Raw genomic sequence first — 69,726 nt, forward strand, 5'->3', positions numbered from 1 at the left:
TCTCTTTGCTAATCTTTCCGTCTTCAATGAAGGGGAACTGAAGCGTTCTAATGGGATGGAATAATTCCACACACACGAAATAATATGAGCGGGTTTAAATTTGTATGTTTCATGGGAACATTAACCATTGATTTATCTGTTCTCTCTACGAATCCCATCCTCTCTTTATAGTAAGAAATGTTGTAACCAAGCATATGCCCTGACACCCAAAGATTTTTGTAATGGTTTCACTGGATGTTGTATAATCTCAATATATTCCGGTAGTTGTTTAAGAAAACAGACAAAAGTATAGACTTTCATTAAACTAACACTCAAATTCTTGCATATCGTTAATTGGGAAATTAAAACAAAAAGAAAAAACAGTGCGAGTTTGCTTACGAATATCATTCGATAATGCACCACCTTCCTATATAAGAACAAAGTAAACAAACCTAATGAGTTAGCAAATGTACAAAATAACCATTAATTGAACTAAGTACGGTTAAGCCATAAATCTTAATTCAATCGAATCATGTAAACCTGAAATATACATGGATTCGAAAGACAACACATATTGATGCCTGGTTGTCTTTACAGATGAGATTGGTTTAAACCTTTTACCAAACAGATTAAGAGCACCGATTCATATACAAAACACCCAATCAATAAATAATGTGATGCCGGACACAAATTTTTCCATCTAAATTCATCTTCAATCAGCACATACAAAAAATTGCTTGGATGTTATCAACAACAAAAAAAAAAGTTTTTGATACTACCAACTTAAACATCATAAACCCTTATTCAGATAATACTGTGAATTCTAAAAATCATACATGAAAAAAATAACAAAATAAAAGGCTTTCCACAGATTCGCACCTCATAGTAGTTTGATTGATCAGCGATCTGGGATTTGGTGGAAGAAGACCGATAGAACGGAGAAAGTAGAAAATCGCCCACTATCATTGTTTTTGATACCCTTAATCTTTTTCGACTCCATTTCAATGCAAATACATGTGCCATTATGAATATGAGATTTTTCATTCCTAGGGTTTGAGCAGAAACATTCTTCTGAAGCTCAGCCAAGAAGCTCTTCGTCTCCTCATTTGAAGTGGAGAGTGGAAACATCACCGACTCATGATTGAGCCACGCGTGTGAACCGCGTCTTGTGCACATTTAGCATCACTTAAGAGCCGTAGATTTTTCTTTTCTAAGGACAAATTCTCACCACGCTTTACATAGGCAAAGTTATCCAAACTGTGATATGTGTTCTTGATACTAGTTCCTCACCCGTGCGATGCACAAATCTGAATATTTAATGCTCTTTTTATATAGAGAATATATTACAAAACCAAATTGTGCAAGAAAATAAAATAAACAAAATTACATAAGTTCTGATCAGTGTTATCTTTATTATAATCTATTGTTAAACAAAAACAAACTTTAAAGCACAATTCAAAATTCTTGATGGTAAAAAAAGTTAAATTTTATTTTTATCTCGGCAAATAACAAAAAATTGATTGAAAATAGCAAGCAAGGTAAATTTAAACTATTTAGTCGGGATTAAACTTCTTTTGGTTAATTGAATAAAAGCATACCATTCGTATCAAATCGAAGATTCACACCCTTTTTGCCTATGGTTTATTTGTTGTCTTTGTATGTCTCTTCTTCTTTTTTTGTCGATGTGAAGCTCTTCAAGGTAGAGATAAGTATACTTTGCCTTTTCATACTGTTTCGCAAGTCTTCTTTGTTCTTCTTTTTGTGAATTTGTTGTTTTCTGCCATTCTTTGTTGTTCTTTTTGATTACCGCGTGTAGGTAGTGATACTCGTACTTGTATATATATTACGAAGCTCTTCTAGCTTTATCGTATTATTTTATTTTGGGCTAAAGATCTCTTACACTTGGTTTTTATATACATAGGAGAAATCAATTTTTAATGTTTTTTTTTCTCCATATTTTTTTCTATATTTTATCTAAATTTTGGTTAAATTCTAAAGATATCTTCGTTACACGAAAAAGATATCTTTTGTGTTTATTTAAAGTTTCTAAACAGACGTGGTTTATTTGGGGTAAGAAAGATATCTTTTTACACGTGGTTTATTTCACCCTAATCTAGAATGTAGCTATTGAAATTAATTTACCACTTGATTTACTACTTGAAATTTACGGCAGTAAAGATCTAAATTCATATGGTAATTATCCCACACCATGTAAAGGATGATGGGAAGATTGATTTCCTTACGATCAGTTTGTAAATATTCTGGACAAAAACTAATAAATTAAGGGTCAATTCAGTCCATAAATAACAGAGAATATCTTCTATTACATGAAAAACTACTTCACAATAACGTTTCAAGTAAAATAATTTATTCTCTGTTCTGAAAATGGTAGCATAAGAGCAAAACTATAAGAACTATAACATTTACAAAAAGGGAAACCATAACAAAGTTGGAATTGTCTGTAATTTCTAAAAATCCTATTTAAGGAAAAAAAAGTTTAAAAAATATATTCCAAATAAAAATAAAAACAAAACTCATTCCTAAAAAAAAAAATCTCTAATTAAGTTTCTAAATCACTTTAACCTTCTATTCATGATTCTCATTCCTATAGGTCACTGCTTGAAGAATAATACGGTCTATAGACCCGGTATTTTCACGAATGTGTTGATGGAATATAGTTTTGGTATATCCATCTTGTAAATCATTCTTTCTGATGGTGGTAATTTTTGATTTTGATGGTTCCATAGATGTATTTGAAATGCCAATGCATGTCGGATAGTTATTTTCATCGCAGATTTTCTATGAATATCTCGCAGATTTTCTCTGAATAGATCCAATATATACCTCGTATCCTTGCTTGATTTTAGAACCGCCACATTTCTAAAATAAAGTAACTTCAGATTATACAATTACACATACTGCAAGACACCGTATTATGCTACACAACTCTACCTTAAAGACTCCTATGGACTATTGTTTAGTAGTTGATTGATAATCCTAATCTTGTCCAGCGAAGAAACTAATCAAAACTCATATTCAGCGATCATCATAAAATTCACAAAGAATTTTTTCCTTTTTGTTTTACATACCTCAATAACATATAACAACGGATCATCCGAACAACTAATACTCTTTCAACTTGTCGAGTGCACTTTTTACGATGCAAATCTCGCATAATAGTCACGAATAAACCTCCCAGAAAAAATCAAGATATTTACGGATCGTTGATAAAATCACTTGTTCTTACGCACCACCAGTTGTTAGACCTCCTACATCATTTGTAGCTTGTTGGTCTGCTACCACCTAATATCAGTTTTATCACCATCTCACATTCACAGACTACTATCACCAGGTACACGTTACTTGCTCGCTTCTGTCCCTGCCACCAGCGAAGCAAAGTTTTCTTCTATTTACATTCTGCAAAACAACGCCAAATTCTTGAATTGTTTTGCAGTAGATTTCAGAAAAATAAACGTACAGTGGAATGAGAAAAACTAAAAATCTTAAAATTCAACAGAAATCAAGATATTTTTAATAGATTACGTACCCGGTAGCAGCAGAGGGCAAAAAAGAAGCAACACCAGCTGGAGAGAAAAAAGAAAGAAGCAATCGATTATATTTTTGAGTGTTACCTGCTAAAAAAATAGTAACAAACATAAGATGATAAAAAAAATTGCTTCAAAAATAAAAATCAGGTGACAAAACCGTAAAAGAAAATACAAAAAAAAAGTAAAGCGAGAACCGGCACAAAACAAAAAGAGTACCATGCACGAAAATATATTAGGAATCCCATTAGAATGACATTTGCAGCGCCAAGGTTTCAAGGATACCTGCAAATTACCAGATTCTTTATATAAACTAGTAAAGAAGCATGCGCGATGCGAGTGCTGTTCCGTTTCGAAACCCGTAAAACATATCATTTTAGTTGCATCACCTATCTTTCATTGAAAATTCTCGTTTGCTTCTCAGGGAACTGTGGTTTTTCATTTTCATTTTCTGGTCTTGCCCTATCTGAAGTAGGGCGCATTTGTATTCAGAGATCTCTCTGTTACTGGTCAATATGACGACATTTAATCTCTTTAATCTGTATTCGACCATAGCACTTAAATCCTTTCCTCACTCAACTACCGGAAACACAATTATGTAGACCTCTTTAATCTCGTGAAAATAACCATACTGACCAACGATATAACCTTCCGTTCTTCACTGTTCAATTGCTCGAGAACTTAGTTCGTATACTCCCCAATACAGCCAACATAAGGACCTAGCTTTGCCACTGCCACTTACTTAATCAAGATCGAAAGAGTACGCAGTACAAAGCCACTAACCCATACCAGCTGAATCACCGGTCATGCTTTTATTCTCTCAATAAATCCCAATCAGTTCCTTAGCAAGAATGTCCACTTCTTTGTAGCATTAACTGTTAATATTCTCATGAAATCCATTGTTCTTTGTAACGCTGCAATCTCAAACCACCACTCATACCTCAGTTCTAACAAAGACAAATGAATGAAACCTAAAAAATTGTAAAGACAACCTGTCAATTCCACCAATAAAGGTGCCTGCCATTTTCACAAACACTTAAAGCTCACAAACTGTTTGTGAAGAAATTTATCAATGTCTGTAATATTTAACTCCATTAGGGAATCAAATGTTGAGGCTTGTAGTGACGGTGCTTGAGGCTGAAGTGGTGGTGCTGTTGGTTTTGGTGTTCTTACCGGTTGGTAATAACGGCATTTGATGGTGGTGCTGGCGGTAAATGAAGTTGCTGGTAAGTAATCATTAGGATAGAGATGAATTAGGTATTTGATGGTGGTGCTAGCGGTGGTTGATGTTGCTGGTTACGGTAGAGATGATGGCGTCGTGGCGAAGGAATGATTAAGGGCATTGAAGGAGTAGGGATCGAAATTTCGCTGCGGAAAAATGTGTAATGCAGAAGCGTATGAAAAATGTATAACTGGGAAGGGTACTTTGGTCTTATCAGGTGCCCATGACCAACAAAAAAGACCCTTTTCTTTATTATAGTAAGATTAGTTTTATTTATGGGAAGTGCGAAGCCGCATTGAAGATGCTGCTTGGCTTACGCTCTAATAATTTATATAAAGACACTTTCCATAAATTAAAAGATTTTTGTTTTGAAAAAAATACTAATCAGTATTTAAATATATTTGAGATTTTTTTTATTTTTGGCTAGCTGTTTGTGTGACATCCACAAATCAGGTATTTTTTTTTAATCATCAATATAAATTTTGTATTTTCTTTTAATACCAACCGAAAATGTAATGTCAATAGTACATCAAAAACTATAAAACATTCTAATAAGATTTATGCTGCAGGACTGATAGAATCTCTCTCTGCAATGAGAATGGTTCCCTCTTCAAAGGAAGATGGGCAAGATATTTCTAATAATCTTGCAAATTTAATGTGAATATTTTTCTCATGTATAGCGTTAATTTGTGAACTTGCATTTTGTTTTTGTATTTGGTTGCGGCTTCTCAAGTTTTTGTTGCTCTTGAGATACCCTGTCCTGCAAGTTAGCTTTAGCTTTTTTTTGGGGCGGTACAATTATATGAGTGGTCTTTTTGTTTTTCAATCTAATTATATGTAAAGAAAAAAAATACAGCTACAATTCTTATTTTCAAAAGAAAATGATGGATTTTCTTATGAGTGGAAGGGAAGAAAAAAAGACCACGCACACTGCCTCTCTCCAAAAGTCAATCATGAGTATGCAAATGCGGCACTCTACGAACCCAAATACATGCCCGTCTGCAAACTTAACCAGTACTGTAGTTCTATTTTTTTCATAATTAATTAAATTTCCAACAAACATCGATGATACAAAATATTGAACAAACAACTATAATTAAGCATACACCATGGAAAGGAAAAACAGCCCGACTAACCGCCATAGCCGTAGATGATCCGGTTAACATACAAAAACTTAGCACCAGATGTAATCCAACTTAAATTATACCCTTGATCTTCCACACGCCGAAAATATCATCAAGAATTGCAAAAAAGAAAGAATGACTTCATATTTTTATTACCACAAAATCATTAAAACATAACAAAATAATAGATGAGAAGAATATTACCAGCAATTATCACACGTAGATAATGTATATGCTAGATATATAACTATAAACGGGCAAACTAAATTTTGCAACCATAATAGATGAATCTTCTTCACTGCCAGATCCTTCTATCTTTCTTACATCAATCAAGATCTATTAGTTACCTGTAATAACATAAAAAAGGAAAATAAACAAAGAACAATCATATATGCACGATCGATAACTAAATTGATCAAAAAATCTTAATTTCCTGATGATTTAGCAACAGGTGAAAAAGTAACAACCTTAAATAAACCAAGGCAAGAGTTGCAAAACATGTTTTACGCCCAAAACATACGATGTTTGATTTGATATTGCAAAAATATTTGCAAGAATTAATAGGGATATACCTTGATGTTGCTTCTTTTGGAACAACTACAACAGGTGCATGATCGAGGATACCTGCAAAATAAAACAATAAATGTCACAAAAAATCCTAAATCACAGGAAAAAGAAAAGAAATAACAACAAAATCTTAAAAAGCAATGCGGAAACAAAAGGGGTTTGGCTAAAAATGGAGTTTGAGTTTGTTTGAATGCTTTATATAGAGATACCAAACCCAAAAATAAAATGATTTTACTTTTGATATAATATTAATTAATATCTAAGATTATCTGGAATTTCCTTTTTATTTTGAACATAATATTAAGCAATATCTACATTTTTCCCGATTACATCCATCTATTATAATATTTTTGGCAACTTCAAGTAAAGAAAATCACAAATTTACCTATTGAAGTATATTTTTTTGTCAATCGTAGTTGAAAGTATCTTTATTAATGCATTTAATTTAATATTTTTCTGAATAAGCAATATTAAAAAGTATAGTAATAAAATCAGGATATTCGAAAGAAAAGAGATATTATTTCCGCACTTATGTGCAATTTTTATTTGTAGTTTTTATACTTCGGATAGCCGCTATTTTTGGATACTTGCATGTACTTGTTGCAATTTTTGTGTCTAAAAGATATTTGACATATTCTACATCTCATAATAAAATCTTTTTTTGGTTTGTATTTACGGAATGAATAAAATTAATTTTAAAATCATTATTATTATTGCATTTTTCTACTAAATCTTCTGTTTTTCTATTCTAAACTTTTTTTTTGATATCATGTATTGATCATCACGATTTTCTATTAATTATTTTGTATCTTTAATATTCTACAGGACCAACAATTAAATGTTCTAGCAAAAGAGAGGAAAATTCGAATTATTGGTATGTATCCACGGCTCTAAACATTTTTATTTTTAATTTGGGCTATTGACTCATATTTGGTTCAAGCATGATTTAGCTTCATTGTTGAATCGTTTTTGTAATTTCATTTGGAGTTGTAATTGTAAATTGCAATTAAAATTAGAATTTATTTAATTATTAGTAGTTTGGAACTATATTTAAAATCAGTTTCATTGGAATAAATGTAATTGAACAATGGACATTGGATTTTTTTGTATGACTGATCTAATTTGTGATGAAACCATGATTAACAATGCATATTTCTAGTGATTTTATTTTAATTTTTTTTTGCGAAATTCTATGTTAGATTAAATTAAAATATATTATGATTAATGTTTCAATATATTTTTGGTAATTTTATAAGGCTTTTTCAAGTTTTAGCTATTTTCGGAAATACCATCTGTTGAATGTGATTGTCTATAAAATATTTTGCGGGGCAAAATATATCTTCTTCGATTTTTTTTTCAGAATTTTTACAATTACCATAAAAATAAAAATGATGGGGCCATAATCAACCAGAAGTTTCGGTTAACCACGTCGATCGAAAAAACTCTATTTTTATATAGAGAATTACCAATTACTAACCATGAAACATTATTTTTTTAATAAGGAAAATAATCCGTAAGGATTTTGTTTACATTTTTTTTTATGTTTTTTTAATTATAGAAAAAAAATTAAAAAAAATGATTTTTGGAAATCATAGATTCTTTTGTATTAGCGCATATTTTTTTGTATTAGCTTTATTCAAACAATAATTTTTGTTCCAAATCATTCATACAGATTACTAAAAAAATTTAATTGATATGCAGGACCATCAATAAAGATTTGCGGAAAAGAGATTCATGATCGGGCCAATCAAGTTTTGCAGAATAGAGATCTATGACCGGGCTAATCAGTTTTTTTTTTAAAATTTTATTTTTTTCTCGATTTAATTGATAGTTTGGCATGTAATTAGGAAAATAACATTTTGTGTATGTAAATGGACAATGGACACTGGACACTTGATGGATCATTCGATCAATTTTTTTCATCACGTGATGATCATTCGATCCATTTTCTCATTACGTGATGATCATTGGGTTTATTTTTCTGATTTTCATGATGGAATCGTGATTTGATATTTTATTGGCATGTTAGGAGTTTTTTAAGATTTTGTTATGGGAGGCAAGAAAAAGATTTTTAAGATTTAGTTATTTTATTTTTAGAAAAAATATTATTTTATTAATTAAAATTTAATATTCTATTACCAAAAGAAATAAATGTTGGGGCCATAATCAACCAGAAGTGAGAATTAACGTGGACCTTTCTATTACCAAAAAAAATTAAGTGTTGGGGCCAGAATCAACTAGAAGTGAGAATTAACGTGGAGCTCCGGTGAATGAGAATGCTTCAAAAAACTCTGTTATTATATAGAGAATGTCAAAAATAACATAAAGACATATGAGTTTGGCAATTTGGCACATCCATGATGGATGCATATATATGTCAAATATCAATTTTTGGCATGTGCATGAGAATAGGCCTGTGACCCAGTGTACCGGTGCCCACCAAAACAAAACAAAATAAACAGTTGTTTGTAGGCATTATCAACCTACCTGTAGATACATACAGTGCACGGTATCGAATTATCATCAATCCCCAAACAGAAACAAGATCAACAGATAGATTAGATTGGATCAGTAGTGGAAGAAGTAGAGTATATTAAATTAGAATAATCCAAACCAACCACGTGTTCTTCTTCCTCGTTCTTCTCTTTACTGCTTTTCTTCTCATCTTCTCTCTGGTAATTCCTCCCGTCTAGGTTTGGGGGTCTCTTGATGGGTTCTCATCCTGGAGATTGGCCTTCTTATAATCCTCATAACTTCAGTCAACTTCGTGCTACTGATCCTTCTCTTCCTACTTCTGTAAGCAAACCCCCTTTCTTCATTTTTTTCTTTCTTCTTAAGTTCAATTTTTATTAAATTTGTTGTTGTTTACTGTGAATTGATTTGAAATTTTGATGACCCTTTCTTTGGTTTATGTATGTATGCCTGTTTATTGGTGAAATTTTTGATTTTGAAGAATTTTGAATAATTGGGGGTGGTAGGTTTTTTCAATTATGCATGATTGATGTTGTTTGAGACTGGAATTTTGAGGTTAGGAGTATGGTGACATTGTTTGGCTGAACAGAATTTGGGAAATTGTGATTTCCTGAAATTTCTGGATTTAATAAGCTTAAATTTGAGTTAGGGTAAGTAATTTGGTTGTATGTTCATTATAACCTGAAAGATCTAAAATGGTATAATCTGTTTGAGCATTAATGGATGTCTTTAGTCGGAGAAAATTGTTATTTAGAAGTTTATGTGAAGCTTTTGTGAATTATTGGTGGTTAATTCAAGTACTTAATCTTAAAGAATTAGATCCTTTTATGGATAGTTTGATTTGATGCCTTCCAGCTCTTAAATCTGGAATTGAATGTATCATACTGTACATGGTCTAGTGTTTTGGCCTTTGTTTTTTTATATGGCTGAACCTACTAACCCTTTTGACTCCAGACACTGATTGAGTTTGTATTGCAGTTAGTTAACCGAGTCTTTACTGTATCTTACACGCGGAACTTTAATACACGTTTATGATTAAATTAGTAGTTTGTTGGAACGTAATTTAGAGGTTACTTTAATTGCTACCTCAACCTTGACTAGTGTATAGGATGATAATGTTGATCAAGAAGTGATAGCTGTTCTGACGAAAGAAGTAATTGGAGCAATGGGTCATTTCGAAAGAAGGGCAAAATGTACCTTGACACCACTAAAGAGATATAAGAACCCGGCTTCTGCAAAGGTCGCTATATTTCGTATGATTAATATGAATGGCGTTATGAGCTGGTGAAGTACATAGTAAAATCCCATCTGCTTCACTGGTTGTTTTGAAGGGGATGTATGACCAGTGGGTTTTTGCCCTAAGTGTTTGCTTGTCGGCTGATTGTTTCATGTTGACAGAGTTTCTGATGCTTAGATTTTTTGACCTTTAACGTAGATTTCTGGTCCGAACTGTGTCGTGGTGTGTCATGTGATTCTTATTGCTCTTTCTTATTGGATCTGCTTTCCCTTTTTGGTTCATTTGTATCGAAACATGAAAATATGTGCTCTTAAATGGTGATTATTACTTTAGGAAATGATATCACTTTGTTAAGAAAGTTATTTTTGTTGTTATTGCATCAGTTTCTTTACGTCTGAAATCTGTTTCGTGCCTTACTTCAGAAATCAACTCCAACCACCTACCATCCTACTCATAACCGAACTGCTCCACCGCCAAATCAAGGTAATAATGGGATCTCTATACCATTTTTTAGTTCTAATCATCCAGTAGTTGCTTGCAGAAGATGTGACTTAGATTCTTAAGTTTAGATAGGTCAGATCGTTTTTGTTAATGCATGCTGGAAACCATTCATAGTCAGTTGGTTAACCTGCGCTTGTTGTGATTATTCCTGTGTACGAGTCTCTAATTGGTCTCGTTAGATTCTCTAATGGGTTTCAGTGATCATTTTGCATAGCGTAAACGATGTTAACTTGTTAGTACTAGTCACCAGGAATGCTTTTTCCTTGCTCAAAATATCAAGCTGCAAGGGAAGGGGAGAGTCATCTTCCTACATTACCTTTTGATACTTTAGAGAAAACATATCCCAAAGAAAGAAAAATAAGATTGGAAATACACTTTTTTAGGGTTAAACTTGAGTTTTTGTAGGGTGGTTATCAAAGTTTTCACTTTTGCTGTGACTACGGTGATATGGCACACAAGATCTGAGTGGCTGGATTAGGTGTCCTGTACTTAAAATGGCGTCACTATCACATTGTCTTCCTTTTTCTTTAGAACTTCATCCATGCTTGAATTGAGGTTCGTATCACTAATTGAAGCTATTCGAGTGTAGTTCACTGGCCGATCAAAAAATAGAAAAAGAAAAGGGAATGTAGTTGAGTGCCTCTGACACGTCATAAGATTATACTGCTTTTTCATTTCATTTTGAGCGTGTCTTCACCAACTTGAGGATTGAATTAGTATGTTTGGTATTGTATCTGTTAACCAGTAACTTTGGCCCTATTTCTAACTTGTCTGCCGTGTCTTACCAGTAATAACGACTGAAGCTACGAATATCCTCTTGAGACAGTTCTACCAACGTGCTGACACAAAGGTCTGATCTCATTCCTTACTTTCTTCATTGCAATATGAGTTTATACACACATTTTAAGTCTTCTTTTGTTCACCTAGTTACAATGTGACCGAAAACCTACCAGTGGTTGATGGGATCTCTGACCATCAAAAACTAGGGAATCCCATCATCTTAGGGTTACCCTAGCTGATTCCCAATTGGGTGAACAAAATGGGACTAAATGTTTGGAACAAATCTGCATCCATCATTTGTTTATCATCAATCCATCAAAATGCTTACCGTCAGTCTCTTTACTTTACAGCTGAGACCGAAGAGAGCTGCATCTGAAAATCTGATTCCAGAGCATGGAAGCAAACATCATAGGGGCTCTTCTGGAGACGCTTCAAAGTAGTGACAAAATCCTCTTTTCTGATTCAATTGTTTGTGGTTTCCTACTTCATGCCAATGAATCATCATCATCATTCATCTGTACCTCCATCATAACCAGCATCATCACGCTCATGTCACCTGCAGTTCCCCTATTATGTTGTGTGCTTCTTGTTGTATTTGCAAATACGGATTGTTTATACTGGAAACATGTTGAACATCATCACGTAAATGTGTCATAATACTCCATAAAATCAAGTAAACATACATGGGAGGTGGAGAAACATCCCTTTAACACTCATGCAGATGCTATCAAGTTGATTTTACATGATCACTGGGGCTTAGACTGTGCAAACTGACTAGCTCGCATTACATTGGTCACCCAGGGCTGATACTAGCATCTTTTGCAACACTTATTACTCTGTCACTCTTGCCCCAAGGATAATAACCCGCCTCTTATCTTATGGGTAATAACCTTATAACCAAGAGGACAGAATTTAAAGCTAGTCCAAAATTCACCTTGTGTTCTACGTTTTTAGCGCGTTTACATACAAATCTGCTTCTCACTTCTGTTTTTCCAGAAGTAGAAGTCATAGGACGACTCAGAAGTTGCTTTTCGATTTCTGGAATTTGCTTAAGTCGAAAAATCAGAAGTCAGTTTGGTAATAATTTTTCAAAACAGCTTCTAGAAGTAGAAAAATCGACCTTTTGTGAAGTAAAATAATTTTGCTTCTGACTTCTATCTTGGACTTCTACTTCTTGTTTAACTTCTACTCCAGGTTTCCGAACCGGCAAAGATGCTACTCCCTCCGAAAAGTGATAACTTTATCTCTTGGAAAGTATCATTTTTTTTCTGAAATGTAGTACGAGACCTTAGGCATTTTTTCTGAAACGGTTCCAAATTGAAAAAAATATTATTTTTTCCGAAACGGAGGTAGTGTTATGAAAGCGGGTCTAATATAAAGATTCTAACCTAGGGGGACCAAACTCTAATATTCCCATTCCCGTGACACGCCAAAATATAAGGTACTACGCGCTCAAATTTCTCCGTCTGACAGTTTCAGCTTTTTTCTTTCTCTTACTCTATTCCCCAAAAATAAATTTCATTTCCATTTTTTTTTTCTTTCTCAACATTATTTTTCTAGGGTTTCGTTTTCCCCCTTTCCCCTCTCGTCTGTTGAAGAAACCTGAAGTAGTTGTAGACGACGGCGAAGAAGAAGAGTTTTAGTGTGAAATTGTAAGTACAAGAAGTAGTAGTGACTGGAAGTGAAGTTTGAGAATGGCATCAACTTCTGGTACTAAAGAAACTGACGAACCTTCTTCGTCTTTCTTCTTCTCCTGGTACTAAAGATTTGATAGATCATGTGTTTTCTTGGAGTATTGAAGATATACTCAATGATGATCTCTACAGAAATAAGGTAATCTTTCAGTCACCCACTTAATCATTTATAGACGTCAATTTTTTTGCCCTAGATTTTTCAATTTCTGGTCATAGTAGGCTTGATTCTTGAATAGTTTACATGGGTTAAGTTGATTATGCTTGATTTATGCTTAATTAGAGCATTTTTTAGCCCCAATTTAGTGATCTGTGTTACTGCAGGATAGGCTGGTGGTAGTGGTGTAGGTTCAGAGATACTGGTTCATGTTTTTTTTTTAACCTACGCCACTATCACCAGCGTATCCTGCACCGCATCATGAACCTGGATCACTATGGCTTTTTTACATAGATGTTATGGATGTTCTCTACAGTTAGGCCTATGTGGACCACCTCCATGGGGTGGTGGTTGTGATGGGTGTTCTGGTGGTTAACACAGGCTTAATATAGTATGGAAGTTTTACAGTATGAACTATAAATTCTGGTAGCGATTATATGAAGCTGCATCAATTAAAGTATGCTTAAATGGAAAATTTTAGCCCCAATTTTGTAATCACTATGGCTATTTTCCAGAGAATTTTTTGGAAGTTTTACTTTTGGGGCTGCATAGACCACCACTGCGGACACCCACTGCCGCCATGGTGGCAGTGCAAGTGGTGATGGTGGTCTATGCAGGGCCAAATATTATGGAAGTGTTACAGTATGAACTGTAAATCTTATTGGCACTTATATGGGTTTGCAAGGGACCAAGTACTTGTTAGCATTACAAAGATATGAACACTGATACATCAGCAAGCGTTTAAGGTTGACGGTACCGTTGTTTCTTTTACCTGAACTTATTAGGTCGACCCACTTTATAGGGTGTTATTACTTCCAATTTAATGATCAATCTTATATTCATATTTACATCTTTTTATTGATGTCCTGTGTTCATTTGTAACTTCTCATTACTGGGTTTAGCTAAGGTGTGGTACTCGTACGTGGATTAGTTGAATTTTGTATGTCCTGAAACTGTCTATGTTTTCTTTAGGTGGAAAGGATACCTAAGCGTTTTGAGTCGGTACAACATTATCTTGGTTCTTATACTATGCCGTTGCTGGAAGAAACTCGAATCGAGATATGTTCACAAATGGAGTTTATGTCAGGTGTACCTCACGCTGAAGTAATCTCAGTAGAGGAGTCGAAGCTGGATGGGGGGTCATTCTTGTATTATATCAAGATCGACTCTTGGAGAAATCGGTATGGTGTATGTGGCAAAGAACCTTACAGTCCAAAACCTTCGGATCTGTTTCTTTTGGGTGATAATGTACCTGAAGTTGCTGCAGACTTGCAACGGTTTGGAAGCAGTTGGTCTTTGGCTTCAGTTGTAGAAGATGTGAAAGAGTCCGATTCTGTAGGGCACGAAGACAGACTTATATGCTTTCAGATTAAGTCATCAAAACCCATATAGATAGAGATGAAAGAGGGCAGGCGGAAATCACTTTTTGTGGTGTTTCTTGTAAACTTGGCAACGAATACTAGAACATGGAAGGCGTTACATATGTCCCGAAACTTGAACCTCATCAAGGAAATTCTGTGTGCCAATTCCATGGTATGATTATTCACCACTTATTCAGTATAAAAGTTTATATGACTTGATGTACATCCTCAAGCCTTTAAAGACCTTTTCGTAATGTGAAATAAATGATGCAATTGGGGTTGGTTTTTGTGTTAGTTTTGGTTTCTCTTATTTTATATTGCTTAATATGGGAATATAGATAATAAGATTTTTTTTCACCTTTTGGAAGTAAATTGCTAGTATAATAATTCTTTGTATAATGTATATTGTGTGAGAAATGTTTTTCACGTTGGCTTTATGATAATGCAGGTACAGGAAAATTGCGGTCTCTGTTCTGCACAAGTTGACAGGACTTGGGCCGGAAAAGTTGATTCACAATCATTACTGGCTCTTAATAAATCTCAAAGATCAGCGGTCTTGGGTACTATATCTGCAGTGCACTGTAACCACAGTTCTTAGGGTGAAACTTGTTTGGGGTCCACCTGGGACAGGAAAAACCAAAACCATCAGTATACTACTGTATAACTTGCAAAGTATGAATTATAGAACTCTTGCTTGTGCCCAAAAAATATTGCAGTTGCTGAACTTGCGGTACGTGTGTTAAAACTTCACAAAGATGCTTGTGAATCAGACTTGCGAAAGAACAGGCCAGGTTGTTCATTAGGGGACTTTCTCTTGTTTGGAAATATGAATAGATTGGAGTTATATGATGTTCTTGGGAAGATTTATGTGGATCATCGTGTGGATAGTCTTGTAGATTGTTTTGCTCCATTAACTGGTTGGAAGAAGCATTTTGATTCTATGGTGGATTTACTTGAAGATTGTGTAACTCAGTATCATTTGCTTTTGGAGAATGAAGTAAATGCAGAGGTTCATGTAATGGAGAAAAGTGGAACTAATTCTGAAGTCCACATGTCACTTCTCAAGTTTGCGAGAGACCGATTCAGAGCTTTAGTGGTACCCCTCAAAAGAAGCATCAGAATATTATGCACCCATCTCCCTAAAAGACTTATGCTGCCAGACAATTTCGAAAAGATGGTTACACTTTTTGGTTTGCTTGATACTTTCGAAAATCTGCTCTCTCAAACTCAGGTGGCTGACAAGGAATTGGAAGAACTCTTTGCACGGCAAGAAAATTATTCTGAGGAGGCACAAGGGAGTAGAGCATCTAATTATATTTCAGACACATTACACAACATGAGAGTTGAAATTGTGCAGGTTCTAAGATCTGTTGGTCGTTCTCTCGGTGATCATCTTCCAAGTTCCACAGACAGAAGTTTTTTAACTGAGTTCTGTTTGAAAAATTCATCCCTCACTTTTTCCACAGTGTCAAGCTCATATAATCTGCATGAGGTAGACCTGGAACCACTAGATCTTTTGGTAATCGATGAAGCTTCCCAGTTGAAAGAGTTTGAATCAGTGATTCCCATGCAGCTTGAAGCTATACGACATGCTATCCTAATTGGTGATGAGTGCCATCCACAAGCTATGGTCAAAAGCAGGGTAAGTATATCATCAATTTCTTCGCTTTAACATGATGTTTCGTTCTTAAAATTTTCCAATGCATTGTAATCTTAGGTGTCTGACGAAGCTGGCTTTGGAAGAAGTCTATTTGAAAGGTTGGGTTTGTTTGGGCATTCAGAGGACCTTCTCAACATGCAATACAGAATGCATCCTGCAATAAGCTCTTTCCCTAATCGCAAATTTTACAAAGACCAGATTATAGATGCTCCAAGTGTTCTTTGTGAAAATTTTCGAAGAAATTATCTACAAGGACCTATGTTTGGTCCCTACTCGTTCATAAATATTTCTTATGGATGGGAGGAGCCAGATGAAGCTGGGCATGGTATAAAAAATATGGTTGAAGTGGCAGTTGTAATGGCAATAGTACGAAACCTTTATAAAGGTATGATTAATATTAGCAAATCGATTGCAATAGCTTGTTTGTTATGTTATATATGGTTAATTAGAAGATTCGATGTAGTTTTATGTTTATATTGTTCTTCCATTCTACTAAATATTAGTGAGGTTGTTGTATATAAATACTGTAGATGTTATATACATTTTATTTCACATTTCTGATTAAGTCCGTCCAAAAAATTGTTGAAGTGTTAAGTCATGATTAGTGCATTTAGTTTACTTATAAAGGATGTTTTTTACGATTCACAGTGTGGGAAGGCTCAAAGCATAGCTTAACCGTTGGTATTATATCTCCATACACTGCCCAAATTCTGCAATAGAGCATAAAGTTCGTCCGAAATATGAGAAGCTGAAGGGTTTTATAGTAAAGGTGATGTCTGCAGATGGATTCTATGGTGGCGAGGAAGATGTCATAGTAATATCTACTGTCGGGTTTAATCATAGTGGGGGATCAGATGGGTTCCTTTCTAATCCGCAATGTGCTAATGTTGCTCTGACACGGGCTAGGTACAACTAGTGTGTTTTTTGGTTCAAAAATATGTCTTAGGAGACTTCTTCATACGTTAATTTTGATGACACATCTTTTGTCTTTGTTAACTCATTGAGTGTTAACTTTTCAGGCACTGCCTTTGGATTTTGGGGAATGACAAAAAGTTGTGTAAAATTGGTTCTTTCTGGGAAGAATTATTATGTGATGCGAAGCAGCGGCAATGTTTTTTTAATGCTGATGAAGATGAAGAGCTAGTGAAAGCAATGATCAAGGCCAACAAAGAGCTTGATCAGTTAGATAATTTACTTAATGAAGATAGTATGCTTTTCAAAAGTGCATTGTGGAAGGTAAACTATTCCAAGAATAAATCATTATCTACTATTCTGTTAGTTTCTACTCGTTATTCACTGACTCTTGCCTCAAATTGACAGGTCCTGTTCAGCAATAACTTTAGGAAGTCATTTGGGACGTTGAAGTCATCACAAACACAAAAGTCCGTGGTTAATCTATTGGTTAAACTTTCCAATGGCTGGCGTCCGAAGAAGGTTAAGGTTGAAGCTATGTGTGCTAACTCAGTCCAGCTTGTAAAACAGTACAAGATTGGTAGGCTTTACATTATTTCTAGCGTTGATGTTGCAAAAATATTCATGTTACACCCAAGTTTTAAAGATATGGGATATTTTACCTCCTGAGGAGATACGTAAACTAGTGAAGAGTCTGAACAAAATATTTTAAAGACAGTTCAAGTGAAGGGGTGTCAGATGGGAGATGTTACATTGAGAACTCAAAAGTGAGAGATAGTCTATTGCTTATGAAATTCTACTCCTTATCAGCTGGTTTAGTGAACCATTTGCTGTCGGGAAGTGATGGAAAAGAGCTTGATCTTCCTTTTGAAGTAACAGATAAAGAGTCAGATATCATTCTTTTCCCTAGAAGTACTTTCATTCTTGGGAGGTCTGGAACAGGGAAAACCACTGTTTTGACAATGAAATTGTTCCAAAAGGAGCAGCAACACTACTTTTCTTCTAAAGGATTTGTGGAAGCCATGGGAGATATTTCTTTGAGTGCTCCATCTGGGAGTGTGTGCAGAGTGGTTGGGGATGAGACAAAAGGTAATGTCTTACGGCAATTGTTCGTCACAGTCAGCCCAAAACTATGCTCTGCCGTTAAAAACCAAATTTCTAACTTGAAAAGGTATCCAATTTATTTTGTAGTGTCAGCTTTGAAATTTATCTATTACCATTTTTTTTTTGTATGTTTGTTTTGTAAATTGTGGTGTCTATGTGGGGTTTAGATGATATTGGAAATTATTTATCTTCATTTCAAATTTGAGCACTTTGTGTATTCTAATTAATTCTTGGACTTTTGGTACAGCTTTATCAGCAAGGGCAAGGCCTCAGCAGAACACAGTTTCATTGAATTGCCTGATGTCGATGATGCAGTTCAGTTTCGAGATATACCAGATTCTCTTAATGAAATTCCACCTGAAAGTTATCCACTGGTCATAACATTTCAGAAATTTTTAATGATGCTTGATGGAAGTATGGGAAATTCGTATTTTGATAGATTTAGTGAGATTAGGGAACTTTCACAATTTAAAATTGCAGCCTCAGGGTCATTTGCTTTGCGTGCTCTTATAAGAACAAAAGAGGTCAATTATGAAAGATTCAACTCAATTTACTGGCCTCATTTTGATTGCCAGATGACCAAGAAGCTTGATTCTTCTATGGTTTTTATTGAGATAATTTCACACATAAAAGGTGGGCTATTTGCTGGAAGGCTACCTGATAATATACTTAGTCGGGATGATTACATATTACTATCTGAGGGACGGGTGTCATGCATAAGCAGGGAAAGAAGGGAGATGATTTTATGATATTTTCCTAGAATACGAGAAGAAGAAATTACTAAATGATGAGTTTGATTTGGCTGATTTTGTGATTGACCTTCACTGTCGGCTGAGAACTGGTTGCTACAAGGGTGAGGAAATGAATTTTGTGTATACTGATGAAGTACAGGATCTCACCATGAGACAGATTGGTCTTTTTAAATATATTTGCAGAAATTTTGTGGAAGGACTGGCGATACTGCGCAAACTATTGCTGGTGGGGTTGATTTTAGATTTCAGGATGCAAGATCTTTGTTCTACAACGAGTTTATTTTGGATTCAGGAAATGATGGCATGGGAAATGCAAAAGACATGGATCAATCTCGCATCTCAGACATTTATCATTTGAATCAAAATTTCCGTACTCATGCTGGTGTTCTCAACTTGTCACAGAGTGTGATTGAACTTCTGCACATATTCTTCCCACACCACATTGATAATTTAAGTCCCGAAACAAGCCTTATTTATGGGGCTGTACCAATTTGGCTTGAATATGCAAATGATGACAACGCAATTATAACTATTTTTGGCAAAAGCGGTGAAAAAGCTGGTAGGAGTACGAGTGGATTTGGTGCAGAACAAGTTATTTTGGTGCATGATGATTCAGTGAGGAAAGATATTGCTGAACGTATTGGAAAACAAGCGCTTGTTCTGACTATAGCAGAATGCAAGGGCTTAGAATTTCAGGTATACTTATGGTATTCCTTTTGTATTTCGAGGTCAAGCTCCATTAGATCGTATCTTAGTATTACTTATTATGTTTCATGAGTGTACACTACGATTCAGCCTGACATTGCATTTGTCGTTTATGTAGGATGTATTGCTTTACAACTTTTTTGGAACATCACCATTAAAGCGTCAATGCAGAGTTGTTTATGGGCATATGAAGGAACAAAATCTTCTCGACTCCAACGATGTGAAATTTCCATAATTTAGCAAGGCGAAACACCAAATTCTCTGCTCTGAACTGAAGCAATTGTATGTTGCTATCACTCGTACTAGGCAGAGATTGTGGATCTCTGAGAATATGAATGATTTTTCGAAGCCCATGTTTGACTACTGGAAGAAGTTATGTCTCGTTCAAGTGAGAGAACTTGATGAATCACTTGTTCAGGCAATGCAGGTTATGAGCGGCAAAGAGGAAAGGAGTTCACGCGGTATCAAGGTTGAAATTTGAACTTGGACTTAACCTATTGTACACAATTTCTCTGCAGGAAGTTTAATTTAGCCTATTTAGAATTTACCTTCCCTAATTCTACAATAAATGTGTTACATGTGTGGCATGACATGGAATACACCACGAAATGTGCATCTGTTGAATGGTTAGATGAAAAGTGATTACTTACTAGATATAGATACGTTTCTAGATGGGAGTCACACTAGTATATCCTTTATTCATGTAAATTAGTTGCGTTGTGAGTGTTCATGTTCTCCACGTTCCTTGCATCCATGCTATTATGCTCTGAAGATGCCATTTTTACATGCTTAATTTTCTTGCAGTTACTGGATGAAGGTAATTACGAGATGGCGACATTGTGCTTTGAAAGAGCTGGTGATTCATTCTTGGAGAAACTTGCTAAGGCTGCTGGTCTTAGAGCTGCTGGTGTTCACGTGCTTGGTTCTAATACTGAACTAGCTTCTGTTGCCCTTGTAGAGGCAGCTGAGATTTATGAATCAGTTGGCAAGGCTGATTTGGCTGCCAAATGTTTCATGGAGTTGATTTCAAAAGAGCAGGTATGGACTATTTTCCTATCAAACCGGTCTTTGTTGAACCTCAAAAGGACTGATCTCTCACACTTCAACTTATTAGCGGTTAGTAAGATAGTAGTTTCAAGAAATATGTTTAGATAGCGTCTCCTTATTTCGCAATACTCCTAGACATCAACTGTGGTGCATGAAACAACAGTAGTACAACAATCTAAAACTAAATTGGTGCTGCAACTGGGAAGCTAGTAATGTCAATCTTTTTCCACTTAAAAGTTCCTATCACTATGCTACAGTAAGATAAAATCAAATCTTTACCACATGTCTTCCCTGATTTTTGATTACTAGTAAATCATTAGGCGATTGCTTGTGTATGGATCTCAAATTTCTAGTAAATCTTTTTATGTGACAGGTATGATTTATTTGGAGAACTGTGGGGAATCTAGGCTAGAAGATGCTGGTGACTGTTTCAGTCTTGCTGGATGTTGGTCTACTGCAGCTGATGTGTATTCTAGGTGTAACTGCTTTTCCAAGTGCTTGCTAGTTTGCACAAATGGTAATCTGTTTGAAACCGGTCTTCAGTTCATAAAGTACTGGAAAGAAAGTTCAAGGCTAAACCCTGATATAACTAAAAGTCAAGATCTGATAGATATGGAACAAAGTTTTCTCAAGAGATGTGCCCTTCACTATCATCAACAGAATGATACCAATAATATGATGAAGTTTATCAAAGCCTTTAACTCGTTGGACATGATAAGAACTTTTTTGAGGTCTCATGATTATCTTGATGAGCTCGTCCACTTTGAAGCTGGGTCTGAAAATTCTATGGAAGCTGCCGCTGTTGCGAGATTGAAAGGGGATTGTCTTCTTGAGGCAGATATGTTAGAGAAGGCAGGGCATTTAGAAGCTGCGGCAGAGGTCATTCTGTTTTATAGTCTTGGCAATTCTCTTTGGGCAAATGAAAACAAAGGTTGGCCCTTGAAAAATTTCCCGAACAAAGAAAAACTGTTGGCAAAAGTTAAGTTGATGGCAGAAAACAAAAATGATCCTTTTTATGAATTCGTTAGTACAGAGACGAGCATATTACCAGACGCCAGTATTGGATTATCAGAAATGAAAGACTGTTTTACTGCTTCACAAAGACTCAAGAGCCTGGGTGGTGAAATTATTTCTTTGAGGAAAATTATCGACTATCATCTAGATCTAGCACCTTCAGAGTACATTTGGGTTGATGATGTGGTCTTGACAACAATGGAGCATGTAGAGAATTCAATATCCAAGAACAAGGTCTCCATTGAAACATTAACTTACTTTTGGAATTTATGGAAGGAAAAGATAGTTAACATATTGAATTATCTTAATTCTATTGGATAAACAAGACTTCGGAAGCTATGAGAATTTTTGTTTGGGTTACTTAGGTGTGTATAAGCAGGAACATAGCCAAAGTTCCATATGCATTTTGCGGAACAGTGATGCCTGTTGGAGAAAAGAAATTGAGGATCGACTTCTTCGAAAGACCAGAGACCACCTTGGCATGAATGAGCACCAATTTGTGTCTTCTGCACGAAGCTATTGGCTTTCTGCATTACATAGTGTCTGTATGCACGTGTTGGAGAAGCTGGAAAGCCTCCATAAAATTTCTGGTATGTTTATGGTTGGTAATCTTGTTTACCTGGACATTAATGGTCCTTTCCGACAAGGAAAAACTGCGCTCAACAGTTACCAAATTGCAAAATCAGTAATTGAGTACAAGATTTTGGAAAAAAAGTTTCCCGGGGAACTGCTCAAGTGCTTGGAACATTCCAAGGAGCATTTTTTGGCTTTAGTTAGTCGGATGGATCCGCAAAATATTGTGTTAAAAAATATGATGGATCTAAGACTAACTGATCTCTCTAAGGATTTAATTAAAGAAGTCGCTATTGCACAAAAGGCAGGTTAACGTATGTGGAAATGTGGAATGTGGTCTTGCAGATTTTTATGTTCGGTAATCTAAGTGAAGAACTTTATCAAGTTATAATACAACGTTCAGATCTGTCTCCAGCTTATAAAGATTTCATTAAGCAGTTGAAAGAGAGCAAGATATCAGGATTAGCTCGATTTCTTTGGTCAGCAATTTTGAAAAATCATTACAAGAAATATTCAATTACGACTGGGTGAAAGACCTTGATGTCATATCACCTTCCTGGTTTGTTTATTTTCTTGAACGTCTTCTTTTCTTGGTTTCATCATGGCATAGTTGTTTTTTCACAGTAAAATCTTCTGTCTGCGAAACAATTCCCTGGTGGAATCTAAGATGCAATTCGAGCTCTTTATCAGTAGCTGACTCGAAAGTTTTCTTGACGAGGTCTTTCGATTTTATAGCTCCAAGATCAAAGAAATTTTTTCAAGAAAGTTAGATTGGCTTTGGGTGATTGGTTCTGACAGAGTGACTGCTTACCCTTTTCTAGTCTTGAAGTTGGTTGTCTTGGTTGCTTTAATTTGTTTGAATTCTGGACATCACTTCGATTTGCTGTACAGTCTACTCCGTAGGTACGATATAAAAAACGTATTCCCGCCTGGGTTTGTTAAAATCCTCAAGGAAAGAGGCAAAATGCCTTTTGATAAGTTGCTTGCTGAATCCCTTGAAACATTTGGGGATCCTTTGGTCTGTTTGAGGTCAGGAGATATTCAGAGAGAATGTTCGAGCCACAATGTCATTGAGATAGATGTGGGTTTGATTCACTCCAGAGAAGACATGATGGGAATACTATATCCAAACAACTCAGAATGCGACAGAAATGATAAAATGGAAAATGGAAGTCCAAGTGATGGGAATGTTTCTTTCCCCAATATTGACCATACGAGTTGTGCCAAATGTCTAACCGAGCCTGATGATGATATGCCTAATTACACTATAGAAATGGCAGAATTAGAGACTGAAGAAGAGAAACTCGATGTTGAGAGTTTCGGGCAGTTGTTTAGGAATGTATCCCGTGTTTATATGTTTTCGAAAAGAATTTTTTGGGGCACCGACTTTCAGACTTGCAAACCACAGATAAAGGTTTGTTTCATGGTTCTTTTTCTCTTTATTTTCCTTTTCCAATAATAAAACTTCTGACATATTTGCTTGTTTTAATTTGCAGTTGGATATTGTCATTCGTCTTCTAGGAACTATTCATCCATTTCGTAAAGATGAACTATGGTTCTGGAGGAAAATAAAGCAGCTCTCTTTTGCATTAAGCACCAGGTTAGTTATTTGAACAGCTATTTTTGTTAAAGTTCAATTCATATGGTGATACTGTTCTGCAATTTAGCTCGCATTCTTATAAGCTTATTCGGTTCTTTGGATCGACTTCATTTCAAAGCATAGGAAAGCTCTAGCACGGAATAATCTATGAATTAAGTCTCTCTCTGCATTACAGACATTTCAGGACCTCTATACGTAGAAGCATGTGCTATCATAGTGTTCTCCTAGGATCAGTTTGTTGTTTTCGTGCATACAGTAGTTGACTGACTTTATTCACTGTGACTAATTTGTTTCAGTGAGGAGGATACTGATAGTCAGTACTCACAAATTCGTCGCTGCTTTAAGAAGTTGGCTGCAAGGAATCCAGTATTGAAAAAATTATTCGTCGATGGTTTGCTTAGGATGATTACTCTAGATGCTCCTTTCTACATCCAGGATGAAGGAAGGCGAAAGTCCAAAAAGCAGGTTGGAAATAGCAAAGGCAAGAAGAAGTGGTAGTATTTTGTTCGGCTAGAGTTGCAACATCCTCATGATTAGCATCCTTTCGTGGGGTTTAAAGTCTTGATATCAGCTTTTAGCAGCTAAAATAAAGCAATAATCCTTTTTTCTGGTAAATTGAAATGTATTTCTCGGATGAATTTAGGAATCATGAATATACCAGAGTCTCTTAAATGTATCCAGATAAACAATGGCATTCAATTTCGCCTGATTATGGTTTGACTTTTGATGCATAGGCAGGGTGGACAGCAGTTACAGCTTACATCACCCTGTTTGTTTTTTTTCTTATTAAGGTTATAACTTTACTGGATCGTTTCAAAGCTATTTTGTGTTTTTATGAAATGTTTAGAACCTCAATCTGGTTTCCTTTAGAGTTGCATATAAAATATCAGGGGAACTGTAGCAACAGAATTGAGATATGAACCCCAAAGATTCATTTCATATTTAGCATTGTTAAAGAAGTTTTCAATCCACTAATCCAGTCAATATGACTGCCAGTATATTACTGAAGTCCGATTTTGTGTAATCTATTTGATAAATTACTTAAATAAGAAGGGACAAAATGAATGTGATTTTCATGTGGAAACGTGATTCAATTGTCAAATCTGTTCATTTTTTTCTTCTTGGAAACTTTCATGAGCACGGCAGTTAATCTTGGCCGAGATGGCCGTGAGACCGTCAAAAATATTGGTTTCGGGTTTTTATCCGAGATGCCGATATTTCACAGATATTCATCAATATTTTTCGGATATTCACCGAAACATAGTGTTTTGGTCCTCGATCAATCTATCATGAGATCCCCAAATTCTAGAATGGAGACTCGATCTGCTAACCTGAAGGATGAGAGTTAGGCTCCTGCGCACTGAGATAAAATCGAAAACGTTTGCATACAAATCTGTTTCTGACTTATGCTTTTCCAAAAGTAGAAGTCAGAAGCAAAAACATTTTGCTTCACAAAAAGTTAAACTTTTCTGCTTCTGGAAGTCATTCTGAAATTCTTTACCCAAACTAATTTCTGACTTTCTTGTTTTCAGAAATCAAAAAGCAACTTGTGGATGTGTATCCAAATGCGCTAAAACTACAAAATCTTCCATTTGGGGCAGCATTTAGTTGTGGATTCCTCTCCTCTTAGGCCAAGCACTATGGTGCAGGGATTCCCTTCCCTATCCCTCAAAACAAAGGGAAGGGATACAGGTCACAAGGAAGCTCCACTATGGTGCCCTTTTATCCCTTCCCTACATGATACGGAAACTGTGAACAGTGCTATATGGTTCTTTTTTTCCCAATTTTTTCATTGAATATAGTTGTTTAGGTAAAATAAGATAATTTAGAGTAAAAATGAGATAGAGAAAATTCATAAACTAACCAGCTTCAAACCATATAATTAATAAACCGTCCAAAATTCTAACTTCTTTTATAAACTGGCATTATGTTAGATATCACGCCTAGACCCACCAGACCGGTCATCGGTGTTGAATAAGTCTAACTCGGTGCGCAAAATTACCTTCATTCCCCTTATCTAGTTCAAAAACGCGTGAACTGCAGATAATTTTCATTTATCTCGGTTCATTCTCTTTCTTCCCTTCTTCTCTCCATCGTTCTCTTCGTTCTCCTTCTGTTGAAACTAGGGTTTGGGATTATCAGAGAAAAAGCAGTAGCAGTTGAAGACGTAGATGTTAGTGAAGAACCAAATCGTATTTGGAAGACTAGGGTTTCTGGATATCTAGGGTTCCAGAGACGATTTTGATAGAGTGAAGATGAGGTAAAAATTAGGATTCAAAAAATCTGAATCAAGGTGAGATTAACGTAACCCGTGACTTAATATATGATGAAAATAAATGATTGATCGATTGATTTGTATTTCTAGTTTTTCTGTTTTTCCCCTTTTGTAATTAGGGTTTATTTGAAATGCATGAGTTCCTTTATTGGTTAATTAGGTTATAAATTTCGTGATTGAGTGTTTGTTTGTATGAATTATTGCTTAATTAGTGTTTATTTGGTGTGTATGTGTTCTAGTTTCAGTGGGGGTTTTCTCTGATTTTTTCCCTTTTTTTATTTGTGTTGCAGTCTATTCAAATTGAGGAATATTAGCGTGTATGTGGAGCCAAGCAATGAGACTTTGGTATTTCCTGAGTGTCATATAGATGAAACAGAGTTGAGGAAGGTTGAGTATATGGTGTATTCTAGATTGTCTTTGGATTTGTCTAAGGAGAAGTATTGTTTATATTGGTTTAAGGAACCATGTATGGCACAACCATTTCTAAATAATGATGATTTTGATGATTTTTGGGAGGATTCTTATATGAATGATGATGGGTGTATATGTTTGTGGATGGGGATAAAGGGTACAGAGTTTGGGACTCTAAAGACTACACCTAGAAGATCTCCAAGGCTAAACAGAGTGGATAATAGTACAGATTCAGCAGAAGATGTATCAAGAAACCTGAATTTCACAGATTTGCTACAACAAGCTGAAGAGGTACCAATTCCCAAAACCATTGACCTTGATGATGATGTATTTGATGTTGGACATTGGGTCAAAGCTACAAATGAAGTTAAGTTTGTTGAAGATGTAGACAATATTCAGCTAGAAAACATCAAAATAGATGAATGTCACCCAATTGAGGATCCAGAAGCTCCTCCAGTATATGACAGTGATGAAGACATTGAGTATGGGTCAGATGAAGAAGAGCAATAAGAACAAGAAGACAATTAAGAACACAATTAAGAAGAAGAAGAAGAAAAAGAAAAAGAAGGAAAAGAAAAATGGATATTTCATTTATAACTGATTTCATTTATTATAATTTGTAACTTATTATATGGTACTGATGTTGATCTTGAATGTGCAGGTAAGGATGTGGATGAAAGACCTGCTTACATGGATGACTTTGATGATGATTTTGGTCAGTACATGAAGGGTGAGCATGATGTTGATCTTTTCCCTGAAGAAGAAGTTTTTACTCCAGTAGATCATAGAAAAATGGAGGTAAAAACTAGATTTGCAAGTAAGCAAGCATTTAAGAAACATCTCAGAGGTTTTTGTGTTCTTAATAAGTGTCAATTTATTTTGGATAGAAGTGCTCCCTCTAGAATTAAGGCTGAGTGTAGGTTTAAAACAGAACGTGATTGTCCTTGGTTTTGTTATGCTAGCAAGAAAGAGAGTTAGAAGACTTTTGTTCTTAGGAAAGTGAATTTAGAACATAAGTGTGAAGGGGAACCCAAAAGTAGGAATAGATCTGTTGATCCTCATTTTGTAAAGGATTTTGTTCTTGATCAGATGAAGAATAATCCTAAAAAAGTTGTTCCAAGCCCTTATAAAATCAAGGAAGACTTCTTAGCTGAAAAGAGAGTAAATATACCATATCAATGTGCATGGAAGGCTAGGAATCTAGTTTTAGAGTCATTATATGGGAACTATAAAGAGAGTTACAATGAAGTACCAGCATTTTGCAAGATGTTTACTAAATGTAATGATGGGTCTGTTGCTAAGTTCACTTTTGACACAGTGAATAACACATTTGAAAGCATGACACTCTCATTTGAACCTGCAATGAGGGGTTGCGCAAAACATGCAGGGGAGTTATAGGGATTGATGTTTTCCATCTAACAGGAGAATATGGGGGAATATTGATGGATGCAACTGCACTTGATTGACAGAATGAGTTAGTAATGCTAACTTAGTGATGAGTACATAGTACAATAGGAGGATTGAATCTGCATCATGGGTAGATGGAAATTTGGTTCCTAGTGCTGTTAAATTGATTAAGAAAATGTTGGATTTTGTGTCCGACTATGGTGTTGACCCTTGTGTGGATTGAGAGTTGTATATGGTGACTAGTCCAAAGAATTTTGTGTTCACAGTGAACATCCTTGCCAAGACTTGCTCTTGTTTGCAGTGGCAGTTGAGGGGGTTCACCTGTATGCATGCAGTGAGTGCATTGCATAGCATATCATAAGTCCACAATGGAGAAAGTAAGATTTCTATTTTTTGAATATGTACCTTGTCTCAGAACTTCTTTATGCAATTTCTAGTTTCTTGTTAATTTTCTAGTTAAATGTATCTAGCACTAACCTTTAAATACTCTGCTTGAGCAGGTACTGCACTGATTACTATTCAGTGGAGAACTATAAGGCCACATATGCACCAACTTTTGCACCACTGGATGATAAAATTGAATGGGTCCAGGTACTTTTTCTTCTTAAATTTGTAACTATATGCCATATTTATATTCTCAACTACATTGATATAAGTGCATTTACTTTTTCTTTTGTATACTTTTATTTTGGTAGATTCCCTTCTATGTATTTATGGTTTCATAAATACATTGATATATCTGCAATATCTTATCTTATCTCACCCCTCTTTCTTCTTGCAGCCAAACATGAACAAGAAGATCTTGAACCCTCCTCACAGTAGGAAACCAGGAAGACCCAAGAGCAAGAGGGTAAGAAATTATGATGAACCTCGTGTTGAGAATAGAAAAAGGAGGTGTGGGAAATGTGGAGAGGTTAAAAATCACAACAAAAAGAACATGTGCTGGTGGTCAAGTGTGATCTAATCCAACTGCAAAGAGGCAACGGACTGAATGTGATGCAGAAAACTTCACCTTTACCAACATAGAGCCATTTCAGACCACCGGAGTTAGGGGTGCAACTAAGTCAAACAAGAAGAAGGGAACGACATCATTTGTTGGTGAATGTTCTACAAGGCCTGGCAGTCAGCCTTTGGCAGTACCATCTTCTACAACACCTATGAGTCTGTCATCTATAGCACCATCTTCTACTCCACCCTCTACAAGAAATAACCTTTCTCAGAACTTCTTTGGCATTGGATCTGTATCTCAGAATATAAAACAAGGAAAGGGAAATGGAAAGGCTAAGAAGAAATGATTTGAGATCTGTTTTTTTTTTTTTGGCTTTTTGTGTTTAAGAAGACAATGTTTGTGTTTAAGAAAGCTAAGTAGACAATATTTCTTTCTTTTGTAGACTTGAATTAATGATGAATCAAAAGTGGCAGGTTGTTTATTAGTATATTTGCAGGTTACATTTTCAGATTGTTGAGTTCCTTACATATGGCATTAAGTTGTAAACTTGAATGAATAATTCTGTTTTTTGCAGCAATGAAGACTTCATATGAGACCCACTTAAAACCGTCACAATCTGTACAAGTGAGGTATGCTATGTTCTTGTTTGTTCATTCTTGCAAAATTTCATCTCCATCTTTGATTTGCAGTGATCTTTGTTACAGGTTTGATTTTGCAGTGGGCAGTTTTTGAAGCAGTGACCAGATTCTCCGCAAGCGTAACAACCATTCTCTACTGGTAATTTCAACATCTTGCATTTGACAGGATCCATGGCATCGTCAAACCATTCAAAGTACTGACAGGTTGGAATTGAACACTTCAAAAACATTTTTCCATTTGTTTCTTTTGTTTTTGAACACAATAGTTGCCTTATACCATTACATGGTATATATTTGCACCTGGAATAAATCCAAGGACATACCTTTGTATCATGACTTCCCTGTTCACAGATAGAACATGAAATCAGTTTTTTTTTAATGTAACCTTGTTACTGATGCTGCTGCTACTGTTGCCTGGAGAGTTTACTTAACTTTGGCATGTCTTAATTTTTTTGTTTGTTTTTGATCTGTTGAGTTGGAGAAACACTAGGGTTTTTCTCTGCAAATAAGGCCTAATTTATATGAAGGAAGCTGAATCCGACAGTTACAATCCGACTGCTACAGAAAAAGCACATTTTTTCACGTGCAACGAGTCACCGAGTTGACTCGATCCCTGTTTGGGTATGAACTCAGACTAGGGTTAAGATGTCTTTTACCTAGCAAGTTAACTGCCACGTAGACAGTTAACCACCTAAAAACGTTTTTTTGAAAAAAACGAGATGGAAAATGTCAATATCGACCAGTTTATATAAACATTCAAAAAAAAACGGGCAGATTCTTAAATTCAGTTCAAAAAGGTGATCACTTTATTAAATTCCCAATAAGATATAATAGGTAAAAAAAGAGTTTTAATAAATAAAAAAAAATGAAAAAAAGAAAGTTTTGGGGTAAAATTAAAAAAACCAAATATGGATAATCAGTTACCGTCAAATATGTTACGGAAATTGAGTATCCGTTTCAACTGCTTTACGGATACTGAGTTTCTGTAAAGTATAAATTAAACTGAGTATCCGTCTCATTTTCCTTCCCTATCATCAGTATCACATATGATCCACTTGGTAGGGAAGGGAAGGGATTTTCCCAGTTTTATAGGGAAATGGAAGACCATAGTAGATGCCAGTTTGAATTTTTCCCTATGAACGAGGGATAAGGAATGGGAATGCACCCTAGTGCTTTGCTCATGTGAATGGAAAAAGCTGGTTCAAATTCCATTCTGGTTCCTTGTATAAGGAATATATTCTCGCAGCATTTAATCACATAATACTGACAAAACCTAACCTGGATTATAAAATTCTGGTTTTAATCCAAACAAACACTAAAAAAAGCAAAAAGCTTCAGGATTTTCAATGGCCATGGCTACTTCTCCAGTTTTCTCCTCAGTAGTCCTTCCCGCCAAAACCCCAACAACAATTAGGTCAAAATCACTAACCCCCTCTGTTCCATCCTCCATTTCTTCAACTTGGGTTTCATTTTCACAAAACAAAAACAACTATTTTCATCTTCAATCATCAAAAAAGAGTGATTTTAAGGTATTTTCATCAACTACTGAAGTAGTTAGAGAAACAGTAGCTAAAAAACCATCAAAGGTGTTACCTTTTAGAGTTGGTCATGGATTTGATCTTCATAGATTAGAACCTGGTTACCCTTTGATTATTGGGGGTATTAGTATTCCTCATGACCGTGGTTGTGAAGCTCATTCTGATGGTAAAATTCTGGGTTTTTTAATTCTTCTTATTATTGTTGAAACCCCAATTTGTGAAATTTATTGAAATTTTAGTTGAATTTTTGTTGCAGGGGATGTGTTGCTTCACTGTGTTGTTGATGCAATTTTGGGTGCCTTAGGGTTACCAGATATTGGGCAGATTTTCCCAGATAATGATCCTAAATGGAAAGGTGCTGCTTCATCTGTCTTTATCAAAGAAGCTGTAAGTTCAATCTTTTAGATCTTTCAATTTTTGGTTTTGATTTCTGACATGAATCTGAATTGTAGTTAGGGTTTCAGTTACTGATTGAGGAATTTAGAGTGTTGGATTGAAGAGTAGCAAATGTTCCCTACATTGCATTCTCGTTTGACTAAACAACGTTGCTAGGGTGCTCGCGTTGTTGCAAGCACTCCAAGGTAGCGCCTATGTGGAGGCGGTGAACCCCTTTGGGGTAATTCCCATGATCCCATAGTGAATCGGGCTCGCTGCCATGTTGGAGTGCTTGCAACCAGCTAGCACTAAGCGCGTGCATTCTATCATTTTCCATGACTTAATGACCCTTTCAGATTAAAATTCTGAATTTTGTTGATTAGTTTTTGAAATTTAATGGACACTTTCATATAATGTGAACACTTTTAATTCTGTTCTCTTGGTTACCAGATTGGAAATAGAAGTATTGAAGTCCCTTAAGACTGTAGCAATTTGGGCTCGGGACCTTGTAGAATAGTTTTTAGTTTCTGGTGCTTGTATGTTTGACTGGATTTCGGATTGCAATTTGATTGTAGAAGTCACGTTTTCTGCTGTGGTTCTATATTTCAGGTGAGGCTCATGGATGAGGCTGGTTATGAGATTGGAAACTTAGATGCCACCTTGATTCTGCAAAGGCCAAAAGTGAGCCCGCACAAGGAGAATATCAGGGCAAACTTGTCTGAGTTGCTTGGGGCTGATCCATCTGTTATCAATCTCAAAGCGAAAACTCATGAGAAGGTTGACAGCCTTGGAGAGAACCGCAGTATTGCAGCTCACACCGTGGTACTTTTGATGAGGAAGTAAGAGAGGGCAATAGAGAGAACGAGAGGAGAGATTTTCTCCTCCAAACCTTGTAGTCTTTAAGTTGTAAGAATTCTACGATTCTCATTCTTACAGGGACCTCATTTCCCTATCACGCCAGATGGAAAAATAGAAAGAAAAAAAATGAAGGACCATGGCATTGATGGCCCGTAATGGCCTAATGTTAAAGCTCCCATGTAATGTATTGCACTTGTTGGTATAGAAAATCATTTTGGGTGTCAAGGACTACTTGTGTCTCCTCTATATATAAATATATGTGAATTTCCTGAAGATAACCTGTGACATCCTAGTAATTGGGTCTTGAAATTATTGTTTTGATTGATGTAGTGAGTGTAAAATTAAAATCTTAAGAATGCAGGGACTATTCTGAAGAAAATGAGCTAGCTGCTGAGGAGAACTTATCACAAGAAAAATCAGCCATGTTGACTTATCTCTATGCAGCCCCTGAGCAGGTATAAATGGCAGCCCCTGAGCAGGTATAAACGGATTCCCAATTCATTGTTACTGTTAGGACGGCTTGGTTTGTATCTAGTATTTGTCTCAACTGTTTCAAATTCAGAGGATGTAAAATTCCTTTCTGCTCTGTACATTCCATGGATTTTTTTCCTTTTTGTCTTGGTTTCTCCGTATTGGTCTCCATTAACAAGTGAAATCTACCCAGACCCATTTTCTATTAGCAATTTGTTTTTCTAAGTCTTTCCATGGAGATCAAAAGAGAAACTGCCACAACCTCAAAAAAACCGCCAGCAGCAGAGTCTCCTTTGCAATTCCGAATTGGTCATGGATTTGATATTCAGAAATTAGTGCCTGCTTGTCTTGGATCATCGGTAGCCAGTATATTCGTTACAGTCTAGGATGTGAAGCTTCTCCAAAAGGTAATTGCTTTTTCTTACAGTCAAGCTACAGTATTTGGACTGCGTAGTACAGAGAGAATAACTTGTTCTTCCTTCTATTGTCATAGTTTAAGAATTATGTTATTTGAATTGGTGATTTTGATACCATTTCTGCGGATGTGTTATACCAGGGCGTAGTCGATGCAATTTTGGGTGCGTTAGGGCTACCAGATGCTGAAGAAATGTTTCCATGGTTCGATCCAAAATGGGATGGTGCATCATCATCTGTTTTTGTTGCAGAAGCAGTAAGTTTTCACTATCTATTTTACTTCTTAGGCTTTCCTCTGGTATTCCGTTTCAGTTGTTTCAGACATGCATCTATTCCAAGACTAAATTTAACGTTACACGAAATAGATTCACCTTACAGTCTGAACTTAAATAAGAAAGAATGGTTTTTATTAGCATGATCTTATCAAATTACATAGATACAGGTTCAAAACTTATTCCATTAAGATGGAGGCGTTTCTCAGTTGTAATATGATGACTTATAATTTTCTTATTTGATGGAGTTTGAATGATTCGTTAATAGAACGGTTTATTCATTGCAGTTGTGATACTTACAGGTGAGGCTCATGAATGATGCTGGTTATGAGATTGGAAATTTAGATACTACTTTGATCCTGCAAGAACCATACCTACAACTCAGTGCAATCAAGGAAACCATCAAAACCAACTTATCTAGAATTTTAGGAGTTTATGTATCTGTTGTCAGTTTCAAACAAAAAGCTCATAGAGTTGTTGACAGCAATGACAGAAATGTCTCAGCTCACAGTGTAGTTCTTCTTGTGAGGAAGTGGGAGAGACATAGAAATTTTAGTCACAAGAATGGTGTATTAATGTTGTAACCCTCTGTCAAAGCTTAGAATAAAAATTGAGCTGTTGGTGGTCTATCTGGCGGATTTGTTATTAACCTTTGGAGTTTCTTTTATAATTCAGTTAGAAAATACTATGAATATACTGTTTCTAATAAAGCATCTTTGCAGAGTTAAAGTTGCGTCACATTTAAACGTCCTGTATAACTTACAAGTAGTACAAACAATAATGTAGAAGTATATTAACTTGTAACCAGTTTTGATTCTGTTGTAGTCATCGTCCATGCATATGCATATAGCATGGTATGACAATACACCTACAAGGGTTGTTAATGTAGTACTGATTTTCTTATTCGAGGAGTTCATAGTGCGTACTGAAATTTACCGTTTTAGTATACTGCCATCATAGATCGAAGGAAGAAAAAAAAAACAGCTAACTCACACTTGGTTGGTTTCTTTTTCTGAGTAGAGTTAGCTTACTTTAGGAGGGAGCTGCAATTGGAGATAAGCTGAAAATGGAAAAACTTTTCAAAAGCAACTTCATATGCCAGCTAGCTACAACTATATGATTCAGCAGTACAAGGACTCCTTACCTGATTTTCATCACAAATCCACCTTGATTCATTGTTGAATGTCAGATGCATGCCAGTTATAGTAGCTCCAAATTCAGGTATGCTCTTGACTTGAGTAACATCACTTTTTACAGAATTAGAACTCTCTTACGGTTGAAATTGCTCCACATGAATTTCTTTTCACCTACTTTCTCCTTAATTTCTACCTTGCCATCTATTCACTGAAATCTCTCCTGTTGAGGCTTAAGTGAATAGGCATTCTAATTTTATAATGTTACTAATAATCATAGAAATAATAAGTTCTTCAACAACTTCACTAATCACAAAACAAACAAGAAGTAGTAGACACTAATGGGAGTTTATCATTTCAACTACTCCCATATAAAACCATGATTAGTAGATTTCAACTAAAACTATGTGCTAACTAAGATTTCTGATCGTCTATTCTTAGAATAACGTATACTCTGGCTGTTTGAAATTTAGGAACTTGTTACTATATGAAAACAACCTCAACAGATGTCACAGCATAGGTTGGCTATTGAGCATGACTAGTTGTTGAAAAGCTTTAGTTTTTGATGACTGGGGTAAATCCCTTTTATAGTTAATTTTTCATGTTTCTAAATTTAGGAAGGCCTTTCTTTTTCAAAAATTAGGTTTCTGCTTTTTTGAATATATGTAAAGGTTAGAGTCATTTAAGGAAGCAAGGTAATTAGAGGGGTTAAGAGTCGTTTAAGGATTACTTAATCTGTTCTATTTGGACTTATGGGTTTGTAAAAGAATATCTTTCATCACCTTCCATTGATACACTTTTCTTCAAAAAGCTATACTGATCTCACTTTGTCCACTTATGATCAATGGAATCACCATAAGCATGATGCTCAGATTATATAATACTTCAAACCAATCAAAGCCTGAACTCCCTCATCTTCCAATCTCTTTTGGGTTGGATTTTCACTACAATTTTTTAGTTCTTCATTTTCCAGAACACAATCTTCACAAAGCTACTAGCTGTAGTTGAAGTCAACTAACATTTTGTTCAAAGAAAGAACATCAATGGCAGCAAATGATGTACCATGTTGCCAATCCATGTTTTGGATATATCTTGTCATATGCGTAGCTCTTGTTTTATTTGCAGGTCTAATGTCTGGACTAACACTTGGACTAATGTCTCTTAGTCTTGTAGACCTTGAGGTTCTTAGTAAGGCCGGCAAGCCGCAAGATCGGAAAAATGCAGGTTACTGCTGAACTCATAATCTGCGTTACCTTTACACTCTTCTTACCCTTTAACTCTGTGTTTGGAGATTGTTTGGTTCAATTGTTTACTCTTACGGTATGCAGCCAAAATTCTGCCAATTGTGAAGAACCAACACTTGCTCCTTTGTACTCTCCTCATTGGAAATGCATTAGCTATGGAGGTAATGATACGTATCTTACTACGGGTATGAGTTCTGGTCTGGATGAACTAATGATGTGTGTTTGTTCTTTTTAAGGCTCTTCCGATTTTTCTCGATTCAATTGCGCCAGCTTGGATTGCTATAGTAGTATCTGTAACTCTCATACTTGCCTTTGGTGAGGTAAAATAATCATAACCAAAGTTTCTGTTTCCATGAAGTTCATAGGTGCAATTCATATCGAACTATGGAATGATTTGTTTTTCTTGTTTGTAGATCGTTCCACAAGCTGTGTGTTCACATTATGGATTGAGTGTTGGAGCAAAAATGGTTCTAGTTGTTAGGTTACTTATGGTGATCTTTTTCCCAATCACATATCCAATTAGCAAAGTAAGTTCATCCTCATGTGGTGAAAGAACGATACACAACAAACATAATAATGATGACATTTTGTACCATCTTCACTTATAATGACATTGGCAGTGGTTTCTTTTTCTGGCAGTTGTTAGATTGGCTACTTGGGAAGGGCCACTCTGTGCTTTTAAGACGAGCCGAGCTAAAGACGTTGGTTGATATGCACGGAAATGAGGTTAGTTTCTCGTATTTCATGAATTAAGCTCTATTTTCTTCATGTTTGCTGAGTACCTGTAATGTAATCTTTCATTGCCTTGGAGAAATCTTATTGTATACTATCGTGGTCATTGTTAGGCTGGAAAAGGTGGGGAACTCACCCACGATGAAACTACTATTATAACTGGAGCTCTGGATTTAACACAAAAAACTGCTAAAGATTCCATGACACCAATATCTGAGACATTTTCACTTGATATAGACTCCAAACTTGACGTGTAAGTGCCTAAAGCTTATTCACTTCAGTATTGATCTGTTCAAAGTTATGTAAATTTTCCTTTCCAGCTGATTTTTTTTCTGCTGTTACTCTTTAGACGTACAATGTGTATGATAATGAGCAAGGGACACAGTCGTATACCAGTTTTCTCTGGCAATCCAACAAATATAGTCGGCCTTATTCTGGTATGCGCTTAAGATTCTTGTTTTATCCAAGAGCTAGTTGCTCAATTGTGGTGTTATACAAACATATGAAGTGTTTCTCTTGTTTTCAGGTTAAGAATTTGATCTTCTGCAACCCTGCAGACGAGATATTAATCCGAAACACCACTATCAGAAAAATACCGAGGTACAGATATTCCATGTTATTAAAATGGGATTAATCCTTTCTAAATTTCATTAATCATCATTGCTGTAATCATAGCTGACGATATAAATATTATGTCTGGCAGGGTTCAGGATGATTTGCCGTTATATGAAATACTTAACGAATTCCAGATGGGTCATAGTCACATGGCAGTCGTCGTAAAATCCATGAAAAAAGATATGGAAACCCCTGACAGTACAAAAGACAGCATGTCAGATACAATATCAGGCTTGAACAAAAAACGAACCCAACAAGACCAAAATGGTGCTAGATCATTATTCATCATTCATGTTTTTATGTTTTTATTTGAATTATTCAATCTGTTCCAATGAAGGTAATGAGGTATTTGTTTCTGTATTCACAGGAAGGGTCTCTGATTCAGTTATTATGATTGATGCTGAAAAACGTAGTCCTGCAACAAGGAACAGCAACACCGAACGATGCAAAGAATTGGATTCACCGATAAAGAAAATGGAACGAGTTGGGGATCTAGATGATATCGTCAATTATGCAGATTTGGATTCTCTGTCGGCTGACTCTGCAGATGAAGAAGTCATTGGAATCATAACAATGGAAGATGTTATTGAAGAATTACTGCAGGTAAAAAATTTCACAACCATCCTATTTGAACAGCCCTTTTAGTGGAGAACTCTGGCCAGCAGGCAAGTGAGGGGCGGTATTTCTAAGAAGTGGGGGACAAGCAGGCAATACTGCATCTAGGGTCTACAAAAAGGACCGGCTTCCCCTCACACCGCCGTGTTTAACATCTTTGCCCCTCCAGAGGTGTCCACAAAAAGGGTTGTCCGAACGGCAGGATTGGAACTTCATTCTGAAATTTTAAATTTCATACTTTCTAATCTCATTTACTCCCACGCCATTTTAGATTAAACCATCGACTTTCTCAACTTTGTAGGAAGAAATATTTGATGAAACAGATCAGTCTGTTGATGTCCAAAACAAGTAAGTAAAAACTATGTTTTCGCTCTAATCTCTAATTGCTGCTAAAATCTTGGTTTTACTGACTTCGGGAGATGGGGATTGTCTCTGATTTCGTTAGCAGGATAACTACAATACCTGGGAGAATGTCATCATCGTCACCAAACTCTTCATCATCACCAAGCACCCCAGCAGGCAGATTCTCGGTTTATCATGTTCAGAAAAGGAATCAGCTAGCATCTCCACTTCATCCATATTACCAAACTCCTATAATCCATTCACCTGTTTCTCCCTACATTCAGTCCCCTGTGGTCAGACCATCTCTATGTAGCTCCCCTCTGAAGTCCCTTACGCCTTCTCCAGCTGAACATATAACCATTAGCCGAGACTCCCCAAATCGAGTAAGTCATCCAGTCTCCATACTTGAATTTTGTGTCTTTAAATGTCGATATCCTTTCTCTAACCGGACTTATTTGTCTTTGCTCTTTCCTTTTTGACAATCAGGCAGCAAGAAAACCATACGAGAAACTACGAAAACTCGAAAGCGTGTGACCTGTTCCTCTTTACTATCATATCAGTAAGGTTGGTCTTGGCCTTTTTGAGGTAGCTGCAGCAGCTTAAGAAACTCCCCATTATGGCCCTGAGAATTGTATTAGGCTTTATTACCTAATTATTATAATACACATAATCATTTGCTGTAACTTGTCCTTTAGGAACTAACTATAAGTGTGGACATGGTTCTGCCATGGCCATCACTGGCTTCATGTCCAAAAAGAACAAGAAGACTTTGACTGTCTTTTAGTCCAAGTCAACTTAAAATAATTGCATTTGTTTTGTATCACTAATCTCATGGCTAGGACAAAAACTGAACCAGCTAATCTCATGGTTGACCTTGACTTGCACCCTCACTTTTTGGTGTAAATTTGAGTAACATCCCTGCCTAAGATATTTTTCTTTTGCTCCTTAAACAAGCACCCTCAGTTTTTAGTGTAAATTTGAGGAACATCCCTACTTTTTTGCCCCTTTATTTTTTTCTGTGCTTCCAAAGTTGAAATTGTGAAGCTCAGTAGCCTGAGCATTCAGGGTCTAGATTAAAATCAAACTTAAAAACTTTGATTCATAAACATACGAGATAGCTATTCGAGGATTTCAAAATCGGGCAACATTTTTTGGTTATTCAGATGGAGTGCTACCAAAATAAAATGGCTTTTCATGAAATTTTAATATCATCAAAACGAGATTAGGTGTACGTATTAATTAAGTCATGATGTTACATACATTATGACGTATGCGATGTGGATTAGTCAACAAGGATGGCTCCATGAACAACCAAACAAGTTGAAATGTATTAAGACCTAAACTTTTTCTTGACAATGAATGTAATATCCATTGCAAGAGAAAAGGACTAAAATTGGACCACATGACCATGTATCATCCATTACATCGCCTCGCCACAACAAGATGGTGGGCGGCTTTCAAATGTAAACTCTAAATTTTAATCAAGTTTAGCCTAATATGGTGACAAAGAACTAGTTCATGTTAGCAATATGGTGGATGGTTGGTCACAAGAAACAAGTAAATAAGCAGCATTTCGACATAGGATCGATGTGAAGATAAATTAGCAGGCCCGTTGTGTTCGTTTTGACGTTTTACCACACATAGCATAGGTAAACATTTTTACTTTTACTTATAATCCGTTAAAGAACAAGGATTGAATATCAGTACTATAATGAATACAAAAACAAAAATATATAATTATAAATATATTTTGGGAACATCTGTTTACGCTTGTTTTATTTATATCTGTTGTTAGAAATTTAAATGATCAGAATGAATCTAGTGTGTAATTTTGGAATAAAATACATGCTTAACTAGCTTAGATATATTAGATTAAAGTGAGCACATAGATGACGATTATTAAGAAGATAAAAATGGAGTCCCTATCATTACAGGACATTCTTTGGACTGTAATGGATGGACGACTTTTCTCCACGAATTTAATTATAAATAAAATATTAATGTCTTGTCTTTTTTTTTTCACAAAATTGGTCAAAAAGACCAATTGCAACAAATCGTGTGTGAAATATATACTTAGGTTTAGATATTGTTCATATAGCCAAAAAAACAAAAAAATACTGTTCATTTAGCCAAAATGGATATTTCACCCAGAATCTTTTTTATTTATTAACCTGAAGAGACAAATATGTCCCTATCTTCTACAAATATTTACAGCGTTGGGTTAGTAAAGGTTGGAAAATAAATAGAGTACTACTACTACAAAAAACAAAGTACTACTACTACCAAAAACAGAGTACTACAAAAAAAACAGAGTGGTACAAAAATCAGAGTACTACTACCACAACAGAGTACTACAAAAAAAACAAAGTACTACAAAAAAAAAAAACAGAGTTCCAACTTCTTATGCTTCTTTTACTCCTTCCTCTGGAAGAACAAAAACTGAAAAAAAAAAACAGAGCAAAAAAACAGAGTACACGTATTTTATTTGATATATGCTTAGTCGGGATAAAACACACATACATGGGAACTACCTACCATAATCTGAGATTCAAGAACATGACTCAGCCACATCAATCTCTGCAAGGAAGAAAAAAAGAGCATCACCGGCGAACAATACCGCACACCACCTGTTCGTTTATGTCTTTCTAACTGAAATAGGGTTAGTATTTTCATCTCTAATCACATATGCCTCTGGGATCACTACAGATTAGATATAGAAATACTAACACATATCAATTGGGAGTGGACATATGAATCACGTTGGACACAGAATGCGAACATCCCCAGCTTAAGTGCAGATATTTCAAAGATCATCTTCATTTCCCTGCACCAGAAATATGCAAAAGTTAATAATATATCAGTGACCCTATAAGAGATTTCCGAGAGGCATAGTTTGTAAGAAAAATGGTGAGCATATTAAAGAAAAAGAGAAAATCAAAAACACCTGGAAATTAACTTTACATAAAAAAAAACCCTGAAGATTATCTATTGGATTCCTTTGGGTGGGATTTAGTTGGGGAATATAAGCCTAACTGAAGACACAAAACCCCTATCATCGATTTTATCCTTATCAATTTCAATAACAACAAATTTTTAATGAGTCAAATACCTCTAAACCCAAAAGCTTAATCGAAACTTTGGATTTTAAATTTTATAGCTAGGGTTTGACGAACCTTTACCTCAACAACAACAACAATGACATTAGGTAGATACAATCTTTTAAGAGGCTTGGTCTTTTCTCTGCAAGTATCAAAGCACACACACCAGAACTCATTGCCCCATTGTTGTAGCTTCTCTGGTAGCAACACCAGCAACAGCTCTGCAACCACCACTGAAAAACATAACCTAAGAGCAGTAACATATGTATGTCTAAACTCTAAAGCCAAAATTATATACTACCAAATATATATGCAAGCGGTAAGCGTTATTTTACAGCAAGTGAATGCAACAAAGACTGAAGTTGTGAATCTCATTTGTAGCGGTAGTACTGTCAGGACAACGAACACTTTTCCTAGTGGTAGTAAGATAATCCGCATAAACTGTCGTTAAGAAAGTAGGACTTGTAACGAACAATAAAGTATTAAGGCAGATAAAAGTATAGAAAGTCAGTCAATAAAACATGATGAAACTGGTTTCATCCCATCCTAAATATCGATGAAACCAAATTTAACTAAATTTAAAACAGGATGTAACTGGTTTCATCCTAGTTTAAACATGGGTGAAAACAAATTCAAAAAATTTTAAAACATGATGAAACTGGTTTCATCCCAGCCTAAATATCGATGAAACCAAATTCAACTAAATTTAAAACATGATGTAACTGGTTTCATCCTAGTTTAAAATGGGTGAAACCAAATTCAACCCAATTTAGTATAGGATCCTAGTTTAAAGTGGGTGAAACCAAATTCAACCCAATTTAGTATAGGATGAAACCCAATTTCATCCTAGGATGAAACCAAATTCCATCCTTTGGTTCTTTACATCTATCTTCGTGGTTAGTCTATACACAAGATTTTGCAGTCTCTTTACCTCTTCATGTAAACAGGTTTCCATCAAACTCGAAGTAGCGATAATCTATACGGCAAACAATAACAATGAGACGAAAATTAAGTTACTGCTCTTAGCTTATGTTTCATCCAAAAGAAACACAAGATGAAAACAAGAACAATCAAACCAAATCTGCTCTGACGACATGTCAATAGTGGGCAACACAAGATGAAACAGTGTTTCATCCAAAGGAAACACATGATGAAACCAGAATCATCCAGTGGAAGCAGATGCTGGAACCGGAAAATGCATCGGAACGTGCACTAAGATGAGAAATATTCAACAGAAACTCAATTGCATCATATTTTATACTACTATGTACACAAATTCACAAAATGCAAATTAGTGTGTTTACAGATCGATACATTAACAAGAAAATTGACATATACATTTCACATTTATAAACAATGAAACCAGTTTTGTTCTAGTTTACATAGAAATAAAACCAATTTTATCATGTTATTGAACAAGAACCCTTACCTAAAAGGAAAAGAAAAATGAGTATATCCACATTTCCAGAAGAAGAAAAAAATCAATCAATTTACACATTAAAACAGGACAGTTTAAAACTGGATGGAATCATATTCAAGACCCGATTGACATGAACTGAAGAGAAATGCTACACTGACCTCTTGATATTAGTTGGAGATGGCTCAGGGATTACTGCCTCCATATAAGCCTCAGTTAACTCCTGCTTGATTTGAGTTATCCGAGGAGCTTTAAAATCCATATACACCCTTTGAAATAAAATGATCACAACACAAACATACAACACCAATGCCCCAATTCTCTTTGATTCCCAATTCTTAACATCCTAAGCATAATTCCAAGAAAAAAAATGTTCATTTTCGCATCCAAAATGACAGCAAAGTGTACAAAATGGTATGAATTGAAGAAAAGGGTTATACCTTTCAGTGGTCAAGCTTGTTCCAATCAACAAACCCAGGTAGCAATTCAAACCTAAAACGATGAATCACAGCCCCACTCTTGTTTTTCACATCACTAACAAACAAAATCACTTTTCCTATTATCTTCATTTAAATCAAATCCAGTTTCTTTTTTCACTGATTTACCAAAACTTGAGAAGAATCGTTCAGACCCACGACGAATTGAGCGAGAAATTCACGACCAAGACAAATTATTAGACTCATTTTCAGAATCCCCAGTAGATGGTGATGAAGAAGAAGCTCGAAAGATGAGTTTTTTATGGGAAATTTTGGTTGTTCTTTTTTGTGGATTGAGAAATAGAGATAGAATTGATTGGTAGTATGAGAATTTTGAAGAAACTGAAAGTGGGTTGAGAAATAGAGATAGATTTGATTGGTGGTATGAGAATTTTGAAGAAACTGAAATTGGGTTTTGTCTGTAATGGATAGTAAGAATAGCAAATTGGTGGAGCTGGTTGTGGTGAAGTTTTTTTGAAGAGGGAGTTTGATTTTCCACGGTGTTGATGGCGGCAATGGAGAACGAGAGCTGGTTTCAGATCTGTTTTATGTTCAGGGTGACGAAGAAGACGAGAGAAGAAATGGGTTTTCTGTGATATGAAGGGCAGTAACGTAAACTCAATATTGAAAGATTCCTTTAGACATTTGACCCAGGCCGTATCCTAACTGTCCATATGACCCAGAAAACACCCAATTTTGGCTATATAGCCCATTTTCTGTTTTTTTTTTCCCTTTATTTTCCTACCAAGACCATGAACCAAACGAGCTCTCAATTCCCAAGCATCAAAGAGAATTGGCCGATCTTAATCCGTATTTTAACGGTATATGATGGTCAAAAATTTTTGGTTAAAGCTTGTTAAAATCAAACAGAGATCAACGAATTCTGACACCGACGCACTGCATAGTGAACTCAAACCTAATGAACAATGTCAATAGACATCGCCATATATTAACAGTGTTAAAAGATAAAAAATTGTGCTTGATAACACTTGACACTCCACATTAGACATAATCTTGAATTAAAAATGATGATCAAACTAAAAACTATACAAACCCAAGATTTCGAATCAACAAATCACACAAGCATTTGGATTTTCTTCGCAACTCTCGACATAATAACGTGGTGGATTAGCTAGTTGTTGTTCCGGCGTGCATTTCGGTGGCTCTGCTTTTTTCGGTGGCTCTTCTTTCTTCGGTTCTTCTTTTTTCGGTTCTTCTTTCGGCCCAACCGATATTATCGTTGTATGACAATGTTTTCTCAGTTTGTTTACAACCTCAACTGGATCAACATCTCCGATTACTGTCATTTTTGATTCTTTCGAATCCACCGCAACTGATTCAACCCCTGTAAATAATCCAATTTATAATCACAACTAAAATTATATTGCTGACAAATTTTGAATTCATCAAAAATTAATTTGAAAATCTTGAACCTGAAAGCCCAGAAACAGATTTCATGGCTTTTTGTTTGCACTTATCATCGTGTATATCCAACTTTAGTATAACTTTCTGTTACAAAAACAAAAAAGATGAAAATTTAATTAGAAGATGAAGATGGAAACTGAAAAGACTCTGTTTCTTCTTTTTCTCAAAGTGATGAATCAATGATCAAAATTCAAAAAACCCATGAAGAATCCAACAGAAATTGTATAGTTTCGATCAAAATTCAGCTCAATTGATGACAAAAATGAATCTTTGTAGTTGTTTACACACAAAAATCTTGGGTTGACTATGCTAAAGGTTAGACAAATTCAAGAAAATTCGTAGATGAAGAATCTTAATAAGAAATTTAGTACGTGTTCTTACCTTCATTGTTGAAAATCGATGGTGAAGTGATGAGCACTTGAGTTTAGTAGTACTAAGATTAAGAAAAAGGATTAGCGATGGAGAGGTGCAGAGGACGGTTCAAGGATGGATTGAAATACAAGATTTATACCAACGGAGCGTTGAAAACTAGGTCCTGGGGGAATCTCGATTCGTAAGCCGACATCCAATTAGAACACGTGGCTCTGAGTCACTTGCTACCCGAATAGTACATGTGGTTCTTACTTATAACCGATTTACTGTAACAATAAAATACTCTGGGTCTAAGGAAAAAGGATATTTTTATTTTTCCATTTTTGTATAGAAAAAAGGTGAAACTAAAAGAAATGAGAGTATCACTTTTTATGGGTCCTAGGAAGTAAATAATGAGAGCTAACAATAAAAAAAATATTCTTTATTATTAAATTATCTCATTTAAATTGAGGTTTGGATTCTTACATGATAGAAGTGGTAGATAAACATACCCTCCTGTTTCATCATTGTACATCGCACACTGATATAACCAATTTACAATGTTAATTTTTTGATCTACATGAAACCAAAAAAAACGAAAAAGACTAATCTGATTAATGGTATTTTGATTAATCTTCAACCATTTAGAGGCTTGTTCTTCAGTAAGATGAAATCCGTTGTAGAAGTAGTTTCCCTTAATCATTGTGATCACGATCCATTTTGATAGCCATTGATCTTCTATATATAAAGCCTGATCATCGTCATGTCGGAATTGATCGTCTTCAAAGATATACTTGAATCTCTCATCGGATTTCAATATAAGAGCACATAGGCTATAATAAAAACACACTAGTGGCTAATAGAATTGAAATTATTAGAAGGCATAGAACATGCATTGTATATAGAATAACAGAAACATAAATATAAATTCTAAAACCTAAAACAAGGTGATTTTTATTGAAAGCAGAAAAGTTTATTATAAATTACAAACCCAAATTTACTAGAAAAAAGATCTGATATATCAGATTCAATCCAAGTAAATATAGGTTTGAAGACGAAAAAGATTGAATAGATAGAAAAAATCAGGTTTGAATAGTTTTTTTTGGAAAAAACGGTTATGTAGGGAATTTAGGAGAGAGGATTCTGAACAAGATCTTAATAGTCTCCACTATAATACTATATTATATGAAATCTTGGGGACTAATATGGATATGACAACGGCCTTTTAAACATCATCATAACCATTTTTTTTTGTATTAGTTATGGGCTTATGGTATTAGACTTATTGTTATATATAAAAACATGATTTCATCAAATTCAGTATGTCTTACTCTTACGAATCGCTTGTGAAGATGATGTTATCTTAGAAATGCATTTTAAGAAAAACAAAAAAAAAGGGAAACAAAGATCAACAATTTCTGAAATCGACTTATAATATATTTTACGAAAGGTTAAAAAGATGAAATGAAAGTCAACAACACTGAGATCGACTTGTAACATATTTTACCAAAAATAAAATAGATGAAACAGAGATCACCAAATTCTGAAAACGACTTGTAACAAATTTTACCAAATAATGAAAAAGATGAAACATAAATCAACAAAGTCTATAACCGACTCTATGTATGTTAAACTTAAATTTAAGTGTCATGGAACAATAGATATCACCATCAACCAATATTGTACTCTAAATATTTCTCAAATGGGAGCATACTAATTTTGTGCTTGATGACACTTCAATGTTGGATGATAATAGTCTCAAAGTCATTTCAATTTCAAAGCAATTCAATTCAATTTCTCAACATTATGAAATTTCCTATTCAACACGGTGAAACAATGAAATAAGTTTATGTGTTTTTCACTTCCACATTACAACACATCACCTTGGATTGAAACTAATACTAATAGTAAAAATAAAATCTATACAAACCCAAGATTTTTGAATCAACAAATGAAACCAATTAAGGGTTTAATTCTTATCCTAATTCAATGGGTTCTCTTCTCATCAAAATCCAATCTTTTTCTACCCTCCTAACAAATAACACAAGCATTAGGATTTTCTTCACAGCTCTGAACATAGTAGCGGGAAGTCATACGAGGATCATAATAAGGTGTTGCCATTTGACAATTGTAAGCTTTATAAGCAGCAGCAGCAAGATCAGCTGTTTGTTGTTCAAGAGTTTTCTTTGGTTCTTCCTTCTTCTTCTCTGGTTCTTTTGCTGGTCCAACTGAAACAATTGTTGTGTGACAGAGTTTTCTGAGTTTACTAACGATATCAATTGGATCGACATCTCCAATTACTGTCAACTTCTTTTCTTTCATGTCCACTGATACTGATTCAACCCCTGTAATTGAATTCCAAATTTTAATTAGAAAAACAGTAATTGAAATTAAATTTCGAAATCGGGTTTCATTGAATTGGACAGTACCTGAAACGCCAGAAACAGATTTCATGGCTTTTTGCTTGCATCTGTCATCATGTAAATCCAGAGAAACTATAACTTTCTGTCACAGAAACCAGATTAAATGTTAATTAGATGATGAAGATAGATTAATTACATCATTACATTGTAAAGGACAAGAAAAGTGGGAAACTGAAAAGACTCTGTTCTTCTTTTTGTCAAAGTGGAAATGAATGATGAGTTTTTTGTTCATTAAAGTACAATTCTCAAAAAACCCATGAAGAATCCTTGGATTTGTATCAAAAATTCAACTCTGTTTTACAATTAAAAACATGATTTCAAACAACCATAGAAATTTCAGAATTCAAATTAAAGAGAGTGAGTATCTGAGTTTATTACCTTCATTGTTTTTCCTCTGAAAATTGATTGAAAGAACTGCTACTTCACTAGTAGTAGCAGTGATGAAGCTTTAAATAAACAAATGGAGAGAATTGCTGCCTGAGAGAGATAGATACAGAGGTTCAGAGAGTTTGAAAAGAGGTGAAGGTTGAAACTTGATGACACAAATGAAAGAGAGACGGAATTTATAAACAAAAGATCTTGTCATTTACTATAAAACTCCCTTGGGAAAAGAGAGGAGGACCGTCGTCCCTATGAACTTGATTTTTATTGGCAAGAAGACGTTTCCAAGAAGGTGCTGGAACGACAACACTGCTCGTTGACTTGACTTCACTTCACTGCGACTTGAACTCGCACCTATCATCATCACTCACTCCCTGTGATTTTTTCTGCATTATCAATTTTCTTTTTCCTAAGTCTCGATGGATTGGATATGGCACCTGATTTAGTGAATATGCTTTCCAATCCCGATACTTAAAAGCTGAGCTGCAGCTTTACCATTGAGAGTGGGGAGTCAGATAGTGGGCTTTAATTTCTATATCACTACTTGACATCCACCTTGACTTTGGTCAATAAATTTGGACAAGTCCAGTTCTGTGGATAGGTAAAACCTCGTCCACTCAGCTTATGGAGGTATTCTTGTCCGGTTTGGAAGAAGATGCTGTTTTCGCAACATTCTTTTCTGACATTAATTGCTGATGTCCAATTGTATTAATCAGACTATCTCTTCAATGGGTTCTTCTGGGGTTGCTGTTGCTTCCATTTCAACGCGACCACGCGCATTCGGTTTGATGAATTAAGACGGCTAAAATGTGGATTTTCAGATTCCTAGTGACAACGCTTGATTGATTGATAACATACTACACACAAATACACCTCAGAAGAACTAGCTAGTGGTAACCGTGTAAGACGTACACCTCATGTGCTGCTAATAAATTAATTGGACGACAACACTGCTCGTTGACTTGACTTTGATCTCGCACCATGAATCCCTGCAGTTCTTTTTTTCTCGTTAGTCGTTACCCTTCTACGACACGAATTTTTTACCCCAAGAAAACTAGACAGTAAAATGGAAATTGTTGGAATTTGCATCAATGTGATTGGGAGCCCAAAAGATAGAGAAGGACCAATTATTTCTCCCCAGAGTAGAGTTGCCTTATTAGATCTGGTGATGGATTTTGATGCAAATGCCAATGAACAGGGACGAAATGATGGGAATACGACACGTATGTCAAATGTCCTTGAAGCACACGCATATCCGGATAAGCCATTGCCCACTGATATCATCTGTACTACTATTATTATATTCACTAGTTCTTCTAGTTTTCGTCTCTATGTTATCGTCGTCTACGCATACGGCAATCACACCAAAAAAAAGAAAACAAAAAAACAAGAGATTTTATTTATAAATTAAACCATACCCAAGAATCTTCTTGAATACTTGGTGGTGCAATTTTTTTTTTTTTTTTTTTTTGCACAAAATTGGTTTAAAGAATCAAAATCAATAATTCTTGGATGAAAAAGACACGTAAAATTTGATCATGTTTAAATGGATAAGGATGTAAAATTAGTTAGGATGTAAAATTAGTTAGGATGTAAACAGTTTCATCCTAATACTTTTTTTTGTTATTTTTAATTTACATCAGGATGCATCCAGTCCCATAACTTCCATTTAACTCTCTCCAACACCTAGTAATTTAATTAATTTAAGATTTTTTTTTTCTTTTTCCTCCCAGGTAGCACTATCCATCTGTAGATCGAGTTTCGAGTATGACCTGTTTTCGTGAATGATTTTTGTTAGAGGGAGAGCAGAAATGAATCCGAGGAGAGCGAAAATCGTAGTCGAGTCGCTAATTCGGACCTAGTCGATACATTACTTTAAATTAGACCAATCGTCCCATGCAAAATCTGGCCCGAAGAAGGCATTATATGAGTTTTTTTACTTCTTTTTGGTCGTCAATGGTGGAGTAAAGTCGGTGGTGGTGGAGGTCCGTAAAAAATGTGTGAATTTTGTGTAGTTAATAGGCACTACACCAAATTCAAGTTTTTGTAATAGAAAGAAAGTGTCAGGGAAAAATAGAAGCTAATTTTCCTAACTAAGAAAAATGGTTACCCAAATGTAGTTATATAATGTGTTAGGATTTTGTCTAACTCTTTTAGTCCGTTAGGAAAACGAAATAGGCTAACACTTCATCTGCATTACAATAAATATCCTAACTATTGACATTTTACACTTTATATTTACTTTGTAATGGAGAGATTATGTTATAATATTTGCTAACTCTTTCAATAACTATCAAGACTGCCAGTAAACTACAGACGTGTGTCTTTTTGTTTTAGAAATTTGTAACACTATATTCTGTTGAAGAATTTGTTAGGTTTTAGTAACTAAGAAATGATACTTTCAGGTGACCTGATCCCGGTAACCTGAAACCGGGATCTGCGAGTTTCCTGTCACCTGAAACCGGGATCCGTTAGTTTCCGGCAACCTTTCAGGTCAGCTAAAGGTTTTTCTAAACCCATAAACATTGTTGTATCCATCAACAAGTGAAGTCAACAAAAAAAGATTGAATACAAGAAAAATACTATATATATTATGTAATCATAAACATATACAAGAAGCACAGGGTTTCCATCAAAGAAGAGTACATAGTTTACATCAAAGTAGCTACACGGAACATCACAAAATACAGTCTGATCCTCGAAATAAAAACAGTATGTGTGACCCCTACAAGACTTGGATCTGTGCTTTGATTAGGACTCGCAACATCTGGGATTGAATTGTTATTGGCGGGATGTTGGTTTTGTTGCTGCTTCTGGTAACTTGCAGCACAACCTGTAAAAAAAAGTAGAACATCAGTTTAATTTGCACATGAGATATTGAGAAAAGCGCTCATCAGATTAATTCTAGATGACTAGTCTCATGCTTCTACAACCACAAATGCAACAGAGATACCGACAACCAAATGATTTCCCAGAGGATAAGAGTGAGCAAAAATTTGCAAATAAACCAAATAAAACTATTTTGCATTGCAATAATAAAAATGTGCTCCATTAACATTGTCAGAGTGATTTGAACATAATCCATGTTTTTTCTTCATAGATGGTGGACCCGGGAAAGCGTGAAAATTAAGTGTAATAAAAACGGGCCTACAGTAATACCGCAAGTGCACGGTCGTCGGTTGTAGCTCGTGCAAGTACGGGTCGATCCACAGAGACTGGGTGTGTTTTGGAGTTTTCTAGCTATTTTGGGCTCTAATTTGTTGTTGGTTAACTATGAAGCCTTTTTGGGCTTTGGGCTTAGGGTACCTTTGGATTATAGGCTTGTTTGATAATGAAGTGAACTGAGCTTGGGCTCAGTTGGTCTTGAAGTGCACTAGGCTTGGCCTTTGAAGTGCACTGGGCTTTGAATGTCAATGGGCTTTGAGTACCCTTGACAGTGAACTGGGCCTTTGGTGGACTGAATTAGGCTTTTGCCTTAAACCTGAATTGGACTGGGCCTTTAATTGAGTTCAGGATTTGATTGAATCAGGCTTTTACTTTAAAAGTGACCTGGGCCTTTGTAATGACTGAGAACTGGGCTTGGTAACCTAATGATGAGCTGGGCTTGTGCTGTGAGCCAAGCTCAGTTGCAGCAGCAGTGGTGGAAACCAGGTTGCAGCAGCAGTGGTGCTGGCACAGCAGGAGAAAGGAGGAAGCAAGCCAAGGGGAAGAAAACAGTGGAAAATTAGAGCAAAAACAATGACCAATGGCCAAAGGCAGTGGGAAATGATGGCACAAAGGCAGTTAGCCTAAGGCAAAGAGTAAAGAAAGAACAAGATACAAAAATAAAATGGCAAGATCCTAGACATACAAATGGAATGGGAGGAGAAGAATCTTGTCCACTGTTTTGCTCCTAGAATTGACTGTCTTTTAACAGCACAGTCAATCACAAGCAACAGTGGACACTAAATTCCCCCCATTTCTCAATGAGCTCAACTTCCATGGATTCTAAACTAAACTTCTACCACTAACAGTGAACAAAACATGTCATTTGAACATTGTAAACCTAAAACTAACAGTCACTTGCATTATACTAACAGACATTAAAACTAAACAGACATTAAATCCACACTGAAAGACTAAACAGACATCAAGCACTAAAACTAAAACTTGCATTATACTAACAGACATCAAACACTAAAATTAACAGACATTGAGCATGAAATTGGAATTGAAATGAAATGTAATGAACATGAAATTAACATAAGGTAAATTGAACTAACAGCAAAGCAAAAAAAAATTGAAATTGAATTAAATTAAGAACCCTAAAATTTTAACAGTTGAGATTGAAATTGGAATTAAACCTAAAATTGAAATTAAACCTAATTGGTAACTTGGCTAGTCCAAGAACACCTTCTATTCGACACCCTTGTGTTCAATTTATACAAAAAGGGACCTATGAACCCTAAATTAAAAACCCTAATTTTACAGACCTAGGGTTTGATTTTTTTTACCTAATTTGATTGACAGGTCTTCACCACATCGTCGACCCATGCTTTATCTCTCTGCTCTGATTCTTTTCACGCTCCTGCTTTGTGTCTAGCATGAATTACTTCATCAACTCCACACCCTAGGGTTCAGAGGCATGAGTGTGGGTTTGATGAAACAATAAAGGCTAGGTGGATGGGTTTTTTTTTTTGCAGATATGGGGGTAGTTGGTGGCAGTTGGTGTAGGTGGTGGCGATGGCAGTGGAAGTAGTAGGTGGAGGTGATGGTGGCGGAATGGGTGTTTCTGCAGAGGAATGGGGGAGAAGAAGTCGATGGTAATGATGGAGGGTATGTTTGGTTAAGGTATATGCATTAGGTACTAGAGTGTTGGTCGGGTGTAGCGGATTTCGATGTTGGCGAATCTGAGTCACTGGATGCGAAGCTGTAGGTGAATCGGATGGCTACCCCTGAAGAGGCTGGTAGCGACCGTCGGATGTCTTGATACAACGAAGTTAACGGCGAAGATCGAGATTAGGTGTTGTAGTGTTAAGCGGAAGTATCGATATTTGATGCGCAGGAAAAGAAGCGACCGTAGGATCTAAATGTGATCTAATCTGAAGGCTTGGAATTTAGGTACTATGGTGTTTTGCAGGGACTTCAGATTTTGATGAACGACGAAGAAGCGACCATTGGATGGTGAGATGGATACGATCTAACGGCTGAGAATGGAGGCGGGTATGGATATAGAAAATGGGTTTGGGTAAGGGTTTTGGGCCTTGGGTATGCCAAGCCCATATCTTCTTTAAGAACAATTCTTCCTTCTTGAGCCCATTCCTAGATTTTTGGTATTGTGCGCACCATTCTTTGCGGCTTCCTTACGTAATTTCTTCCGGCTTTTCACTACTCTTCAGCTCTTTTCTGCTCCGCAAGTCATCCAGACTTTATTTATTACCTAAAAATGCAAAATTAAGTAAGAAAAATATTTATTCTTGAAAACAATGAAAATACAGAATATGGGATAAAATGTAGAATTACTGCACAAAAGATGAGTTAAATGCCAACAAAAAGGGATAAATATATACAATATTTGGCACTCATCAAATACCCCCAAACCTGAATTTTACTTGTCCTCAAGTAAAACAAAACTAAGGAAATCCTACCTATACCACTGTCGCTGGTCTCTCGAATGCATTTAGCGTATGCACTAAGCCTTTTAAACCCCTAAGTGTCCCTAGTGGACGAGTTAAGTCTCGTGAAGGTTTGCTTAGAACGTACCTACAAAGTTCTAGGTCAAAATATAAGCTCAGATTCCATCAAATGTGACATGTGCAAGTCAGTTTAAGCTCACAGCAAAATGGAGATGTCAATCTAGCTATCAAAGGCACAATCCTAGCACTGATAACAAAAAAAGACATGTGATAAGAGTGTAAAGTGTATCTACACATGTGTAAAGAAAGATCTGAAGTTAAGACTACTAATCACCAAGAGATAGTTTTTCAGGCTAAGAACCAAGGTCGAAATCTAGCTAGCTGTCCGGACTTTACGAGAATTGTGAATGAGTTGGAGGTATTTCACAATTACTCGCGTTGTACATCAATGGCATACACCCTCCTTGCTTATTACAATGAAACAACAAAATGACTATTTACATGACTCTTATTTACATTGACTATTCTCTTTTTATTTTTGGAACAAGAGAGAATGGAATTGATAAATACTTGATTTTTTTTTTTTTTTTTTTGAATTTTTTGATATTTTTTTTTCTGAATATATACATCGTTTTTTTTTTTTTTTTTTTTTTTTTTTTTTGAACAAAGAAACACTTTTGATACATATACAAAAGGAAACAAAAGATTACATGACACTTTGCAAGAGGTAGCCCTTTTTGATGCACCCAGTTAAATTCGATGGTTGTTTTTCTTAATGTAACCTCCACCTTCTATCCCAACCAACCAAAGAACAAGCTAGTCAAGTTTCGTTCAGTATTCTAAAGTGATTGGCAATCGTAACTTCCTATCAAACACCTTGAAGATCGAGGCCATACATGTATTGGTAGATCGTGCGCGTGCAAATTTCTTATCACTATGTGAATTGTGCTAGAATCAGGGTGCCTAAATATCTAGACTAAGACTCCTAATAATTACATATTTGCACAAGAGTCAACATTTCAAGGTAAATGAGCTCCATTTTTATGTTTTTTTTTCAATTTTTTAATTTTTTTTAATTTTTTCGATTTTTTCAAAAGAAGAAGGAGTTCGTTTTCAATTATAGCATATTATCATGGTATCCACTCTATACCCCCAAACCTAAACTAAACATTGTCCTCAATGTTTCAAAATATGAACAAAATTATAATACAACATATGAAGAGGATCATGTTGAGTAGAGAAAAAGGAAAGAGAATACCCGATTTCGGCGAAAGCAATATTAGAACTCCGTTATTCAAGGCAAGAATCCAACATATTTCAGCCGAGATCATATTGGATTAGCAAAATATATACAAAAGGAACAAAAGGGTTTTAAGAAATTTTATCTACTGGATTATATACAAAAAATTCACCATACACTAACAATCTAAAGAGTCGAGGATCAACCCAAAAGACAAAGTGTAGCGGTTTCAACAACTTCACACATGAAAGAAAAGCACGTGAAGCTGTGAAACCAAATGAGCTACCCCCAAACCTGGATTTTACAGAAGATATAATTTTGAAAACAAAATCGCGCAACTTTGGGGGTTCATCATGCACAAGATCTAACTCAAAGTGTACTTTGCTATGGACGGGCAAACATCCAATTTCCAACTGTGGTTCCTCAAAGATATTATACTTAGAAGCGAAATAGTCCAAAAGGACTTGGGAAGCATACAGTTCCAATCCTAGATTAGGAATTTTCAGAAAAATCGGTTTGACAATATGGGTACAAACCAAATCTAGGTTGGGTGGAAGGCCATCAGATTGTGACTTAGGTAGAAGAATAGGCATATCATTATCAATCAAATCAAAATCTCCTAACTCATCTACACATGTCACATCATGCTCACAATCATCAATCAAATTGGCAAGATCACAATCAGAATCATCAACATCATCAACAGATTTATTCTCGTGTATCGGCACATCAGGGGAAACATCACATGGAATACTAGAAGAAATATCATGCATTAAGGTCGGGGCAGAGAAGCCTAATGTATTTGAACCCAAAGGTTCCATAACATTTTCAGTATAGACATGTTCTTCTAACATAACATCATAGTCATCATCATCATCATGATAGGGATTTTGCCATCTAGGATAATTTTCAATCCTAAGGTCGAAGCTATTACAAGAATAAAACTCTAATTCATGGGGGTGACTCATATCATGTGGTGTTGTTCCTGTTTCCCTAACGGATTCCCATTGATGGGTTTTCTCTGCAATCTCAGCTAAAAATTTCCATGCATCATCCACAGATTTATCAAGAAATTTACCATTACACATAGACTCAACCATGGTTCGAGATTTAAAGTATAGTCCCTCATAGAGGATGACGACAAGTCTCCACTTCTCAAATCCATGGTGCGGACATTCGCTCAACAAATCATTAAAACGTTCAAAATAGTGAAAAACAGTTTCCTCATCCAATTGGACAAAACAATTGATACTTTGACGAATAGCGATGGTCCTATGATGTGGAAAGAATTTTTTGAAAAATAGATCTGTGAGTTGGTCCCAAGTGTTGATTGATTGTGGTCTCAAACCGTAAAACCATGTTTTGGCCCTTTCCTTTAGAGAAAATGTAAACAAACGCAATTTCAGAGAGTCTTCGGACTTATGATCAGGTTGCATAGTCCGACAAATTTGTTCAAACTCTCTTACATGAGTATAGGGGTTCTCAGAATCGAACCCTCGAAATATAGGAAGTATTTGTATCATGCTTGCATTTATTTAAAAGGGTTATTGGTTTGAGGTAATACAATACATGATGATGGAATTTTTATTGTGGGATACATGTATTCATGGAGAGCATTAGGTTGGCCCATTTGAAAAGACACAAAGCCCACTATTTGGTTTTAATGGGTTTTCAAAATTTGGTTTTTTATGGGAAAATTTTGGTTTTGATGGGATATTTGAAAAAGAAAATTTGGTTTAAAAATGGGAGCAAAGTAGAAATTTGGTTTTAAAATTGGGAGCAAAAGAAAATTTTGGTTTTTTTTTTTTTTTTTTTTTTTTTTTTTTTTTTTTAAGAACAATAAAATGAAGAAAATAAAATTTGGTTTTTGAAATGGGAGCACGCCCACTGTTGGTTTTGTGTTTGCTGTGGCTCAGCTGGTTTGAAAACGTTTGGTGAAACTGAGTCCAAAATCTCGGCCTAGAATTTGGGTACTCGGCCCACTAACGAGTTAACCTAGCGTGATCGGTTACAAGCTCAGCTGGGTTTAAAAACCCAGAATACAAAATACAAGTCCAAATTAAACAAGCTCACAAAAATTAAATACAAGCCCACAAATTAAACAAACAAGCCCACAAAAATTAATTACAAACCCAACAGAAAATAAAAAGCCCAAAAATTGGCTTTAATATCACAAGCCCACAATTAAAAATTGGAAGCCCACAATTCGGGTTCTCTTAAATGGGTTACCTTTTAAGCACAACCCAGCTGCTCTGATATTGTTGCAAAAACCCAGTTGGGCTTTGGTTCTTTTCCTTGGTGGCGTCCCAACAGAGGAAAAACAGGTTCAGAACAGCAGGTCCAACAGCAAATGAAGTGAAGCAGATGCAGATGCAAATGCTATGCAGTGAAATGCAAAAATAGCCAATAAAACTACAAGAAAAACACAACACCAATCCCCGGAAACGACGCCAAAAACTTGGTGGACCCGGGAAAGCGTGAAAATTAAGCGTAATAAAAACGGGCCTACAGTAATACCGCAAGTGCACGGTCGTCGGTTGTAGCTCGTGCAAGTACGGGTCGATCCACAGAGACTGGGTGTGTTTTGGAGTTTTCTAGCTATTTTGGGCTCTAATTTGTTGTTGGTTAACTATGAAGCCTTTTTGGGCTTTGGGCTTAGGGTACCTTTGGATTATAGGCTTGTTTGATAATGAAGTGAACTGAGCTTGGGCTCAGTTGGTCTTGAAGTGCACTAGGCTTGGCCTTTGAAGTGCACTGGGCTTTGAATGTCAATGGGCTTTGAGTACCCTTGACAGTGAACTGGGCCTTTGGTGGACTGAATTAGGCTTTTGCCTTAAACCTGAATTGGACTGGGCCTTTAATTGAGTTCAGGATTTGATTGAATCAGGCTTTTACTTTAAAAGTGACCTGGGCCTTTGTAATGACTGAGAACTGGGCTTGGTAACCTAATGATGAGCTGGGCTTGTGCTGTGAGCCAAGCTCAGTTGCAGCAGCAGCAGTGGAAACCAGGTTGCAGCAGCAGTGGTGCTGGCACAGCAGGAGAAAGGAGGCAGCAAGCCAAGGGGAAGAAAACAGTGGAAAATTAGAGCAAAAACAATGACCAATGGCCAAAGGCAGTGGGAAATGATGGCACAAAGGCAGTTAGCCTAAGGCAAAGAGTAAAGAAAGAACAAGATACAAAAATAAAATGGCAAGATCCTAGACATACAAATGGAATGGGAGGAGAAGAAGCTTGTCCACTGTTTTGCTCCTAGAATTGACTGTCTTTTAACAGCACAGTCAATCACAAGCAACAGTGGACACTAAATTCCCCCCATTTCTGAATGAGCTCAACTTCCATGGATTCTAAACTAAACTTCTACCACTAACAGTGAACAAAACATGTCATTTGAACATTGTAAACCTAAAACTAACAGTCACTTGCATTATACTAACAGACATTAAAACTAAACAGACATTAAATCCACACTGAAAGACTAAACAGACATCAAGCACTAAAACTAAAACTTGCATTATACTGACAGACATCAAACACTAAAATTAACAGACATTGAGCATGAAATTGGAATTGAAATGAAATGCAATGAACATGAAATTAACATAAGGTAAATTGAACTAACAGCAAAGCAAAAAAAAATTGAAATTGATTTAAATTAAGAACCCTAAAATTTTAACAGTTGAGATTGAAATTGGAATTAAACCTAAAATTGAAATTAAACCTAATTGGTAACTTGGCTAGTCCAAGAACACCTTCTATTCGACACCCTTGTGTTCAATTTATACAAAAAGGGACCTATGAACCCTAAATTAAAAACCCTAATTTTACAGACCTAGGGTTTGATTTTTTTTACCTAATTTGATTGACAGGTCTTCACCACATCGTCGACCCATGCTTTATCTCTCTGCTCTGATTCTTCTCACGCTCCTGCTTTCTGTCTAGCATGAATTACTTCATCAACTCCACACCCTAGGATTCAGAGGCGTGAGTGTGGGTTTGATGAAACAATAAAGGCTAGGTGGATGGGTTTTTTTTTGCAGATATGGGGGGTAGTTGGTGGCAGTTGGTGTAGGTGGTGGCGATGGCAGTGGAAGTAGTAGGTGGAGGTGATGGTGGCGGAATGGGTGTTTATGCAGAGGAATGGGGGAGAAGAAGTCGATGGGAATGATGGAGGGTATGTTTGGTTAAGGTATATGCATTAGGTACTAGAGTGTTGGTCGGGTGTAGCGGATTTCGATGTTGGCGAATCTGAGTCACTGGATGCGAAGATGTAGGTGAATCGGATGGCTACCCCTGAAGAGGCTGGTAGCGACCGTCGGATGTCTTGATACAACGAAGTTAACGGCGAAGATCGAGGTTAGGTGTTGTAGTGTTAAGCGGAAGTATCGAGATTTGATGCGCAGGAAAAGAAGCGACCGTAGGATCTAAATGTGATCTAATCTGAAGGCTTGGAATTTAGGTACTATGGTGTTTTGCAGGGACTTCAGATTTTGATGAACGATGAAGAAGCGACCATTGGATGATGAGATGGATCCGATCTAACGGCTGAGAATGGAGGCGGGTATGGATATAGAAAATAGGTTTGGGTAAGGGTTTTGGGCCTTGGGTATGCCAAGCCCATATCTTCTTTAAGAACAATTCTTCCTTCTTGAGCCCATTCCTAGCTTTTTGGTCTTGTGCGCACCATTCTTTGCGGATTCCTTGCGTAATTTCTTCCGGCTTTTCACTACTCTTCAGCTCTTTTCTGCTCCGCAAGTCATCCAGACTTTATTTATTACCTAAAAATGCAAAATTAAGTAAGAAAAATATTTATTCTTGAAAACAATGAAAATACAGAATATGGGATAAAATGTAGAATTACTGCACAAAAGATGAGTTAAATGCCAACAAAAAGGGATAAATATATACAATATTTGGCACTCATCAATAGATAATACCACCCAAAACACAGTGGTATTGATCATTTAACATAAAAGGTTTGCAATATGCATTGGGGTTACGCTGGCCCTGATATAAAGAAAATAGAACGACAATATTAGTTGCATCGATAGCGCAATATTAGTTGCATCGATAGCAATGGATATGCTATAACAAATCTCTATGGATTCACAACTAAATAATGAACTATCCTGGTTGGTTAGTATAAATAAAACAAAACTTGTAACTGAAAGCTCACGTTGGTAATCAGTTCTGTATGTTTTTACAGTAGAATCTCATCCATACGGTCATTCTTTGGTGCACTACTCGTTGGGTTTGTATTTGCAGCCATGACTGGTGGATGGATTTGCGTATAAAGGTTGATTTTTTCGATATGTGAGGAATGAGGAATAACTGAACAAACCATTTCGGTCAAGGCCAGTCCTAAATGTAAACCAAAATAACCAGAATTGAAAAACAAATGTGTAGATTACATACCAATAACTTATTCCAGATAATATCATAGTACTCTGGAACGTTCCCCTAATACAAGCATGACAACAGATAATACACTTGGAAAAATTTTCCTGCTAGAGGAACTATGCAGTCTCATCTATAGGTTCACCACCAACTTTGGCTTGGACTCATGTTTTTCTGGCATACAAGAAACAAACCAACTTAATATCAGTACTTCGTAGACATAACTCGACATTAAAGTACAAAGAATATCCTTGCTTAAATCAAATTGCAAGAGGAAGTAGCATACCTCGTCTACAAGTTTCATTTAAAAGACAAGAATACTCACATATTTCTCAACTGTTGAAAGATTCACTTTTCCATCTTTTTATACTTTACCACGATAAGCAACTTCATAACCAAACTCTCCGAGCACATTATCCTTTGAGAACCAACAGGTCGCAACCTCTAACTCCTTTAACACAAACCAATGACCCCAATTAACCAACGTGAGAGATTTAAGGGAAACCAGTTAAAAGTAAAGGTGACGTTATCGGATAAGAAGAAGATGGTTTGTAAACAGTAAAAATACCAGAATTTTCCCCTGATTGAGACCCTGCACCGCCACTCTCTGAATGTGTAAATGAACCAGACCAACTACCCTTACCACTTGTGTATGCTATAATTGCCTGCAAAAATCAAACAATTCCTGTGTTAGTGAAGAAACAAAATATAAAATGAAAAATGAACTTAGAAACAAGCAAGAAAGTATTATATGAAGACCTGCAATAATATGTTTCACTGGAATACACTTGACTAGAGTTCCATAGATTTGCTCTTCTTGGCGTGAAGCATTTTATATGAAGATCTGCTCCTTGATTAGGATTTTCAGAAACTTCACTAACGCTCTGAAGTGAAGCATCTCTGCTACTGAGTGGCATGGGATTTGATAATGGATTTGCTCTTCTTGGCGTGCTGGCTGAAGATCACCGAAAGGCAATCTATCTTTAGATCCTTGTCTTTCTCCTCCATCATCATGGCCGTCAGCACTTACAATCTCCACTTCAAGGCTGCAGATACTTTCTCCTAAACAGATAAGAATGACTTCCATATGAAATATACAAAACCAGAACAACAAAGTTCAGTATAAACTAAATTTTCGATTAACTTACATACACACAAGGTATTGAGTCAAATTTACCAAATGCAGGATTAGATCCATTTAGAGGAGAATTGTTGGTGAAACGGAAGAACTTAAAGATCACGTAAGCAAGTACATTTTCATACACCATCTTCTTCCAAAATTACACGACGAAACCAACGACAAGAGGATCTAAGCATCAATATACATTTTCGTCTCCATATTTTGTTATCTCGGTCCAAATATCCTCTTCAAACCTGTAATTATGAAAATCGAACAATGAGTTAATGAGAAATTGAAACAGTCATGACAAAGAAGTTAAATAGATCCGATATAAGAGGGATAATCAAAGAAGAAAACTAACTCTGAGAACTTACAATTGAAAGTTAAACTGGGATTTGGTAAAATAATCCGGTGAAACTCCAAAACCCCAAAGATTGGATGTATGTTGATAAATTCAATTTGAAATTCCAAAACCCTAAAGATTTTCTAAAAAATGTCCATTCAAAAATCAGATTTCAGCTTCAAAAATTCGGACAAGAAATTCGAAATAGGTTCAACAAACAAAACGATCTTCAATCAGTTTTATAATTGAATCAAACTTCATCCTCCAGTTAAATCTTCAATCGAAGATCCATATTCAACAAATTGAAAATACATAAAGATTGAACAAAACTGTAACATAAAACTCAAAATTGAGCTAAACCCTTTTACTGAATCCAAGTCAATTCCCCAATATAGTCTGGGTTTTGAATGAATCTAATCAAAACATAAGAAAATGAAAAAAATCTCGTTCCAGTAATGGAGTGAAGATATGGATCTGAAGGACTTACCATGGCTGCGAAACTGGAATTTGTGGAAGCCCTAAGGAAAAAAGATATTCTAGGGTTTGCAGCTCCTTCATGTTTAGAAATTTTAGATTATATATTTAAGGTTATTAAAACAAAACGAAGCGGTTACTGATTTCAGTTGAAGCCATGGCCGATCTGTAAGTGGAAGAAGAAGAGGGAATCTTTTTGAGCTAAGGTTTTTTTCAGAGGCAGAAGATTTGAGAGGAAACGAAGAAAAGGGAAGCAAGTGAGAGAAATTTACTTTCATCTTTTACATAAAAAAATTTGGACAGTATTGATTTGATAAAGAGTAGTCATACGGATTAGGGATATTTTGGACGGTAAATATTTGATAAAGGATGGTCATGCGGATCATGATAAGTGTGTTTTCTTTGTGCTTTTGTGCTTTATCTTTGTGATTCCGGTTGGAATTTTGACTAGTCACATAGGTCATGAAGTAATTTTGATTAGTCATACATGTCATCAAGTAGGTTTACTGTATGATACATCATCGAAATCGATAAATCTGAAGCTACGTGAGGGTTTTGACTTCAAACTTAGCATGTTACATCATCGAAATCGATAAATACAAAGCTCAATGTCGATTCGAATTCAAATTCAGTATAATGGCAAACAAACTATGAACCACGTATCTCTGGGAGGGTTCTGACTTTAAACTTAGCTGGATTCATCATCGAAATTGATAAATATGAAGCTCGGTGTCGATTCAAACTTTAAATGTGGTATAACGGCAAACAAACTATGAATCAAGAAGCTTCAGGAGGGTTCCGACTTCAAGCTTAGCATGATACATCATCGAAAGCTCAGTGTCGATTCGGACTTCAAATGTGGTATAACTGAAAACAAACTATCAACCACGAAGCTCCAAGAGGGTTATGATTTCAAACTTAGCATGATACGTCATCGAAATCGACAAATATGAAGCTCAGTGTCCATTCGAACTTTAAATTCGATATAACGACATACAAACTATGAACCACGAAGCTCCGGAGATGGTTCTGACTTCAAACTTAGCATGATACATGATCGAAATCGATTATGAAGCTTAGTGTCAATTATAATTCTAATATGAAGTCTAAATAATGAAAACTCGATTTTGACATACGTAAATACGTAAAATCGATAGATTTTGGGTCACTGATCCATTTTGAGGCGCAATCTGATTGTGTTGCATACTATGGAATATTCGATTCAATAACAATTAACTCGCGTCGTCATGAGGACATTACAAAATTGAGTTGCACATGTATAGAATAAATATTAGGTTTTGGATAACAAGGTCGATCTAATTACTCAAGGGATTCTATAATAAAAACGGGATTGAGGAAATAGACGATAATAAGCAAAATCATTAATTTCGAATCATTAATCGATTTCTGAGACAAGAGTCAAATTTTGTTAATCAGAGATCGGTCAAGGCATATTTTGGTCCACACTGTACACAAAATCGAAAGACTTCGAGTCACCAATCAATTTTTGAGAAACAGACCCGATTTTGTTATAAACTCAAGATATTTCGTTGGATAACAACACAAACTTGTGTCTTCAAGACATTATCAGAATGAGATGCACTTGTCTAACCCAAATAGTAGGTTTCAAATAACAAGGCCAATCTAATTTATATGCAGGAACTCATTTTTAAAACGAGATTGAGGAAATGGAAATAACTGCACAAAATTGAAAGATTTCGAGTCATAAATCGATTTTTGAGACACGAATATGATTGTATTACACTATAATCTATTTTTAAACCAATTAGTAGGTCTCGATAACAAGTTCGGTCTAATTTATAATTGTGAATCCATTCGTAAAACGAGACTGAGAAAATAGAAGTAAGTGTACAAAATCAGAAAATTTCTAGTCACTATAATCAATTTCTAAACCAAATTCTAAACCAAAATGTAGGTGTCGAGATGACAAGGTCAATCTATTCAGGAATCCATTTCTAAACCAAATAGTAGGTGTCAGATGACAAGATCAATCTATTCAGGAATCCATTTTTAGAACCAGATAGAGGAAATGGAAGTTACTGCACAAAATTGGAAGATTTCGAGTCACTGATCAATTTCTGAGACACGAATTACAAATTCATTTAAGGTTCGTGACAAAATGTATTTCCTGAACTCTTTCTGAATGTATAAACTGGTTACATTTTTGGTTACAGTTGGTTCAATTAACAAAACTCAAAACTAGCTAGTAGAAGGTGTGGTCAGTTCGACCTTGCTCATGCGTGATGATGAAAGAGATCAGATCAAACAAATGAGTTCCAAAGGTTTCTCTGCAAAAACAGAAACCTAATCAATGATACTGAAACCAATGAAGTGGCTAAGGATGCAAGCAATTTAAACATAGTCTGTGAGTTTTACATGCATAGCTAGATACAAACAGTTTAAACAAATCTTATGAGTTTTCTACAAGTGATATCTCAACTAGTGCAGGAGATCAGCAAAGGTAAAATTGTATCCGAGATTCATCTTAGTAACACCATTCTGAGATGTAACATTTGATTATGCAAGAATACTTAGATTACCACATATAATCGAAGTAGAACATCTAGTGCAGGAGAGCTAGAATAATGATCTTTAGTGGCCAACTCAGAAATCATTGCCAGAGTATGCCTCTGATAGACGCATTTTATGTGTCTAATATAGCTCATTTGTATATATTGTTAGTGCTCGATATCGTACTTATTTGGTTATTTTATTTATTTGTAGGTGTTTTTGGAAGAATAAGACTTTGTGGCGAAATTGGCTAAAAATGCGGCATTTGGACCTCCATTGATAACTACCAGAAGCACCCCAGAAATATGTTGGAGACATCCAGAAATACCCCGGAGGAACCCCGAAAAAGTGCGGAAAACATCCCAGAAGAATTGCTAAAGGCACCCCATTTCAGGGCATGTACTAAAGGGACTCTCGAACTGAATAAGGGGGAGGCAATGTGATAGCTAACAGACGCGTACATAAGAGAGAAGAAGATAGAAACCCGTAACTGGCAGAGAAGAGAAATAGGAGATTTTATCGGGATTTGATGACCCTATTGAGTTATAAAAAGGTTGGGTCGAGTCATAAGAAGGGTTAACAAGTTTAGGAGAGAGTTTAGAGTCCAGGAGAGCCGAGGAGAAGCGATTACAAAGAAGACACTGCTGCTGCTGCCATTGAAGAGCTTCAAGAACACGAAGAACAGACTTACATAGTCAGTCGTTCTTCAGCAGTCTTAAATAAAATACCAGTGTCGTTCTTTTACAGCAGTAAAGGCTTATCGTTTACAACAGTCTTCAATAGCACTTACCCCTTTGTAACAGTGACGCTGTAACACTTCTACAGCGTTGCTAATTCATGTTTCATCTTATATACATCAATAAAAACACCTATTTTAGCCATGAATTTATCTTGTGAGTGTGTTTTTGGGATGAGGAGCTAAACCCAATCACAGGGGTGATGGAGGAAGCCATTCTTCCAAAAGTTATGTGGTAAAATTCATTTAAATTTATTTATGCAATCCTTTGATGATTAATTGCACCGAATGAAAATTGAATAAATGATTTTTATTAATTAATTGTGTTTTCTCTTGATGAAATATGCTTGGTTTATTGCTTTTGATATTTCATGCTTGCGATTAACAATGGATGTTTTGAAAATCTGATTTAGGCAATGATTAGAATCACAATTACTTTTGATTGGAATTATAATGTCTAGAATTGCATGATAAGAATTATCATTGAATCACATGAATTTTGGTGTATGGTGAAATCCTGAACCCTGGTCTTTCCATAATATTTACTTCACCTTTGAATTTAATTTGTTTTATCTTTATTTTTATTAAGTTTAAAAATTATTTCCTTCACAAGTACGAAAAGAACCCAATTTTTACCACAACTACAACATCATTTGAAAAACTATCAAATTTTTTGCGTCGCCGACGCGGATTTGTGTTTAGGTAGCATTTTTTTTAGATTTATTTATTTTTATTTGTTCCTTTTTACGTTTCTTTTTGTGTCTTTGGTTTACAGGTTCGAAGTGGAATACTAAGGACTTGGGAACAAAAAGCTTAAAGCTAAAACCTAAAAGAGAAGAAAAAAAAAAGACATAATTTTTTTTTAGGATTTAATTTTTATTATTATTTTTTCTGTGTATATAGCTTTTATTTATTTATTTTTTAGAATTTGTAAATAGGCTTTATTTTTCATAATTTTTGTAATTTTTGGACTTTTTATTTTGACTTTATTCTGGACTTTTGGACATTTTTTTATTTTTTTAACCCTACGGAAGGGTCTTATTATTAATAAAAAAAATTAAATATAAATTGTTTGCAGGGAAGGACGACGATTACAATATCGTCTCGGCCCCTCGGGTTCGTACATGACACAGGAGTCTTGGCCCGAATCGACTTCAACGGTTGATCCCCCGTCTGGTACGAGAGGTAAGCTTTCGAAACACCCGCGAATCCCCTGTTAGCAGGTTTACTGTATTCGTTAAGGTGATTCATTGATTGAGGACGAATTTGGACTATTTTTAAATTCCTAGTAAAGGGCAAGGACTGGCCAATACAAGATAAGGGTTCGGATTTCATCACCGCTCCCTTCTTGCCCGCCTTAGGAAAACGAAACCTAACACGAACCCAAGCTTAAAACTTGACTAGAACGAGACTGATAGGGTATCGCGCTTATCAGGAAAAATATTCGAAGGATATTGGTTACTTTCTTAAGCACACCACGAAGTTCATGATGGTTTCTGTGAGTTGAATGTGTGACTGCGCCGCCTTGTGATAGTGGTAAGGCCTTGGGTATCAAAGCTCCACTGAGCTTCCCTCGCCTCAATTCAACTTACTTTGACTCGGATTGATTCCAGAGGGGTTTGCTTAAATTGTAACGAATTCCCCTTCGAGAGATAGAAGCAAGTCTATAAACAATCTAAGTGGATCCATCATGCTTTTTGTTTGCTAGATAAAATAGGCTTGTCGTGGTCGAGTCAACCTTCTTTGTGCCTGTTTAGAATTCCCTTGCAGTTAAAATGTCAAACTGGTATTATAATAGCCATCATAATGAATATAATTATCCAACTGAACAATATGGACATTATTATGACCATAGTGTGAATAGTGGTTGGCAACGCCAACCTTTTGAAGGTTATGGGTCATACCATGGTGAGCCCAATTACTATCCGCACGTGCATCAGTCATACGAGCAAGAAGATTATAGTACTAGTTCTTCGTCTCTAGAGGATACAATCAAACTATTGAAAAGTAGTCCTTATTATGATCCTTCAGTTCCTATTCCTTCTCTAGAAGAGACTCTCAGGAATTTAGCTGAGTCATCACGTCAGTTAGCTGAATTGACGTATAAATTAGATGAGGTGAATAACGTAGTTATGGACGAAAGAACTGCAACAACAACTGAATCTGTAGAAGATATCCTCAATAGATTAACTCAAAACATAGATCCTACACTAAGGGAACTTTCTTTGGAAGAGACCCTTGAGAGGATAGCTGAGTCGACACGTAGACTTGAGTTAGAGACGAACGAAAGTATTGCTCAAAATAACTTGAATTGCCAATATAGTGTATCCAATAATACCCTTGAGAATGAAGATAGTTTTTCACATAATCAAGATAACGAGGTTATAATTGGTAACACCACTTATTACATAAGGTTCAATCATCTTCGTACTATTATGATGATGAGGATAGTAGTGATGAAGAATCTGAAATATGTAGGCATAGTGATCAGGAATCTAGTAATCCAATTGAGCTTTATAGTGATTATATTATTTCTACTTCAAATCCAAATAATTTTTATGATTATTCACCTATTCAAGAGGACGAGGATTTGATTAGGAATATCACCGTTTTAGACGATGTGGTATTTCCTTTTGATTACGAACCCGATAGTGGTTTAGAGGAACGGGTTTATTCTGAAAATGCTGTTTTAGAGTCTAGCAACTTAGAAACAATAATCTTAAATGAAGAACATAGACCCGTAGAGATGAGTAAAGATGCACTACCTGATAAAAACTTAGAAGAATCAATTGACCACTTCCAAGAATCTGATGATCTAGAAATTAGGAAGATTGTGACTAGTCCATATAGAGACACTGAAAACTCTAAATTTGGGGGTGATTATCACTTTCCTAGTGCTTTACCTTTAACTCTCAGAAAGTCCCCTCACATAGGACTTGATATCCATGCCTCAACCATCTTACAAGATTATCTTCATACTAGGTTTCCCGAACCTAATGATGTCCTGAAAAAAGTTCAGTCGTTAGAAACCCATCCTCTGGTTGATGTGGTTTGCCCAGGCTATGATACCCAGATTGACTTTGTTTTCCTACCAAATAGTTTTCTTCCAAATGTGGGAACGTTTATATTCCAAATGTGTCGAATATTAAGTTGTGAGACTAAACCTAAATGCTTTAGGAAATTAGAATCGACACATTTGCTTAAGAGTGACCACTACTCTCATTGTGGTCAATTTTGTAAGTCAAATCTTATTGACTTAGAGGATCCTTAGTTATTTAGGTTATTATTGTGCGCTTATAAGATAATATTTGAGTTTCTACAGACTCTAAGACCTAGTGATTCGGATCCCATCTATGAAGAAACACATCCAATGAAAATATTCTATTTAGACCCTTTCATAGAACCTGAACCTGGACCGCAATTAGCGATAGTTATCAGGAAACTAGGTAAGGGCATGCTATTCTTGTCCAGTTTCTTGGTTCACTGCAGTTTCCTTTTGTCATCTCTTTTTGGTTTTAAAGACCCGCAGTTATTCCGTCTGTTACTTTATGGTTCGAGTTGACTAATCCTTTCCTAAGTCTGGTTGAAGACTTTAAACTTCACACTTCTTGGGAGGTATCCCATGCTCAAGCGACACAGTAATATCTTTCCTTATCTCTTTTGCTTCATTGGTAACAGTTTCTCCTTGTCCATGCTTTTAATTTCATCTTTAAAACATTGAGGACAATGTTAGATTTAAGTTTGGGGGTATGGGAGAAACTTTTTAGTTGCAGTATGAATAAATAAACTCCATAACCTAGAAATTTATGCCTATTGAGGATTGCACTAACTAATCTAAGTGGATGGAAGCATTTTGGTTGTAGGAGTTGAGTAACCAATCTGATTAGATGGCAACATCTAAAGAGTCTATTCATAAAAGCACAAAGATCAGTTGTTAGGAATAACATGATAGTTTCACCATATCTCGTTGAGTCCTTTTCACTTCTTTTTTGATGTTGTTTTCTTTTTAAATATGTTTCTAAGTGATTTGGTGGGGCTCACGATTCAAGTTGTTACCAATGCTAGGGTGAATTAGAGTGATTGAGATACCATGAAAAAAAAATTGAAAAAAAAAAGAGAAAGAAAAAAAAAAGTTATGAAAAAAAAGAGAAAAGAAAGAGAAATTGAGACCAGACCATTAGACCAAACGGAATAAAACTTAATAAAGTCGACCACTGGAACCCTTGTATATGCCAGCTGTGTTGACCTAGAGTTAGGATTATCGACTACTGGTTCCCTTGTGTATGCTAGTGAGTTGATATTAGTCAGACTAGTATCTCAGTCATTTAGCTTAGGTTCATCTTGGCAGAGGCCTTCAGACAGATATGGGAAACACCGTTCACTTAGTAAACATCAAAACCATCTATGT

At 35.7% G+C, this 69,726-nt stretch overlaps 7 protein-coding genes and 2 long non-coding RNA genes across 11 annotated transcripts; 5 read left to right on the top strand and 4 right to left on the bottom strand.

The window, feature by feature from the left end:
• Window positions 1–2,905: 2,905 nt before the first annotated feature.
• Window positions 2,906–4,886, bottom strand: LOC113301838. Its single transcript, XR_003336502.1, has 3 exons — window positions 3,744–4,886; window positions 3,527–3,611; window positions 2,906–3,396 (listed from the first exon to the last, which is right to left on the bottom strand). It is a non-coding gene; the product is annotated as an uncharacterized LOC113301838 (long non-coding RNA).
• Window positions 4,887–8,903: 4,017 nt separating this feature from the next.
• Window positions 8,904–12,143, top strand: LOC113302196. Its single transcript, XM_026551050.1, has 4 exons — window positions 8,904–9,233; window positions 10,569–10,629; window positions 11,436–11,497; window positions 11,778–12,143. Exons 1-4 carry the CDS (start codon window positions 9,147–9,149, stop codon window positions 11,865–11,867), a joined length of 300 nt encoding a protein of 99 aa, XP_026406835.1. The 5' UTR covers window positions 8,904–9,146; the 3' UTR covers window positions 11,868–12,143.
• Window positions 12,144–12,744: 601 nt separating this feature from the next.
• Window positions 12,745–24,912, top strand: LOC113304192 (probable helicase MAGATAMA 3). 2 transcript variants are annotated; one of them, XM_026553249.1, is made up of 12 exons: window positions 12,745–13,260; window positions 14,248–14,808; window positions 15,085–16,278; window positions 16,354–16,681; window positions 16,945–17,202; window positions 17,316–17,532; window positions 17,617–18,379; window positions 18,560–19,760; window positions 19,888–20,238; window positions 20,574–20,807; window positions 21,190–23,817; window positions 23,900–23,957. In XM_026553249.1, exons 3-5 carry the CDS (start codon window positions 15,463–15,465, stop codon window positions 17,013–17,015), a joined length of 1,215 nt encoding a protein of 404 aa, XP_026409034.1. In that variant the 5' UTR covers window positions 12,745–13,260; window positions 14,248–14,808; window positions 15,085–15,462; the 3' UTR covers window positions 17,016–17,202; window positions 17,316–17,532; window positions 17,617–18,379; window positions 18,560–19,760; window positions 19,888–20,238; window positions 20,574–20,807; window positions 21,190–23,817; window positions 23,900–23,957. The 2 variants fall into 2 exon arrangements, with proteins under 2 accessions (XP_026409034.1, XP_026409035.1); XM_026553250.1 differs by lacking the exons at window positions 12,745–13,260; window positions 14,248–14,808; window positions 15,085–16,278; ... (5 more) ...; window positions 19,888–20,238; window positions 20,574–20,807 and adding an exon at window positions 24,300–24,912 and having other exon boundaries at window positions 23,114–23,817; window positions 23,900–24,003.
• Window positions 24,913–30,959: 6,047 nt separating this feature from the next.
• Window positions 30,960–32,727, top strand: LOC113304194 (2-C-methyl-D-erythritol 2,4-cyclodiphosphate synthase, chloroplastic-like). Its single transcript, XM_026553253.1, has 3 exons — window positions 30,960–31,387; window positions 31,478–31,608; window positions 32,206–32,727. Exons 1-3 carry the CDS (start codon window positions 31,030–31,032, stop codon window positions 32,437–32,439), a joined length of 723 nt encoding a protein of 240 aa, XP_026409038.1. The 5' UTR covers window positions 30,960–31,029; the 3' UTR covers window positions 32,440–32,727.
• LOC113304116 (2-C-methyl-D-erythritol 2,4-cyclodiphosphate synthase, chloroplastic-like) lies at window positions 32,591–34,563 on the top strand. The gene is made up of 5 exons (XM_026553182.1): window positions 32,591–32,649; window positions 32,816–32,909; window positions 33,312–33,332; window positions 33,482–33,595; window positions 33,914–34,563. The coding sequence occupies exons 1-5, from the start codon at window positions 32,591–32,593 to the stop codon at window positions 34,193–34,195; spliced, it is 570 nt and encodes a 189-aa protein (XP_026408967.1). The 3' UTR covers window positions 34,196–34,563.
• A 957-nt stretch (window positions 34,564–35,520) lies between these two features.
• Window positions 35,521–38,975, top strand: LOC113304193 (DUF21 domain-containing protein At2g14520-like). Of its 2 annotated transcripts, none has more exons than XM_026553251.1 (13): window positions 35,521–35,968; window positions 36,073–36,149; window positions 36,225–36,308; window positions 36,402–36,515; window positions 36,628–36,714; window positions 36,834–36,973; window positions 37,070–37,157; window positions 37,247–37,320; window positions 37,424–37,602; window positions 37,703–37,938; window positions 38,252–38,298; window positions 38,396–38,675; window positions 38,779–38,975. In XM_026553251.1, exons 1-13 carry the CDS (start codon window positions 35,788–35,790, stop codon window positions 38,824–38,826), a joined length of 1,635 nt encoding a protein of 544 aa, XP_026409036.1. In that variant the 5' UTR covers window positions 35,521–35,787; the 3' UTR covers window positions 38,827–38,975. The 2 variants fall into 2 exon arrangements, with proteins under 2 accessions (XP_026409036.1, XP_026409037.1); XM_026553252.1 differs by having other exon boundaries at window positions 35,530–35,968; window positions 38,399–38,675.
• Window positions 38,976–44,185: 5,210 nt separating this feature from the next.
• Window positions 44,186–45,230, bottom strand: LOC113306270 (heavy metal-associated isoprenylated plant protein 39-like). Its single transcript, XM_026555228.1, has 3 exons — window positions 45,090–45,230; window positions 44,717–44,792; window positions 44,186–44,628 (listed from the first exon to the last, which is right to left on the bottom strand). Exons 1-3 carry the CDS (start codon window positions 45,093–45,095, stop codon window positions 44,351–44,353), a joined length of 360 nt encoding a protein of 119 aa, XP_026411013.1. The 5' UTR covers window positions 45,096–45,230; the 3' UTR covers window positions 44,186–44,350.
• A 1,596-nt stretch (window positions 45,231–46,826) lies between these two features.
• Window positions 46,827–48,030, bottom strand: LOC113302916 (heavy metal-associated isoprenylated plant protein 39-like). Its single transcript, XM_026551882.1, has 3 exons — window positions 47,861–48,030; window positions 47,489–47,564; window positions 46,827–47,404 (listed from the first exon to the last, which is right to left on the bottom strand). Exons 1-3 carry the CDS (start codon window positions 47,864–47,866, stop codon window positions 47,091–47,093), a joined length of 396 nt encoding a protein of 131 aa, XP_026407667.1. The 5' UTR covers window positions 47,867–48,030; the 3' UTR covers window positions 46,827–47,090.
• A 12,456-nt stretch (window positions 48,031–60,486) lies between these two features.
• Window positions 60,487–61,068, bottom strand: LOC113304089. The gene is made up of 3 exons (XR_003338041.1): window positions 60,873–61,068; window positions 60,682–60,778; window positions 60,487–60,564 (listed from the first exon to the last, which is right to left on the bottom strand). It is a non-coding gene; the product is annotated as an uncharacterized LOC113304089 (long non-coding RNA).
• Between the last annotated feature and the right edge of the window lie 8,658 nt (window positions 61,069–69,726).

The sequence above is a fragment of the Papaver somniferum genome, chromosome 8, assembly GCF_003573695.1.
Source record: "Papaver somniferum cultivar HN1 chromosome 8, ASM357369v1, whole genome shotgun sequence".
NCBI classification, from domain to species: Eukaryota; Viridiplantae; Streptophyta; class Magnoliopsida; order Ranunculales; family Papaveraceae; genus Papaver; species Papaver somniferum.

Bases quoted from the DNA above. Each gene is read 5' to 3' on its own strand.
- LOC113304116 (XM_026553182.1), top strand. From the start codon at position 32,591: ATGGCATTGATGGCCCGTAATGGCCTAATGTTAAAGCTCCCATGTAAT. The intron at 32,650-32,815 runs GTTGGTATAGAA...TTAAGAATGCAG, and splicing joins CCATGTAATGTATTGCACTT to GGACTATTCTGAAGAAAATG. The intron at 33,596-33,913 runs GTAAGTTTTCAC...TGATACTTACAG, and splicing joins CTGTTTTTGTTGCAGAAGCA to GTGAGGCTCATGAATGATGC.
- LOC113306270 (XM_026555228.1), bottom strand. The intron at 44,629-44,716 runs GTTCAAGATTTT...GATTATTTACAG, and splicing joins ATCTGTTTCTGGGCTTTCAG to GGGTTGAATCAGTTGCGGTG.
- LOC113302916 (XM_026551882.1), bottom strand. The intron at 47,405-47,488 runs GTACTGTCCAAT...ATTCAATTACAG, and splicing joins ATCTGTTTCTGGCGTTTCAG to GGGTTGAATCAGTATCAGTG.
- LOC113304193 (XM_026553251.1), top strand. From the start codon at position 35,788: ATGGCAGCAAATGATGTACCATGTTGCCAATCCATGTTTTGGATATAT. The intron at 36,150-36,224 runs GTAATGATACGT...GTTCTTTTTAAG, and splicing joins GAAATGCATTAGCTATGGAG to GCTCTTCCGATTTTTCTCGA. The intron at 36,974-37,069 runs GTAAGTGCCTAA...GTTACTCTTTAG, and splicing joins ATAGACTCCAAACTTGACGT to ACGTACAATGTGTATGATAA.
- LOC113304192 (XM_026553249.1), top strand. From the start codon at position 15,463: ATGAATAGATTGGAGTTATATGATGTTCTTGGGAAGATTTATGTGGAT. The intron at 16,279-16,353 runs GTAAGTATATCA...TTGTAATCTTAG, and splicing joins AAGCTATGGTCAAAAGCAGG to GTGTCTGACGAAGCTGGCTT. The intron at 16,682-16,944 runs GTATGATTAATA...TACGATTCACAG, and splicing joins AGTACGAAACCTTTATAAAG to TGTGGGAAGGCTCAAAGCAT.
- LOC113304194 (XM_026553253.1), top strand. From the start codon at position 31,030: ATGGCCATGGCTACTTCTCCAGTTTTCTCCTCAGTAGTCCTTCCCGCC. The intron at 31,388-31,477 runs GTAAAATTCTGG...TTTTTGTTGCAG, and splicing joins TTGTGAAGCTCATTCTGATG to GGGATGTGTTGCTTCACTGT. The intron at 31,609-32,205 runs GTAAGTTCAATC...TCTATATTTCAG, and splicing joins CTGTCTTTATCAAAGAAGCT to GTGAGGCTCATGGATGAGGC.
- LOC113302196 (XM_026551050.1), top strand. From the start codon at position 9,147: ATGGGTTCTCATCCTGGAGATTGGCCTTCTTATAATCCTCATAACTTC. The intron at 9,234-10,568 runs GTAAGCAAACCC...GCCTTACTTCAG, and splicing joins ATCCTTCTCTTCCTACTTCT to AAATCAACTCCAACCACCTA. The intron at 10,630-11,435 runs GTAATAATGGGA...GTGTCTTACCAG, and splicing joins TGCTCCACCGCCAAATCAAG to TAATAACGACTGAAGCTACG.